Source organism: Carassius auratus, unplaced genomic scaffold (assembly GCF_003368295.1).
Source record: "Carassius auratus strain Wakin unplaced genomic scaffold, ASM336829v1 scaf_tig00214480, whole genome shotgun sequence".
In the NCBI taxonomy this organism is placed as follows: Eukaryota; Metazoa; Chordata; class Actinopteri; order Cypriniformes; family Cyprinidae; genus Carassius; species Carassius auratus.
Genome location: NW_020527673.1, coordinates 912354 through 983850, shown reverse-complemented (window position 1 = coordinate 983850; position 71497 = coordinate 912354). Strand labels below are relative to the sequence as shown.

The window sequence follows — 71497 nt, the reverse complement described above, 5'->3', positions numbered from 1 at the left end:
TCTATACATGTATTCCTTATGCACACACTTCATACTTCCAAAACTTTCTGTTTCAGGGTTTCCAAATGTAATTGGGTGCATTGATGGCACTCACATTCCTATTAAAGCTCCATCAATAAATGAGGGAGACTATGTTAATAGGAAATCTATTCATAGTATCAATGTGCAGGTAACAACTTAATTTTTTCCCCTTCTTAAAATCATCAAAGTCATTACTTTTTCCACTAACTATAGGTAATATGTGAGGCAACCCAAATCATCACCAATGTCGAGGCAAAATGGCCAGGATCTGTGCATGATGCCAGAATTTTCCGCGAGTCATCATTATGCCAGACATTTCAGCAGGGTATGATTTGCTTTATACAATTTTTGTTTTTTCGTTTTTACTATATTTGTGTTGTACACTTCAATCATTACAGGACAGTACAATGGTTACTTGCTGGGGGACAGAGGATACCCTTGTCTGCCCTATTTAATGACACCCTACCCTGAACCTGAGCCTGGACCACAGACACGGTTTAACCTGGCTCACAGCCGAACACGGGCCAAGGTGGAGATGACTATAGGGATCCTCAAATCTCGGTTTCAGTGTCTGCGTGGGCTCCGGGTTAGTCCAGAGAGGGCATGCGACATTATTGTGGCTTGTGTTGTGCTTCACAATATTGCCACTATAAGAGGAGAGAGCCACCCTCCTTGTATTGAGGAAGATGGCCCAGAGGAACACCGACAGATTTTAGAGGCCAACAGAGACGGAAGACTTTTGAGAGACAGGATTTGTCAAAATTACTTTTATTAGTTTTTTTTGCACTGGTCTGCCAGGCAGTTTATTTCTTCATTTCCTGAAAAACAATAAAAGTAAAATTCATTAAAATGTTTTTTTTTTATATTGCTTTACACATACATACATACATACATACATACAGATAGATAGATAGATAGATAGATAGATAGATAGATCATCTTTTTGAAGATGGACCTTATACAGCTCCTTTGCTGGCAACTAAGGTGGAAAAATGTAATAAATGAGATTGTTTGGTCAGACAATAAAATTAAAATATGGACACATGGACACAAATTCTTACCCTGCTTAGATTGTGTGCTGAGGCTGAAGGACCCTCATCTGTGGGCAAATCCCTAGGTATGTACTATGAAAGGACAATGACAGTTTGTTACTCTAATGCAAAAAGGGGCCATACATCATAATGGTATGCATCATACCTCAGTGGATCTACCAGCATTGTCCACTTCTGTCACAGCAGATGTGGTCTCTTCATCGGCATCATCATCTTCATCCTACAAGACAAATATTCAAGTATACATTATTTGGCAAAAAAACAAAAAAACAAACCTAAAAGTACCTGACAACAAATCACTTACAACTGTGACAGACTGTGTTCTTTCTGGAGAGTCCAATAATACAATCCGTCCATCAGTATCTATAAGAACACACAACCCGTTAAATTCTCAATATTATCAAAGAAAATAATACATCATATGCAGTTAAATAAAATAAGCCTACATAAATTAATCTTGTTCAAAAAGCCTTTAAGTGACAGAGATAGTAATTTATCAGGATAAAAAATGAAAACAAATCATAGAGGTAAACTTACATTTCACCCTTTTTTCACCATCACTTGTAGTGCATAGTATGTGTGATGAACTGCCCCCTGGAATGCCAGCAACCACTGGTCGCCCTTTATTAAGGGACAGAGCCAGCTCCTCAGATGGGGTGAGGGGAGGTGGTGGTGGCCCCCCGCCAGTTAGACGGGCTTCAGTCTTTTTTCTGTTAGCTGCATGACAGAATGAATATACTAAATCCTGTTATAATAATAGTTCAGTAATTGTGTAATCAAATATTACCTTTTTGCAGAATGTTTTTGTGTTTCATTTTGACTTGGCTTAAAGTTCTTGTGGCTCCAGAAGGATTACACCTTATTAAATAAGAAATATACATTATTATTTCAAGCTAAAGAAATAAAATGGCAGGAAAAGTAAATGCTTTCATAGTGATTTAACATATTCAAAAGTATGTATAAGTCATACTTCATTATTTTGCATTTCAATAAAACGGGAGCCAATACCAAATTTGTAATTTAATACACTCACGCATTTACTCTGTCCGTTATTTTTTGCCAAGCCAACTCTCTTGCTTTAGCCGATGCAGCTGTATTGCTTCTTTTTAATATTATTGGCTTAAACTCCTCATAAGCATGCATTAAAACTTCCAACTCCGCCTCTGTGAAATACGCGGCTCTCTTTTTTTCGCTTTGAGTTTCCATGGTGACTCGTGAAATCGGCGATCCATTGAAAATGTCTTTATACATGCACCGTGCACGCGCATTAACTCTGGGTAACCAGTCAGAGGTTGATTAAGCTAACTCTTCTCAGGTGTTTTGGAACCGACATACTCATGGTATGCCTGTTTGGGGTAAATCAACCCAGAGGTTATAGTTTATCAAATGGTAAGTTAACCAAGCTTTCTGGAATACCCCCCTGGGGCCTGTTCTTCGTACGTCGCTTATTACATCCGAGATCAAATGACACATCCAAGATGATATCATCGTGCTAATCATGATCCAGCTAATTGGGTTCTTCGAACACACCTGTTGTGTATGATTAGTATCGCTGGATTGAGTTATTGGAGATAATTGCGCGTTCATGTGTTGTCTTAAAAGGGGATATGTATCGATACTCGAAACCATGATCAGCAGTGCAGAGATTGGCTGGTGGCAAGACGGCAACGTAATGACGTCATATAGTTTAAAACGACACCTGACGAAAAACTTGACAAATTTCTGGACTTTTATAAGGAAACAGTCAAGCAAACAAAACTACATAAATGTTATAATAGATACATTTTCCCCCCCATTTTTTCATGATTCCCAATTATTTATATTCGCAATTTATAATCGTTGTGCAGTGTTTACATTTTTATTTCAATGTAGAAATTATCTATTCATTTTATTTTATATTTGGACAGCTTTGATACGTGACAGCATTAATGAAAGTTTCTTAAGGGTCAATATCATGTTATCTGCATCTCCTGCGCTCCATCAAGCCACTCTTATAATAGCAGTCATCACTCAAAATAATGCACGACTCTATTATCTGTATAGCATGTGTGTAAGACTTTAATACAATTATGAAGTAATACTTTTAGGACAAATAAATATTTCAGTGAGTAAAGCTGGCTGTGTCTATAGTAGGCTGGACTACACAACATTTTAATATTATTTTTAAATAATTTTTTAATGATTATTAATTTAAATTGTTGTCCCTGGATCAGTACGTTACTCTTGTAATAAGCGGTGGTAGCAGACATATTTTGAGCATCAGTTCTGGTTGAAAAGAAGCGATCTAATCCTGTTTACATGAAATAAGGTTTAAGCTAACGGACCTGTTGATATGACAGCAGCTCCGGGATGAGCTTCGAAGAACCAAACGATCCAAGATCACGCCAAATCGTCAACAATCAAATCCAGCTAACTGAGTTAGCGACATACGAAGAACAGGCCCCTGGTGGACTATACATGTTATGTGTGCCTCTCAGATGTTAATCTGTGCCAATAACATTTCTTCAAGCAGCTAACAAGAGAGATTAGGCTTAAATGTAAAATGTCCTGTTATATGCCAGTTAGTAAATGCCCTCCTAATATGCAATTAATCAATTGCACACATCCACAATCTTTCTTTACAATTTTTTTTTTGCACTGATTTTTGAATACATAAACACTGCTGCCAAATAAGAACAAATTATAATATCATCCTATTTAACATGCAATATCTAAAAATAATCCAAAACTCAGTTCTCAGCCCCACATTAACAGCTATAGGACTTATTAAGAAATGTTGCACTGCTTTGTCTCTGAGGTCTAATTTTACATAACAGTCCCTTACATTGTTGTGCTCATTTTAAATCAATTTTGTTTGCTAGCAATGGTAATTAAATCAACAGTAGAAATGTGTGAGCACACTTGTGTGGCCAAGTATTTTCATCTATAGCAATATATATATATATATATATATCTCAAAAGTGAATTCTGATTTTCTTTTAATTGCTGTGGAGATTTAGGCTGATGTGTAACAATAATTATTAATCTTGTGAATGTGATATAAAAACTTAATGAAATGCATGAAATACATAACAAGAAGGCAATCTAAGGAAATTGCATGAATTTTTGATGCTTGGGCATTTATCTCAAGGTGAACACATTACTAATCTCAAAAATATAGTTTTTAATTATCTTTGTTTGCAGTTCATTTTGAAGGGATATAGATGGCAGATTACAGTAGAATTTGGCCTGAGTTTATGACAGACCACAGCATATTCAGACATGACCAAAATGACTTTTGCAGGAGCCTAAAGGACTGTAGAGGAATGTACTATGAACTTCTACAAGGGAACAGCACAATATAAATAATACAAATTAAAAAAAAATATATCAAAAGTTCATAGTGGGAAAAGGGAAGTGACCAGGGTTGGCGTTGGTGACGCTGTTAATTTTTATTCATAAACTTCACAAAAAACCATTAAAGGCCCAATTTTAATTCTGAGAAGAGCAGTGTCAGAGTCTCCGTCCGTCTCTCTCTCTCACCATATTTTCCACCCTCTCTTTTAACAGGTCTCTCCAGGTCCAGGCAAATTACTGCAATAAGACACAGGTGTTCATCATTTTACACTTACCCCACTTACTCACCTCTCGTCTCCGGACCTTCTCTCCCACTGCAGACTTTGCTGAACCACGCCCCCCTCGTCACATGCGTCTTCTAACTAAACTCCTTATACATTTCCTTATAAAGATCTTATAAATTTTATTACAGGTTTTCTTTTTCATTTTTTAAATATATATGATGGTCAGTCCGCCAGACGCAAAGCTGCCTGAGAACAACAGGGTGGCCATCACAGGAGTTGTTTTCTGAGGTTCTTTGTGTTTTACTTCGTGTACTGAAAAAAAAGATAAATCGGCATTATTTGTCTAAATACTTTACATTTAGAGAAAATTGATCTTAAGTTCATGGCGACAGATGATCAAACTAAACCAACAAAAAGCTTAACTAGTCTTATTCGCCGTACCTTAAACCAGTCGTGGAGATGCATCTCGTCCAGACTGAGTCTCTTCTGTGGATCCTGATGCAGACAATCACAAATCATCTGGCAGCATTCTGTGAAGAGAAAAAAAGAGAGAGATGTTTGATTATAAACGTTTAATTTACACCTGCTCTCTGTCAAGCCATGGGTCTTTTTTGTATGATTTAGAATTCAAATGGTCCTTCTATGTTGTTTGATGAAGATCTCACCATGTGTCAGGATGAGCCTGATCCAGCTTTTCTGACTGATCAAGCTCACATCGAGGTATGTGGGAAAATGGCCGCACACCATTACGAACAGAAGAATCCCAAGAGTCCACACTGTGGTCGGCTTTGCATGGCACATGCCTTTGGCTTCGAACTCAGGTGGACAGTACATTCTCGTGCCTGCAGGAAAGATGTCTGATGTTTAATCAATGACGGCAGCATGTTGAGTGCATATAAGATGTGTTTCTGTGAGATAATTAATAAAGCACTTCATAACACATACCACTAAAGGATTTGAAGGCAGATTTCTTCATGACTGCACCACACCCGAAGTCAATTAATTTGACCTCCATGGTGTCCTGGTTCACCAGAAGGTTTTGTAGTTTTATGTCATGATGGAAGACGCCACGATCACAGCAAGTTTTAGCGGCTTCAATGACTTGCAACATAATACATCGTGCCTTGCCCTCATCAAGGCTTCCTCCACAAAGTTTCAAAAAACTAAACAAATCCACACAAGGCACTGGTCGCTCCATGACTATCACGTAGTGATCTTTGTCATCCTCCCAGTCAAACAGCTTAATGATCTGGGAAACGCTGGGTCCATTGTTGGCCATGAGCATCAGGCCAATCTCCATTGGCAGACGTTTGAGATGACCAGGCTAACAGACAGAAAATTGTTCACAAATCAAAATGGTTTGCCTACTGAAAGCTCATTTTTAGTCTGTGATTAACATTAATATAAGATGTTATAGATTGAAAACAATTACTAAAAGGCAATAACACAGAGAGTGCAGTATACTCACCACTCTGATAGATGTCGTGGTTGGCATCTTATTTGAAAACTTTATAGCCACCTGATCAACAAAACAAAGAGTTAACAATTAGCATGTGCTGCATACAGTCATAAACAATGAATGCAAAGTTTTGACAGTAAAACAACAAAAAAATGTAAACCTGAAGTCCATCCTTGCGGCGGGTCCCTTCATACACAAAGCCAAACCCTCCTTCACCCAGCTTGCAGCCGATTTTATATTGCCTGCAAATATGGCCTGTTAACAGACAAACAATAGTATGAAATACAATTATATACATTTTTAAAAATAAGTTATGATAACATTTTCAGCCATTTATTAATCTTACTCTTGTCCAGGACGCTGTGTTCCTGCTGTTCCTTAGCAGCAAGGAGGTCTTCAGGAGTTGGATCTATAATAGGAATCAAATCAAATAAACAATATGAGTTAAATATTACACACACAAACTAATGTGGTTCTTCCTTTAGGAACGTTTATGAATTGACATCCCAAAAAACATAACATATCTAAACTGTTTCAGCCCGTTCACACCAAGAATGATAACTATAAAGATAACGTTATTTGCGTCCACACCAGCGGACATTATTGTTAAACTCTCAAGTTCGTCACAGCAGGATTGATTCTGATTGGCTGTCAGTGATTTTATAATTCATCAGCTGGAAAAAAAGAAAATTTGTTCTGAAAGTGATTCCAACGATATTGTTTCTCTTTTTCATTATAGCTGCGGTGTGAACTCTGCTGAACTTTTTTAATTTTTAGAACTGTATCTGTATCATTATCTTTGTAGTTATCGGCCTTGTTGTGAACAGGCATTTACTCTAAAATGTTTGGTGTGATAATGTTAGCAGTGTTTTCCTTTTTCTTAATTATGTTTCTGTAATTGAAGAATCAGTCATTTATCAATATTTGCATCATCATGACATGTTTTTGTGACTGTACCATCGCTATCTCTCCACTGTGTTGCCGCCTCTTTCCAGCATTTCTCCTCGGCTTCGGACAGATTATATCTTCCAGCTCCACTGCAAGGAAAGTGATGAGCGGCCCACTTCCAGAAGCTCTTCTTCTTCTTCTTCTCCTCCTCCTCTCTCCCTTCATCAATCTCAGCAGCACTAACAGACAGATGAGGATGATGGCTCTCTGACGTGATGGGGCCATCTTTAGGATGTACACAGAGTTCACTCTGGTCTATTAACAGACAAACAATTGTGGTAAATATGAAATACAAGTTTACATGTTAATTTGATCAAGTACAAAATAAATCATAATAACATTTCCTAATTCTCATATATGTATTAATCTTACTCTTGTCCAGGACGCTGCGTTTCTGCTGTTCTTTAGCATCAAGGAGGTCTCCAGGAGCTGGACCTATAATATCAATTAAATAAAAAATAAAAAAATAGTAAAATATGACATACTCAAATTATGTCTGTTCTTGATTTAGGAGTAGGTCTGAATTGAATTTATATCCTACAATTTAAACTCAAACTTAAATAAAAAAATATATGTTTTCTGTTACTCTAAAATGTGTTTTGGGATAGTGATCATTTTTTATAATTATTTTATGTTATAATAATGATAATAGGGAATAACAGAAACTCTTGTTACTGAATATTCAGTGATTTATCAGTTTTTGATGTGAGTGTACCATCGTTATCTCTCCACTGTGTTTCTGCCTCTGTCCCGTATTTCTCCTCAGCTTTGGCCAGGTCATATGTTCCCTTTCTGCGGGAAACAAAGTGAAGAGCGGCCCACTTCCAGAAGCTCTTCATCTTTCTCCCTACATCGGTCTCAAGAGCACCAACCGGCGCCGGTTGACGGTTCTCCGTCATGATGGGGGAGTCTTTGGGGTGTACACAGGGTTCTCGTACACTCTCCAAACCAGTCGCTTTTTTTAGTCTAGAAAGCAGTCCCATGATAACACCGTTTGTCAGTCGCTAACAGTCGCTACCAAGTACGTTACTCTCCAGACTCCAAAGTACAAAATCAGCAGAGTTTCGTGGCTTTAAATACCTTCAACGGCGAAGTGTGACGTCATAAAGGCTCGCGCGGAATGGAATAAAAAAAAAAAACCTCAACTGGTCCTTTCAAACGATAACATTCATATCCAGTGAAGTTTACTAACGATATAATTTGCTGTTTTATCAATCTTATGTCACATTAAAGTGACATAAGATAAAACCTTGTATATTTGTGTAAACACAGCGGTTAACGTTAAGTTGGAAATCACAACAATCTTAAAGTGGGGGAACCGGGCCAAGATGGCGTCTCAGTAGTCGAACTGTTGTTTGTCTCTTACAAACTTTCGTGCAAAACTTGATCTCATTTGACCTTCCTTAATGTTTGACGTTACTAATACTAATGCATATGTATTCATAAGAATTCTGTGAAGTTTTCAAGCCGGAGCGAAAATTTTTTACTTCTGTTTTGCCTGTTAGAACGTGTGTTGCAGCCATTTGAGCACGCTGATCGAAACTCACATTTAAGTATAGCGTTACCTAAGAAAATCTGATAGAATGGCGGACAGTGTGAAACGTGTGCATGATTATTCTAAACCCACTCCCGAGGGAGACCTAGGCATGGATTGTACGCCATCACTTCCTGACACCCCGATCAACAGCCCTCTTTCGAAAGTACGGCGGCAGACTTCCGAGCCCTCAAACACAGCTATTCTGGAGGCGATTGAGAGGCTGGGGAAAAAGCAAGATATCTTCATGGAGAAGTTACTGGAAATTGAAAGGTCGGTTGCATCCAATTCGACCCTCATATCTGAAATTACTCTCAAAGTTGATTCAGTTACCGACAAAACGGAGAGGGCTGTAGTTAAAACTGGTGAGTTGGGCGTTCAAGTAGCGGCTGTTATCGCTGAAAACAAACAACTGTGGGAAAAAGTTGACGACCTGGATGCATATAAAAGACGGTGGAACTTGAAAATATCTGGTGTTCCGGAGGAAGCAGGAGAAAATGTGAAGATGATCGCAATGGATATCTTCTCTCAAGTTTCGCCGGGATTGAGGGATGGTCTTCAGATGTCCATTGATGTTGCACACAGAATCGGTCCGAGAGAAGCAGGCGCGTTTCCACGGCGGATTATTGTGCAGTTTTTGTCACGTACTCATCGAGATCGCATTTGGTTGGACTCAAAAAACTCAGAAGTCATCAAGCAGAAAGGCATCAAAATAACGGAAGACCTCACACAACGAGCGAGAGAGGCACGTAATAAACTATGGCCGCTGGTAAATCAAGCCAGGAGAGAAGGAAAACGAGCTGGGTTCAAGGGCTCGTTTGCCATTATTGACGGAAAGAAGATTACAGCGGATAATCTGTGAATTATGTTAACGTTTGCCCTTAAGTCTGTTTGAGGACTTGAAATTGACACTGAATATATTCTGCAGGCACGTATGTTAATTTCTGGCAAAGATGTTTATTTTGTCTTTTGCATGGATGTAACATTTTCTAAAGCATTTGATGCTTAAGTTTGGTAGGTTAAAGGGATAAGTTTTGCACTTTGCTCCTTTCTTGCTTAGTTAATTCTCTTGCTTTAGAGCAGATTGTTCTTTTTTTTTTTTCTTATTCAATGTACTTGAAATTTTCTTGTTTTTCTCTTAATGTTCGGGGGATTCGTGACCTTACTAAACGAAAAGCCTTATTTTTATTTTGTAGTTCTAAAAGAAGGGATGTTTATTTTTTACAGGAAACTCACTCTAGTGCTAACGATGAGTCTTTTTGGTCAGCACAGTGGGGAGGTAAAGCTTTATTTTCACATGGGTCTACTCATTCTGGGGGAGTTATAATTTTATTTAACTATAATTTTAATGGTAAAATTCTTGAGTCACACTTTTCTCTAGAGGGCAGATGGATAATCGCTATAGTTCAATCTGGAGAGGCTGTCTTTATTTTATGTAATATATATGGCTTCAACAATTCAAATTTAAACCAATTTCTTTTTCAAACTTTATCTACTAAATTGGTTGCTTTAAAACTAAAATTTCCTTCAGCAGCAGTTATTATGGGGGGAGATTTCAATGAGGCCCCTGATCTCCATTTAGATAGATTCCCCCCAAGACTCAATGTTAATAGCCTTAATTTAGTTATACATGATCTTTGTAGCAGTCTTGATTTGCTAGATGTCCACAGACACGTCCATGGAAACAATGTCTCATTTACATGGTTTAAAGCAGATTTGTCACAAAAATCTAGAATAGACCTCTGGCTTATATCTGACTGGCTAATTTCCTTTATTAGTTCTTGTACCATTTCTCCTGCCCCTTTAACAGATCATGCTTGCATCGATCTTGAAATATCCAAGTCTCATAATAATTTTCAGAGACGTTCAGGATACTGGAAACTGAATACGTCCTTTTTACAAAATTCTTTATATTGTTCAGGTATCAGAAATATTATTGAAAATTTTAAAGTTAACTCAGGCTCTGCTATTGCAAAATGGGAACTTTTTAAGTATGAGTGTCGGAGATACTCTATACAGTTTGGAAAACGGCTTTCTAAGGCAAAGGAGTCGAGAAGCTCTGCAATTATAAAGGAAATAAATAATATCTTATGTCTTTCCTCTCCTAGTGAGCAGGACAAGGAGAAGTTATTTTTATTGAAGGAAGATCTTGATGTTCTTTATGCAGAGAAGGCCAAAGGTGCATTTGTTAGATCAAGGGCAAAATGGTTAGAATTTGGAGAAAGAAATTCAACATATTTTTTTAATTTAGAAAAAAGAAGAGGTGAATTAAAAAGAATTTCAACCCTTGACATTAATGGTAATCTAATTTCCGATGAAACCAAAATTTCTAAATTTGTTGCTGACTTTTATCAGCGACTTTATACTTCTTCTTTTCAATCGGAATCATCTATTAATTTTTTCTTTGAGGTGAAACGGTTTATTCCAAATATTAGTGAAGATAATTATGCTGTTTGTGAGGGTGAGATTACTATGGAAGAGATCGATAGTTTAATTACGAAAACTCCACTTAATAAAAGTCCGGGCCCCGATGGTCTACCATTTGAATTTTATCGATCATTTTGGAATGATATAAAATATTTTATTTTAGATCTTTTCAAAGAGTGTTTAGACCGTGGTGAATTGTCTGAATCGATGAAGCAAGGCCTAATAACTTTAATACCTAAACCCAATAAAGATAAAAAGTTTTTAGATAATTGGCGCCCTATAACTTTGCTTAATTCTGATTATAAATTATTAGCTGCTTTATATGCAAGGAGACTAAAACCCTGCTTAGAAGAAGTTATCTCACTCACACAATCTGGCTTCATGAAGGGTCGACACATATCAAATAATATTCGTCTTGTTTTAGATCTTTTAGATTATTCCGAATTGATTAATGATGATGCGCTTATTTTGTTTTTAGATTTCTATAAGGCGTTTGATACAGTTGAGCATGCCTTTATGTATGAAGCCTTAAGACATTTCGGTTTTGGTCCTAAATTTTTGAAAACTGTACAGACCCTATATAAAGACATCACAAGTAATGTGTCTTTGTCTTCTGGAACTTCCCCACGTTTTGTCATTGGGAGAGGAATTAGGCAAGGATGTCCTATTTCTCCCCTTTTGTTTCTGTTAGTTGCAGAGCTTCTTAATCTTTATACAGTGAATTGTTCAAATATTGAGGGCATTCAAATTGCAGACCGCACTATCTTGATTAGTCAACTTGCAGATGACACATGTATTTTCTTAAAAGACAAAAGGCAGGTCCCTATTGTTTTACAAGCTTTAAAACTGTTTTCGCAGGCCTCTGGCCTTTCTGTTAACCAGTCTAAATCTGAGATTATGACCATTCATCACTCTGATATATCAGATGTATGTGGAATTAAGGTAAAACTTTCCGTCAGATATCTTGGTATTATAATTAGTAAATGTTCATCTGAAAGAATGGAATCTAATTTCTCTAAATGTTTACTTAAAGCAAAAACAGTTTTTAATTGCTGGTCTCAGAGGAATCTGACTATCCATGGGCGTGTTCTGCTTTCCAAGGCTGAGGGAATTTCGAGGCTGGTATATCCTGCTCTGTCATTGTATGTCAGTCCTAAAATATGTTCTGATATTGACAGGGCTTTATTTAAGTTTATCTGGAAAAATAGAACTGAATATGTAAAGAGAAAAACTATTATTAGATCTTTTTCAGAGGGTGGGCTTAATGTCCTTGATTTTAGCACTCTTAATATTATTTTTAAAATCAATTGGATTAAACATTGTTTGGCCCAGAGTAAATCCATATGGTTTTATATCCCCAATTTGTTTTTTGAAAAGTGTGGTGGATTACCCTTTTTGCTATCGTGTGACTTCAAATATAGTAAACTTCCCATAAAATTATCTAACTTTCATAAGCAATCCTTAGAAGCATGGAAAATAGCCTTTAAGCATAATTTTTCTCCACATACATGCATCCTATGGAATAACCAATTTGTATTGGCTAAAAACAAGAGTATATTTAAAAAAGATTGGTTTGATAAGGGAATTATATTTATTTCAGACTTATTAAATATTAACGGTGAGATTTATACTTATCAGCAGTTTGTTTCTTTTTCAGGGATTGATTCTTCCTGTAGAGATTATAATTTGGTTGTGAAAAGCATTTCCCCTAAATTGCTGTACCTTGTGAAAGTACATCTCAGGTATAATTCAGCTGTCCGACAAATTCCAAATCTTGTTATTGGAGGTATTAATATTATGGATATTAAGTGTAATAACTCACATATTAGGAAATGTATTAACTGTGATGTCAGCTGTTACCCAAAAGCACTCATAAAGTGGAAACAATCTTTTTTTATACCCTCCACTGAGAAAATATGGTTGGCTACTAATAAATTTTTACTGCCAAATAAGGCAAAGGAAGTACATTTTAAGATACTACATAGGTACTATCCTTGTAACACATTCATTAATAAGTTTAGAAAAGATGTCTCTCCAAAATGTTCTTTTTGTGATTTAGAAAATGAAACACTTACACATTTATTTTGTAACTGTAAATATTCTGAAGACTTTTGGAAATCGGTAACTAGGCTGTTTTTTGATATATTTTATAAAATAATTAAAATAGACGAATCTATGATCCTTTTTTTGAATTGTAATACTGGATCAGATGTAGTTGATAACACTTTGAAGGTGATAATTCTTCTTGGGAAGTTTCATGTTCATAAAGCAAGAATAATGTCCATTACTCCCTCCTTTAATTTTTTTTGTAAAGAACTTAAAATATTTTATGACTCATTGATTTCAACTTCCAGGAACAAGAAATGTATAAAAACATCCCTCATATTAAAAAATGTCATTTGTAAATTGTAATTCTTTATTTTATTTTTTATTTACTGTCAATGATGTATATCTGTTATATGTATCCCCCTTGGTTTGTTTATGTTCTAATTGGTGTTAAGTATTTGTTTGCTTGTTTCTGAAAGAGAAAAAATAAAATAAATTAAAGCTGAAAAAAAAAAAAAAAAAAAAAAAAAAAAAAACAATCTTAAAGTGACAGCGACCTTAAATACCCTCTCCTGTCTGTCAAGAAAAGTGACAGTGATTTTGTCTGAGTAACTTTAATAGCTTTAATAATTCACACAGTGAAGATGTGTGTGTGTGTGTGTATATATATATATATATATATATATATATATATATATATATATATATATGACGGCTACTTTAATTCTACTGTTAAAAAGACTTTCTTTTTAACAGTAGATTTTTTCTACTACTTTACAATTTTTTCTTTTTTAAGTTTGTATCTTTCTGCAGATTTTGTGGAAATTTACAATTTTGCTAATAGCCTAACTTTGCATTAGTGCTTTTTAGCGCCCCCCCAAATCAAAAACTTCAAAATGTATATCTTTGTTTTAATATTTTGTAAACAAAATAAACCTGCCTCAATATGACTGACAGACATTTTTGGAATTATTTTAGCTATTTCATCTAGCCCTAACTTTGCTGTAAAAATACACAGCATTTGGAAAGATACATGGCACGAGTCCAAATCGTCATGATGATTGCCACTTGCAGCCATGTTTATTCATTTAAAATGATAATGTTTACTATGACCTTTCGCTGACCCTCTTTGACCTGTATAATTTCTCCACAAATGAAAGAGCCCACACCCTTGACCTGGATGCTAATAAATGCTGCAAAATGGAGAGCCAATGAAACTCTGCATCATCTGTCCAGATTATCATCCTTTTCAAATTCACAATGCTGAAATTAGTGGTGCTTCGATTGATCAGCTACCGACCACAATCGGCCGATAATCACTTTCGGATGATTGATCGGCGGTCTCTAAAAAGGCTGATCTCATAAAACTGATCTCAAGATGACGTGGTGCTTGCCGTGAGAGGTTTGGCTCGACACGAAGTGACTCAAGTGAGACGGTGCGGCGTGGGTGAAATAATTATAATGCTTTAGGTGAGATACAATTCATATTTCTCAATTAAATAACTGATAAAGTAATTTGAATAAGTTTCTGTGAGACATATTTTTTGAGAGACATTTTGAATTAGCATTTTTTCTTTTTAATTCTTTCCAGTGTTTAAGTCATTCAGTGCTCAAACGTTTTCGTGAAGGCTGTGCGCTCATGCACACTTGCAGCACACACACATAATATTGCCATGTTCACATTACTCTGTTTGCAGTGTGGGGTGCGTATTTTTTCCGTGCTCATGTTAACGGGTTAAAGCGTTCACATGGTTGCGGTCTGGCAGTGAGTTAATTAGCCGTGCGTCAGCAGCAGTGCAGATATAGCCTATATATTTTTTCTTTTTGCTGCGCTGCACGCGCTGAATTAAAGTAACAGCGGATTGTTTGCGGTAAATATAAACATGCTTTGTTTCACAGCCAACACATAGGCTACGTTTTTTTTTTGGCTAGGTTTAAAGGAAAAGAGCAATTTAAGATAAACAAGGTAATAATTTTAAAGTTCATAATTACAGTTCTTTATGAACCGCAGGATTGCTGCAATAAAGATTTAAATGCAAAATAAAACGCAGTAGAGCTGTTTCTGTCAATGTTAAGTTTTAATTGAGAATGTTTGTGATGACGTATAGAAAAGTAGCTTAAATGTTTTGCTTTAGCAACTTATATAAATCTAAAAGTAAATGCAAAAGTATAAAGCATTGAATAATTGATGATTGTATTAATGTACTGTGTAAAAAAATAATCACAATGTTGAAAAAGCATTTTGAGTAACAATATAATGTCCAAAATAATGGATAAATGTTGTGTTTGTGGTAAACAGCCAAGGATCAGGAGCAGACTTGTGTGTAAAAGCACAGTCCGTGCTGCTTCTGTACCACACATGGACTACATAGACACTGCAAAAAGAGTATGTGTGAACCTCATATACAGCTCATTAAATCAGGCTTGCACTATATAAGCTATTGTGCAACAATTACAAGATTGTACAAACAAAAATACAGTGCATGATCAAACATTTAAAATGGTAAATGGTAAATGTATATATTAAAAAAGAATGGCCCCCTCCAATCCTCAAAAGAAAAAAAAAATCCTCTCACAAGAGACACCTAAGAGAGGAATAAATTTTCATAAATAAATGTCTAAAAATCTTGATTGGATCATATATATCAAATATGGATCATCACTAAAAGTAGTAAAATCGTTGATCGTATCGGCAGATACTGCTTTCTGTTGATCGTTGATCTGCCTCAAAAATCTTGATCGGAGCACCCCTAGTTGAAATGCTGAAGACATGTTGATATTCCCTTTGTTTGTTGTCTAACAGTTTTTTTTTACTGACTCCCAATTTAAAAACATTCAGAAAAGTTTTTTTTTTGTCTTACTGCAAGCCTTGTTTGAGCTTGAATGTATTCTGTTTGCTCCTCTCTTCCCTTCTGCGAATGCCAGAAATTTTATTTTCTGTCTGAATTATTCAGTAATCCCTGCTCAGTAATTCATTTGGGAAATTATGTGTTAATTATGCAGCCGTGGAGCACCACACCAAGTACTGTACCTTATTATATTCATAACCATGTGCTAATAACTGAATCGCTAATTGATTAACAAGACAAAAGTACTGAACTGTAATAATGGAGTTCTTCTGTTTGGTTCATGCTTTAATTCTCATGTATCAGCTCTCTGTTGTGCATACAACAAGCCTAAAATCAATCGCATCTTCCCTGTTCCACAAAGGATCAACAGAGGTCTTGTGAATGGAGTAGTCCTCTGAGCATTAGGAAAAATATGTCCATTTTAGTACTTTTAGCACATCGATGCTGCTCTTGTCTCATTGCAGGGAGTCAGGGGACGTTTCTAATTCACACAAGGTCATTCAGTCTAGAAGGGATCGATGATATGAGAATAAGCACATGGACATCTCATGCTTTCAGCTGCTAGGAGACCACAGGATACGGAGAAAGACAAGCAGAACAAGTATGTTTTAAATCCTGACACATCAGATTGCCCTTTATGCTTGTACTAATTGTGGTGTGATGTCATGTTTGCGCGCAGAGAACTAAAGGGAATTAATTATGGAAAGTACAAGTGCTTGGATCAATGATTTATGTCTATCATGGGGGCTATTAGAGCTACTCAATCTTTTGTGAAGACTAATTAAAATGAAAATGTAGTAAAATAAATGTAGATCGAACAATGCATTCTTTAATGAGTCCCTGCAACTTGTGTAGTAAATGTAGTAACATTTTTTTTGAGGGTCCTTTAGAGGAAATAAACAAACCAGAGTGATGACGCCTTTTCTTTAAAGTGATATAAAAACATAAAACGTATTGGGCTGTCTACATTATTTTTTAAATCAACTATATCATGTATGACATGAGTTTCAAATGGTTTTTTATTTTCTGTAAAAATTATACAAAACAATAAATATTTGTTGGGAAAATGGTATAGATAGGTTTGAATTATCAATATTAATGTTTTCAATTCATATTTTCCAGAATGTTTTTATTCTTTTGTTTGGATTTATAGCATGAAAACCAATGAATCAACATATGCACAGTACATAGTTTAAAATATATAACGACAGTTGTATTTTAAGAGGGGGGTCCTCTATGAGGGCACATTAAAAAGTTAAAATATCTTATTTTAGATACACTGTGAGTTCACAAAAGATAAAATATAAGTGTGAGAAATATGCTTTCAAATAAACTGAACCCAAATTTCAATGGTGTGTGCTGAGGGCTGGTCAATAATTCACTTAAATACAGGCACAATGTCTCACGGGAATTTTGCGACATTGTGAGAGCAGAAAGCTAAATCAAATGAGCTAATAGAAAAAAAAAAACTAGCTGTTCCTGTGGATCCACTGTTTGGCTTCCAAACTACTCTACATGTCCAGCTTTGCCATTCCCATATGAGCATGTTATAAAAATAGACATTTGTTGGGATCTGTAGGGGTGCTATACAGAGGGACAATGTGAAGTTGCCAATGCAGTTTTGCACCCAAATGAAATAGCCACTCTGGAAGCCATTTATGTTAAGTGGGAAGGGGTGCCAACATTTCTACTGTGTTGCTTTTGATTCTGTTTCCCTGCTTCGACAACAATGCACATTGTAACATTGTAAGGCTTTCACATGGCAGTGGACTGACACACAAGATGGAAGAGTCAGAACGCCGTGCACAGAAAGTATGTAATGAAATCTCTGATGCACTGCTATTTCTCCTGGCCTTCACCCAAACCTTGACCATGTGGTGGCAGTCAGAGTTGCTCCTCCTCCATCTCCTTAAGATACAGCCATTATGCAGTCCCTCTTGGGATTGACCACTTGCTATTCAAAGGTTATCAATTATGCTGCTCTGGTAGAGCTGCTGTATGATCTGCTGAGGAAAGAGGATTGCCTTTACTTGTGTAAAAAAAGAAAAGATGTCTGATTGCTGGTGTCCTCCCATGCTTACAAATGACTGTCAGTGCTGCAGTACTTACACAACTGCAGGAAGAGAACTCCCTTCCCTTATGTCAGCTTGTGAAAAGAAATAAATAACTAACTATAAAAGTGCAATGAAAAAACAATCTAGCATTGTTTCTAGATATGCAGCTATAACCCGTGTATTTCACTCTCTCGTACTGACTGTGGCAGAGTGAATGAAGACACTGGGTTTGACATTTTAATGTGATTTAATAAAACTTCTGCTTACCAGTAGGCACAAGGCAATATAGTTTGCAACATTAATAATGTGTATACCGAATTTAGCCGTAGGCCTACTTTTACATAGTCTTCTTCAGTTAAGCCTATGGAGGATAACAGTTTAGAAAATAGCCTACCTATACTTAATACATTGTATTAAAAAAATATACAGAGTTGGGCTATTTAATTTATACCACTGTCTCGTCTTCATTCGTTGAGCCCCGTATTTTCTTTAGGTTTTCAGTAGGGCACCAATCACTTAATGTGCAGTTTCGCCAATTTGCTTCCATGTTCTGGGCTATTCTGCTTGTCTGTAAATAGTAGCCTATATGTTTATTATTAATAAGGTCTGTCCTCCGGTGTCACTGTTTTACTAGGATACATTAAGTCACGTTAAGCATTTGAGAAACAGTCTGCGGCACACCCCCTCGCTAATGGTACAACCCACAGCGCAAATTGTAAGATACATTTTTTTTTTTTTTGATTTTATTTATTCAAATGATTTTATTATATATTATTATGTATAGCTAGAAGCCTTGGAGTTATGATTGATGATCAGCTGACTTTCTCAGACCAAATTGATAAAACTGTCCGATCCTGCAGATTTGCTTTATTCAACATCAAGAAGATCAAGCCCTTTCTTTCGGAACATGCTGCACAACTCCTTGTTGAAGCTCTTGTTCTGTCCAGGCTGGACTATTGCAATGCCCTCTTGGCAGGTCTTCCAGCCAATTCTATCAAACCTTTACAATTAATTCAGAACGCGGCAGCAAGATTAATTTTTAATGAGCCAAAAAGAATACACGTCACACCTCTGTTTATTAATTTGCACTGGCTTCCAATAGCTGCTCGCATAAAATTCAAGGCATTGATGTTTGCCTACAAAACTACCACTGGCTCTGCACCCATTTACCTAAATTTATTACTTCAGACTTATGTGCCCTCTAGAAGCTTGCGTTCTGCAAGTGTGTGTGTGTATGTGTAAAGACCTCTAACTAGCTTGCTCTATTCTTTTATTTTTTTTATTCTATCTGTTTTCCTTTTATTTATTATATTAGTTAAAAACCCATCCTATGTGTACTGTGTTAACCTAACTGTGACTTTTTATAGCACTTATTTATCATTGCTCTTTTTGTTGTTTTTGATTGCTTCCACTGTCTTCATCTGTAAGTCGCTTTGGATAAAAGCGTCTGCTAAATGAATGTAAATGTAAATGTAATGTGTTTATTTTATATATATTAAAAGGAGGCTCAGACTGAATTTTATGACAGTAGTGTCTTTTTAGGTGAGTGTCATCACAGCAGGACATATTAAGGCACCTCAAAAGCATTTAAAGCACCGCTGTGGGAGAAAATGGTCATTCTAATTCAGCCTTGCGTGAGACGGTAGAATAGTGTCAGCTGAGGTCTTCTGTTCTTCTGAGATCACAGGCAAAGCGTCATATAAAGAAAATCTTTAAATGCATTCTATCAAGTTCTTAGGCCTTTTCATGTTGGTTTGAAAAACCTGTATACCTTCTGTAGTCTTATGTAAAAAAGTGGCAATGGTGAATTATTATTATTATTATTATTATTATTAATAATAATGGGGCGGCAGTGGCTCAGTGGTTCATGTAGCTTGTCTACAAACCGGAAGGTGGGTGGTTCAATCGGCGGCTCCACCTGACCAAGTGTCGAGGTGACTTTGAGCAAGACACCTAACCCCAGCTGCTCCCGACGAGCTGGATGGCTCCTTGAATGGTAGACACCGCAGTCGGTGTGTGAATGAGTGAGTGAATGGGTGAATGTGAGGCAAAATTGTAAAGCGCTTTGGATGGGCATGTGGTCTGTTGAAAGAGCTATATAAATGCACTGCAAAGTGATGTTTAGTTGAGCTTACGCTGAAATAGACGTGACATGGCAACAATATATTACGTTGTTCTTGCACGCATCACGCCAGTTTGGAAATAAATGTGCGGTGACGTTGCTAATAATCCTAAACACATAATATCTGTATGATGTCTTTTATATGAGGAATGTTACTTTGGAAATGTAATAGGTTACAGATTACAAGTTACCCTATATGCATAATGTTATTAGTAGTGTAACGATTTAAATTACGTTTTTTAAAAGTAATGCGACTGATTGCATTTGATTTTTGATTATCTTTCAAAATTTCTACTAAATGTTTTCAATGGTTAATAATCATAAAAAAAAAAAACATGAATGAACCTTAAAGTAGGCCTAGGATACTCAACACAAATTCCTGTCAGCCTTTCAAAATCCTTCATCATTTCAATTAAGATTAGGCTATATTAATTTAATTTTAAAGCACAGCCGCCACAAAATCAGACTTTAGCATCTTTTTTAACTTTTTCTGATTTTTAAAAATACAACAATGGAGTTAATTTGAACACTTGCCATGGTGGCAACTCTCAGACAGGTTGTAGCCTATATTTCAGTGTCCATGTGGGTTGATGTTTAGCAGATGTGGTGTGCTGCAAATTCAAACTATTAAATGACAGGAGGCATCCTACACATCCAAAACAGGCGAAGCAACCAATATTATTCAACATACTCTAGCTTACTGCAGGAAATATTCAGATGTAACCCCCTTATAAGTGTTAACATTTTCACAAGTAACTGTAATTTAATTATACTTTTTTTTCTCTGCAACTAATGAATTATGACTACATTTATTTTGTAATAAATAAAATACATAATGCAGTTTGGTTGCATGTGACTTTTATTCATTGTTTTTCATAGGAAATAATGGCAAACTATTTAAGAAGGATCTGAATTGACCACCTCTATTTCATTCTTTGACCGTATCAGGTGGTTGTACCTGGGATTAATTCAGAAATGTAATAGATGTTCACCACATAAGAGAGACTATGCAGGCAGGTTGGCCTAAAAACACTAATATGCTGCCATTGTGCATCCTCGCTGGTAGTGCTTTTTGTTGTTGTTCCAAGATATGTACAACCTGCATCTCAAAGCCGTACTTGTGGCAATAGGTACACAAACCATCATAAACACACAAACCCTTTGTTTGCAATGTGACAACTGCTGTCACTCCACCTGTCAACCTGTCAAAGCCAGCTATGGACTGGACCTCCTTGAATCAGAAAGCTCTACTGCAATGTTCTCTCTCTCTCTCTCTCTCTCTCTCTCTCTCTGTGTGTGTGTTTCTTTTTCTCTGATCTCATTTCCCCCACAGTATTGGCCAGAAGTATTCAGTTACCCAGTTTCAGATGCATGGTTTCTTCTATTAAGGTAACATCATAGATCAAGAAGTTGATAACGTTGGTTCTTTGAATCAGTCGAGTTCAAGGAGACACTTCTTTTTATTACCTCCATGATGGAGGAGTGAAGTGATAGAATCCACTCAGGCTGATAATAAACAGCTGCCATTGAAGTTCAGCTCTAGAAGTAATTTGTCATTGATTTCTGGCTTTCCATAAGGTGAAACTGCTTAATTTTTGTGCAAATTCTCCCTGAATATAAAGCGAAATATCTGAGGCCTCCAAATATGCACATTTCACATGCATTATGCAGACATCAGTCTTAAAAGTATTTCAAAAACAAATTATGTAAAGATTGTTGATGGATTCTCAGAGAATAGATATTTTCTTTCGTCTGCACACAGAAATGTCCCATGGCTTAGAAAAGAAAACATTCACTCCACAAAAGATTGTAGATATACAGTAAGATGAACAATTGAAAAGTTGAAGTGAGAGGACCTTGAATACAGAATACCAGATGCAGAGCTGGAAATTACATTTACGGTGGCTTTTCAAAACCGTAACCATTTAAAAAGGTCATATCATAGAAGTCAAGCTTTTGTGCACCAGTCATTCATTTTACATGACAGACTTCCATCTCCTCTCTGATCCCTACGGCTAAAAATCTAATGTTTGTTTGCTGCACATCACTGTAAACTGATTGGCTGCTGTTTTCACAAGTGAATAACAGTAGGCTATACTGCAAGTTCACTGTCAGGTTCAATAGTTCACAGAACAATCATTTCGAATATACGTCACATAAACCTTAGCGTTGGGACACTGAGATCTTTCAGAAGGACTGCAAGTCTTTTCTAAGCCATTTGTGAAGCTTAGCTTGAACAGAAGGTCTTTTTAGGGAGAGGAGCGAGAACTTACATCATGTTACATAATACATGAAACGCCTTCATTTCAAAAGATCAAGGAGAGATTTTATACAGGCTTTGATGACACTTTATTTTGAAACTATGACTTGATGCTCTCTATATGCAGACATAGTGTCAGGTGAAGCTTGGGAAACTAGTTTGAAGGCAGTAAATAATTATGGAGCTGTTAATTATTTATTTTAAAAGAGAAGATTGTAGGGTGTAATGTTATGGTCCTGGCTTTCAGTTGAAAATGAAAGGAATGTGAGATAAATGGCTTTCAATTAAGGGTTGAATTAAAAGAACATGTTGTACATATCTTCTGCTGCAACAGTTGGCTAGTAGCCTTCAGAATTACTTCTGAATAGCGTCTCGTGGGAGGTTAATGCAAAACCAGATTATTTAGTAAGAAGTTGAAGAGGTGTAAGAACAACAAATAAGAACCATGCAATATGTTTCGATATTTGTCTGCAAGGGTGACTGATTTTCACTCCAGTTTAGCATGTCTTCGCTGACAGACAGTGTGTGAATATCTAGTCAAAGTGTCAAATACAATAGTATCAGGAAATTCTATTATATTCAAAATACATTTGTTGAAAGTCTTTCTACCATGTGCCTTTGTGTCAAAGGCCTAATTAAATGTAATATTTGCAACGTATAGTTTTTTATATAAATAGACAGTACCCCACAGTTTGATAAGTTAAAAATCTTTATAAAAATACACATTTGAAAAAAAAAAATAACATAATAAAGAAAGTAGCTTGGTATTTTCGTAACGTCATTTTACAAAATCACAAAATCAATTCTACTCTTAAGATGTTAGAGTAGTTTCTAACTATTATTGGAAATGCCTGTGAAGGCAGAATACAAATTCATTCAGAAGCCTGAGCATGAATACAAACAAAATATATAAGAAAACTCTAAAGTGTGCTGTCATTTTCACTAATAACCATGATTGCTACATCTATTCATGTTTAAGTGAACATGCTGCACAAGGTTTTCTAATGTTATTTCTGAATTCATTTTCATACTTACCACCACCTCGTGTTTTAACTGTCATGAAGGTGCAAGTTTTGAGCAGACTGATACAACAGTTCCACTAAATGACATTTGGGTGTCTCTATGAAGTGTGTTAATATATTTCTGTTATGTTGAAGAGCTGATGCATTTAAAGATGGCAGCTAGAGCACAGGTGACAGTCCTGTCCTTGAGAAAGCAAGAGCTCTCATGGATGGCTCAAGCCTACTCAAATCAAACTCTCACGTCAATGGGCAAAGCTGAGTGGAAACCGGCTCGGAGACCCATGTCATTTTGAAGAAACTTTTGCAAGTCTTTAGATGTGTATTTAATTAAGTACTGTAGGTGTTAATCTGTTACACTCTTAGTAATCTGCTTTCCATCTTCAGCAGTGTGTGAAGGGTTCATCACAAAGTGCTTATTTTATAAAATGAATATTGCAAAAACATATTCTCTTGGCACCTTCTCATGTATTTAATTAATATTAATAAATCCATGCAATAGAAATACACATGCATATGTACACTCTGTGTCTCATGGTCCAAAATTAATTATCTTCTTAATTGAAATGCTGCCTCAATCTGACTAAAAAGAGAGCTCGATCCAAATAACATTTTGAGACGAGTGATTGAAAGGGGTGGTGTATAGATCTTAATCCATTCAACAGAAACATTTTAGACGACTACATTGATAGCATACATACTTTCATAGGTATGTCTATTTGCACCTGAAAGATGTATTACTTAATACATCTGTTTGTATTGCAGTTGTTTGCCCATCTGCAATACATCTATAGGACATTAACTCTCAGATGTCAAATAGATGTCTATTAGATGTCTTTAAGATGTTTATGATTCAGAAGGCATGTAAAACTGACATATAACAGACGTCTTTCAGATGTTTGTACACAGCAGATGCTTACCAGATCAAGAGATCTTTAACAGACATACATGTGCTATCTGGGTAAGGCCCCGGTAGACTTCAAACGAACTCCGTTTTCATTCTTTGTTTGGTGGCAAAAAGATGTTTGAAAGGCTGAGAGTGACGGTATACTATTTCCGAACATTCCAACACTCTCGTGCTGATGGAGGCGGGGTGTAGACATGACTCACGACGCTCGCACATATCCCCTGAACACAACAACTACGAAATGATAAAGTGTAGACACCAATGGTCAGCATATTATAGACAAAAGAATAATGATCAGCTGTAGTTCTGTCAAGTATCATGTTTGCAATACAAAAGAACCATAATCAGTCCTTTATGGGAAGTGTGAATGTCACATAGTCTGTAAAACTTTAGCATGATGCGGAAAAAAATGTAGGAGTTTGTTTCTTTATTTTATTGGTGTTCATTTATTATTTTCAACTGGATAAATTGTTACACCTTTTTATATTGTATGTATTATATTCTATTATGTGGTGTCATGATTTAGGCTACTTTTGATAAAAACAAAAGTTTATTATTGTATGTTCGTTTGGCATTTCAATTATTGTATACCTTTAAATTCGCTTTCAGCAGCAGCAGTATGGCATAACATTTATTTGAAACACATGTATTTGGTACTTGCTACCTCATAACTTTACTCTTTGCTTTAATTATTTTCATGGCTTTGGAAAACTTGCCTCCCATGTTTCTCTGCGTCGCTTTTGAATAACTCCAGGTCACCGACACCAAGCTTTGTTTCTATTTCTATTAGAGAAGGCCCTTGAAAAGTCAGGAATATATATTTTCAAGGGGAGGGGGGCCCATTAGGACTGTCTATGCCTCAAAGAAGGTGGAGTTTTTTAAGAACACACCCACCGATTGCATAACCACCACGGTCCAATGGAAAGTCAAAGGTGTTAAGGAGCCAAAACTAACTCCCCCAGAAAGTTTGCTTTGGTCAGCTGTTTTGAACTGCCAAAACAAACTCAAAATGAACTTCCTTTCGGCTTGATTTTGCAATAAATTACGTCATATCAGTTCGTTCTTCGATTTCGTTACTCTCTCTCAATCAAATTCAAACAGACGTTCTGCTCATACGCAGTGCAGTGGTGAGCATGCGTATGCTTGTTTATGTGTAATGAAAAAGTCTGGAGACTGAATTAGACTACTACATATTTGCTAATTATACAGATTTAAAGCATTAAAAAAAAAATCGTATTAGACATGTCTTTTCTCCAGTTCTGAAAATGGTGACTATTCTGTGCATCCGCTTAAGTTCTAAAACAGAATATGGGAACAGGATTGCGAAATTCTGTTTCGGATTTACGGAATTATCTGCTGGTTACATGAGCAACAGCGACGACTGCTACAGGATACGACTTATAACTACATTGTATAGAAACAAATCTTTTAGCAAACTTTAAGCAAATAAGCAACCTAATGCTGAGAGATGAGGAAGATTGTGCGGCACACGTGTCCATCTGGCCAAACTACTGGAGTGACAAATTAAATTACCAAGGTCTTGCCCAGCTGACCACCTTAAATGCCAATTATACATGTTTTTCACTGGTATCTGCCTGAACAACTATTATTCCCATGAACCATAACCTTTGGTTCCCATTTATCCACAGACTTCCTCTGGTGAGTTCAAGTCCTTGTCACTTCGTTAAAGTTGATTATCATCAGCTGTTTAAAACAGTCTCTGGTGGGCAATATAGGATGAAAATTGAAGCCTTTTTATCGTTTTATGTTTACTGCCAGAATCACATGGAATGTGTGAGAAAATGGGACTTGCTGCTATATGTTCAGATATGGCTGGCACTGCAGTTATTCATAATATTTAAAAACCACCTCTGGCTGCCATCCAGAATTTATGATTTGCGTTCATAAATGCATTTATTGTTTTTATTAAAGCTATGGGAATTCAATGCTGTTTCTTGTTTGTTTTTGGAGGGTTTTGGGTTGGACAAATTTGTTGCATATTGCTCATGGCTGTTTTTATAAAGGACTGGTTTACAACAGTTTGAAAACTGCTTTCTATGGGTTATTATGGATATGTAACAACTGTTTTTGTAGTTCATTCTGGGTGGTCAGTTTTAATAGACTGCCATTAATATTCCTGTGGCTCAGTGGTAGAGCATTGCGTTAACAGCACAAAAGGTTGTGGGTTTGATACCCAGGGAACTCAGAGTGAGAGATTCCACTCTCTTTTATTACTCCCAGTTATTGGACTATTTGCACATATTCGCTGTTAATTACATCATCACACCTCTGTACAAAGTGAAGAATATCATCTGGAGTTAACAGATTAAAGAAAATATTATGTAAAAAAGCATGGACACATTAGATTTTTTGACCAAAGAGACCGCATTAAAGTTTCATTGCTGCATTATTGGTGTGGATTATTTATTTAGCAGGTCTCCTATATTCTCAGCAGCTCAGTGTACTGAGATAATCAATCTAGAGCTCTCCGCATCGAACCGCTCATTCTGCTTCTGTGTCAGCCTGTGTGTCCCCTTAATTAAACTAAAGTACACCATTTATTTTGACTTGCTGTTCCTAAGGTACACAGGTACACACCGAGTGTAAGAAGTGTGGTCAATTTGCCAAAATTGGCCCAAACAAAATAAAGAACTATTTTACTTGCAGTGCTGCAATTATCATTACAGATGTAAACAACAGATGTAAATGTAGAGAAAAACAAATGTGAGGTATAGAAACATGCTACAATGTCTTCATACCCTGCCTCTCAATCTACACAAGTCTGTTTTACATTGCATTTGCATTTAGTCGGATTTAAAATATATCTATAATTTTTAACCGAGGCACAGCACAAAAACAATTTGCCTCCATTCAGTTGGAGTGTTGTCCATTATTTAAAATGCACAGATGTGTCAAGTGGCAGGTGTCCAAAGCATGAGAAAAATACAGCCTCTATTATTTCCACAGATAATTAGAGAAATATATTTCCCACGAGAATCTTCGCTAGAGTCTTACTGCTTATCATCTAATCTGTTCAAAGAGATCTCTGGGAAATAGGCTTTCCTTTACACCTACACAGAAAGATTGCATTGCTTTTCGTAACGAGTATGCAATGCACCTCGCTTAGATGTGCTTTTCCCTTTGGATGCAGAGCCAAGAGTAATTGTTCTTTGTCCTTGGAAATTAATCATACATATCCCTTTGCTTGGTGGGGATGGAATGAATCACAACAAGCTCTTCATCTAATGTTGCAGACAAAAGAGTTGAAGTGAACAAACCCTGTCTAATAGGTGTAGCATTATGGCTTGTTCTTCAAAACAAATATCCAAGTTTTGGAATTTATTTTTGTTGTCTAAAGCATCCTGTTAAGGTTATGCTACATTTCTACATGGGTAAATGAATGGTTATGCAATTCATTTTGGTGGTGTTTGCATAGCGTGAAATATTCAAGGATAGTTATGCCCTTTCAGACACTTTCCTGTGAAAGTTACAGAGTTGAACAAGTTGATCTGGTATGACGTGAGTTCGGTTATAGATTTTCACAGACAAGATTGACAGATGATTTCACAGCCTCATGCTATGGGCACCTGCACAGTAGAGAAAGAAACCATTTTTACAGAAATGGCATATGGTCCATTTTGAAGGTGTGGAAAGAGCAGGGTCAGTATTAAATCAAGGGGGAATATAGTGAATTGGATTTCCGAGAGCACAGCTGAACCCTCTTATCTGACATTTATAATGGTTAATGGATACCTACGTCAGAATGTTCTCCGCTTCGATGGACCCAAGAGATTTTTCTCTATTGAAATCATATAATATTTTTTTACATTTATTTTTAATGTTCTTTCCAGTACAGTACAATGTGCCGCAGGTGCTATTGCTAGAGCTTGTTTTGCATAACCTTGAATTAAATGGTGTTTGGCAATAACTTGCATCCAGAATGAAATTATTGCATGAGTTGAAATAAAGGCAAAACAATTTGATAAAAAAAGATGTGCTTTTGCAATAAGCTGCTGTAAGAATATTTGTGGGAGAAAAAATATTTGTGGAAAAAGAATGTATTTTTTTTTTTTTTTTGAAATATTAGTGAAAGAAAGAAAAGTCTTGAATATTCGAATTATTTTTTAACTCCTTATGTAACTTTCTGCAGCCTTGATGCAGAGAAAAAAAAAAATTATGTGAAAAAATATCAGAAAGAACAAAAAATACTATTGAAGCTTTTCACGAAGTCTCGATCACGGTTGTTCTTGTTTGAGAAACAGGTTTGAAAACAATTATTAAATTTTAATTTCCAGTTAGTGTTGCAAGTGCTGTAGAAAGTGCACGCTCCACTTTTTGTTCTTTGGGCTGGAGTGGGGGGACGGGACGGGACTGGATGGGACGGGATGGGAAGGGTTGGGGTTTCAACGGGGTATGGTGTGCAAACATAACATATCTTTAATTTGGCCAGAATTGCAGGTGCTTGTCCAGTCTAGAGTCCCCCCCCCCAGTGAATTTTGGCCATTTCCACCACCATTGCCCATAAGTGATTGCTCATCAGCAATGCAGAATTATCACGCTTTAGAAGTGGATTTTGATTACATCACAGAACATGTTATTATGGGAACAGCATTGGATAAATGTGTATGAGCAACTGAAGAGTTAAACCATCTGCTTTCCTTTCTCCTAAGACCAGTTCAGGAGGATTGTGAAAATTGTTGATCCAAACAAGCTATCTTCAATAAATGTGGTAGATCAGAATCAGAAACGGTGGACTGAACTGACTTTTGCTCTCAAAGGGCTGAGGAAAGTGGTACAGGGCAAGATCAAGCTGGAGAACCAGATTTGTCCTGAATTATTAAAATAAATAATGAAGATAGGACTTTCTTCACAGAACTGATTATGAGGTAGGAAATTTATAGAGCAAAGTCAGGCTTTAAAATGTTTTGCCTGTTTAGACCGATGTGCATAGATGTGATTTTAACTCATGTTGAAATTTTAGATTAATAAAACGTGAAGAAATGGAAAGGATACATACACCCCACGAAAATTTGTATAGTGTCTGGTGGATCAATAGTAGATTCTCAGCCGCATTTGGCTAATTGCTTTGATGCAAGGATGAGGCTTTGATCATGTTGAGCTTGTCTCAAAAGTGGGAACATTACTGTGGAAGACATTAAAGATGACCTGTTTTCGAGGCTTGATGAGAAAAAAAAGGCAGTTCTACAGCTTTTTATGACAAAGTCTTTGTTGTGTATTAGATGAATTGAAAGCCTGTCTTAGATCGCATCTGTATGTTGTCATATTTTGCAAAATGTGTTTTCAGATTGATTAAATTCAGGTATAAACCTGAGAGCCTGAAATCATTCTGACGTCTATTATTTCAGTTCTTGTTCAAGTAGGTTGTTGGACTGCCACTGCTGATATGCAAGAGTCTTTGACTTGCTTTTAATGGCAGATATTTTACTGTGTGATCGCACAGTGTGTGCTTTTGAGAATGTCTCAGTTTTCTCTGTATTCAGCATAACAGTGTTATTCATAATGAATGAATCATCTCTTTTTATGATCATTTAATCTGAAATAAAGTGCTGTAAAAAAATTCCGAGCTTGTGCACATTGTTAACTTTGTGGTCTAATTTTACTGGGGTTTCAAGGTTTCAGTTATGCAGACTTTATGCAGGTATGAAAAAGCCCAGGAATGGTGCGAATGAATTATAGTTCATATTGATGTGTGTGTGTGTGTGTGTGTGTGTGTGTGTGTGTGTGTGTGTGTGTGTTTAAGCAGCTCTTATTTGAGCTGACATTTGCCCTGACAATCACGCTGCTTTCGTGCCATGTTGTAATTACTGTAATTACTACATGACAACCTGGGATGTTCTGGAGCTGTGCACTTCCTCAAACTCAGAATTATGCGTTTCTATGGCAACGCTATTAACGCCAAAATGAATCTGTGCAATTTGAGTAATCAGTAGAAAACCACAATATAGCAATCATTATCCAAATGCCTTATTATAAATTATGGTTAATTTAGTGGGATTTTAAAGAGATAGTTCACCTGAAAATGAAAATTATGTCATCATTTAGGGGTGAGGGCCACATTGTAACTCTTTTTGACTTTGTCAGTTTTTGTATTTCCACATGGGGTTCAGAATTTAACTTTTGTTTGTGTAGTATAAATATGCCGCTTTGTTTCATAATTACAGTGTATATGTTTTTTTCAATTTACCCTCAAAAAATGAAAGTGAAATGTGACAACATGCCCCATACATTGTAACATATGAGGGGTATGTTGTCACTGTATGACAGCTTAAAACATTATCTGATCTCATGGAAAAACATATACAAGATTTAAAAAATAAAATAATGGTGTTTTTTTTTTCTTTTAGATTTTAATAAATAAATAAAAAATCCGATTTTGGAGTTTGCCAATGAAAAAATTGCAACCAGGCATGGGACGGCCCTTAAAATTATAATTTCTGAACATTAATCATTGACTGTCAGTCTTAATTCACCTGCTCCATTTCTCATTAAAATGTATTAAAGTAAATTGTGTAAATTACATCTCTAATGTAATAGAATTTTAGTAATAATAGTGGGGCAGATTTTAACACAGTGTTACCCCATCGTGCACAGCTGGAATTTAAAACTGGTTAGTGTTTCTGCTAGATACTGAAGCATAAAAAACTGGTAAATAGCAGATTGGATATTAAAATAATAGCAGATTCATCTAATTTGAAATGAATAATAAAAACGGAGATAGTCTACATATTTTTTTTTTTCTTTAAGCCAGAAATGTAATTTTACTCTGGTAAAATAAATGTTCCTTTATCTTCAAAAGATTTTTAAATTTTTCTACACTTTTTTTTCTCTATGTAATGTTGATATGGTTGATATGGTGATATGATATGGTAAAATGCTATAAATTTTGTTATGTTGGCTTGTGTGGAAATATTTAAACCATTTGTGTAACAACTAACCCGTGTTAATTAGAGCCTTGCACTGCCCTACTCCGTTTGATGTCCACTTCTGTGGAACTTAATAGAAGATATTTCGAAGAATGTTGGTAACCAAACAGTTTTGGTTCCCATTGACTTCCATTGTATGATAAAAAATACATAATGGAAGTAAATGGGAACCGAAACTATTTGATCATCAACATTATTCTAATATTGCTCCACACACACACACACACACACACACACACACACGCACATGCACAAACACAAACGCAAACACAAAAAGGGTTATAATTTACAAGGGTGAAAAAAATTAGTATTTGTAGCATCAATGAAGTTGAACTGTATTGTATGCTTTTCCATTACCAAATTATCCATGGATTATTAAGATATAAACAGTAGTCAATTATAGTAATTATTAAATAGATGTTTTACAAGATAATGGTTTAACTTCATTTAGAGCTACTGGTATTTTGAGTGATTCCTCTTGATGGTAGTACAAATCAAATCTCTGAGAAAATTCAGAATTTACTAATTGTAATGAGTTCTACAAAGGTGTTTATGCTTTTTTAATCTTGCAATCTCATGCCAATTCTGCATGAATGCACCTTCAGAGTGAACTTAATAGCACTCTGATTGTAAATATTGCAGAAACTTAATTTTCTGTAAAGTTGCTTTGCAATGATTTGTATCGTAAAAAGCTCTATACAAATTGAATTGAATTGAATGTAGCACCATTCCATAAAGGAAGGACATTTCTGAAGACCTTCACAAAAAGTTGTTGATACTATGGAAAAGATTTCAAAGCAGTCCAACAAACCACAGTCTGAGCCAGCTTAGTCAAATGGAGAAGTGGGTTGCAAATTGGGTTGGTATAGACCATAGTCCACGGATAATCTTATATTTGGTGATTTTATGGAAATAAACCAAACAGCAAACCTATATCTTTGAACTGAAGTTAATGAAGTTCCATACAGCATCAGTAAGAACTTGGTATTTTGTTCACTTGGATTAATTTAAGTGAAAAAAAAAGAAAGTGACGTGACATACATACATACATACAAGTATGGTGACCCATACTCAGAATTCATGCTCTGCTTTTAACCCATCCAAAGTGCACACACACAGCAGTGAACACACACCCAGAGCAGTGGGCAGCCATTTATGCTGCGGCGCCCGGGGAGTTGTTGGGGATTCAGTGCTTTGCTCAAGGACACCTCAGTCGTGGTATTGCCGGCCGGAGATTCGAACCCACAACCCTAGGGTTAGGAGTCAAACACTCTAACCACTAGGCCATGATTTCCCCATGATTTACAAATGGAAATGGAAAGACCATGCTGTTTCAACTATATTTTACAGACAGTAATGCCCCACACAAGTGTGAGTAACTGTTTTCATTTTGTAGTCTCTATTGCTTTGTCTGTTATTACAGATCTTTTTATATGTACTGAGTATTTATGTGTTTTTATCTAAATCACTGCAGTCTCCATGATGTTTTTTGATGTAGAAAACATTATAAGTGGACAACAGAGAACAGTACAAAATAACAAAAGGGCAGTTCATGACCCCTTTAGTTTATAGTTGCAAATAGTAACAAATAATGACTTCAATTACTTCATCAGCAAAATCACATCTTCTGCACAGCTGAACTCGGACAAGACATTACTTAAAGTGGGTTATATTTCGATAGACTCTTAATCACTTATGCACACCCACAGTTCTGAATCGATTGTCTGATTATTGAAGCACATTCTGCTGCCTTGAAACTGTGACAAAAGCCCTGCCATGCTCCCACAGGCTGTGCTTCATTAGAGAGAGGAATGGGTAGCATAGGCATGCCTGACATCCGCTGATAGAGCAACAGATGATGCTAGAAGCAGCGCTACTCTGTCACGGCACACTTTAGCAGACTCTAGTCTGGATCTGGATCAGAAGAACGCATTCTGACATTTTGGGGGTGCTTTTGATAAGACTTCGTCATTTTACACCGGCATACAATTGATGGCACCCGGAGGCTGAGAATGGCTTGTGGGACTTAGATTGAAGCTTATTAACAACAAACCATTCATAAACTGTAATTTCACAGGAGTCTTCCCCCATTCTCCAGAAATAAAAGCTGAGATATACATAGCAGAGACTGGATATGGCATGTTTAAAGCTATGACCTGGTTTTAAAGGGGTCATATAATGTTACTAATAAGAATTATTTTGTGTATTTGGTCTAATGCAATGTGTTTATGTTAAGGTTAAAAAAACACATTATTTTCCACATACTGTACATTATTGTTTCTCCTCTATGCCCCTCCTTTCTGAAACATGTCAATTTTTACAAAGCTCATCATTCTGAAAAGCGAGGTGTGCTGTAATTGGCCAGTTATCCAGTGCATTGTGATTGGCTGAATACCTCAAGCATGTGACCAAAATGTTACACCCCTTAACATACTGTGATATTTGTCCCGGTCAGAACACTGGTGCGACAAGACAATATCAATAAAACTCATTAGGCATTTGTTGCATTTGTCCACTGGGGACATATTTACGGATTATAATGACTTCTATTGTCTTTTTACGCGTTGTGTTGAGTATCGTGACACGTAAACATTAAACCATTTGTCTGCATTTTGTGATTGGAGAAACGACGAACCACAAGCATTTCTGTACTCTGCCTTCTTTCTATTTGTGAACATTTGGGTGTCTTTATGCAAATCTTCCCACATCGTGATGTAGACATGTGGGGGCGTGTTAGAATGAACCGTTTTTGGAGTGTGTTGGAGAGTCTTAACTTTTATAAAGAATATCTCTTTGGGTTTGAGACTTTAGTCTTTGTAACTTTAGGGATCTTATCTATTCATGAACAGCTTGTAACACTCCAAAGAGACAGGAAAACTTTAAATCACATTTTATGACCTCTTTAATTAGAAAAAATACATAAATTGACCCACCGGCACTGAAGCACATGTGAGACCACAAGTGCTAGTCAGTTAAATATCTGTCACGTTAAATTACCAAACAATAGGGAGAAATGTTGAAACACTTGAATAAAAGCACTGTAGATAATCCTGTGACCTGTTGTGAACTAACGCCATCCCCCAGCTCTCCTTTCAGCTACATTATAATGAACAGAGTGAAAGAAAAGCCATGATTTCAGATGCTGTATAGAGCAGGTTTTATTTAATCATGTATCAAGAGGTGCAAATTAGTGGAACAATATTAAAATGATTGACTATTGAAAGTGGTATCATTATGAGGGTTGGATCTGTACGATGGAGACTGAAAATTCTGATCATTTTCTGGATTTAAGAGTTCTCTAAATGAGATCCTAGCTCTGTCACTCTGTCCCTACATACAAATAGCAATCTTCCACAGTAGTTATTATCCATCCAGTTCAGGAAATGTTATTAAGCACCTGAAGATGGGCAAAAGAGCCAGATATTCAACTCATTTCCATAGTAATCTGATCACAGAAGTGGCACTAATAGAAAGAGCCACCTAAATCACATCTTGGGTGTGCCTGGAAACGTGTTTATTGCATATGCTATGGTGTGATAGATGATATGGGCACCAGAAAGACTCAACTGAGCTGTTGTTATTGATTTCAGAGTGGCAAGAACAGCACAAGGTAATTTACTCTCTTGACTTAACACCCACAAGTCCACATGCACCCACAACCTTGCTATTTTTAATTTTTTTTGTCTGTGTGTGTTGTTTCATATAGGTTTTAGTTAAAATTTGTGATACTTCAGCTGCTGTTTATGTCCCTGAAATCTTGTTATTGAGATGCCATCAGCAAATAATTACACATGAGTGAAGAAGCTATCTCAGGCTTGGCTGTCTAATTAAGAATCTCGTCTAAGTGCTCCTTGAGTCAAATATGTAAATTACTTTAGTGGTGTCTTCAGGGGATGGTGGAGGACGATGGACCATAGTGAAATTTAACGTCAGGTTTAATTTGATGTTAGTAAAAGGAGGCTGTGAGAGACAGACAGAGCTGCACGATTCTGAGTGTTGTTTTACACAACAATTCAGTAAACAAGAATTGCATAGAGCAATATACACTGAAGATGCAATACTGGCATAATACTTTGTCTGTGTATTCTGTGGTAACGGAAAGAATTCCAAACAATGTCAAAGTGGAATAAAACCCAAACATAAAACAGTAGTGGTGTTCCCAGTTCCCAAATTAATCTGTGTTTTTAAATGAATTGGTTGGGTGAATGATTCCATGACTGACAGTTATTTAGTTCCTAAAATAATCTTTGTTTTTAAATAAATCGATTATTAATGATTTAATGATTTATTTTGTTTCTAAATAAATCAGTTTTTTTTCAAACCCATCTGTTCAGTGAAGGGTTCCATGGCTGATTCATAGTTAATTTGTTTCTGAATGAATCTGTTTTTTAAATGAATCGGTTAAGTTAACAATTCAACAACTGACTCATAGTTAATTTGTTTCTGAATGAATCTATTTTTAAACAAATCAGTTAATAATTCAATGATTGACTCATTATTGATTTGTTTCTGACTGAATCTGTTTTTAAATGAATCAGCTGAGTGAAGGATTCAATGACTCATTATTAATTTGTTTCTAAATGAATCTGTGTTTTAAATGAATCTGTTGAATAAATGATTCCATGATTCCATAGATTTCTCTCCATGTACTGGAATAGCCATGTGTAGAAAGATTCACTGAAGAATCACTACCAATAATGCATATACTGATAGTGAAAATTACTAGTATTATAGGACTGTATTCAGCCAATCAAATTCAAGGATCAGAACTAATGGTTTACAAGATATTAGCACTGTACAAGCAAATGAACGGACCATCCCTCAGAGCCTTGTTTTCACTCACATCAAATGTAATTAAATCTTGGATCTACTCAATCTAAAGTTCATGAACCATCTCAGTTATCCAAGTCTACAGCATAATTCCATAATTCACTGATGCACAATACACAAACAACTGTATGAGCTTTTCTCTTTGTAATATAAATCTGCCTCAATTTCCTGCAGGATATCCTATTCATCTGCTGTTAATAAAGGCCAAAAAAATTGTATTATGTAGTTTGTATGTTTATATGCACCCTGTATGTGATGTCCCTGTTATGTAAGCCACAGGCAATATAACTGAAATTTACAACAGATTTAATTAAGTCATGGGGAACATTTAAGTGTTTTTATATTTTTTAGACTATTCAGTATCTAGGGAGAAATATTGCAATGGTTACTCAAGGGTAAGTGTTTCTTTCATTTTGCATTTCAGAAAAATAAATAAATCTGTGTTTGATTTAGAACCAGCGCTAATCATGACACGACATGAAGTAGATTGATTAAGTACGCTAACATTAGAGACTGTATAATTATTGGTGTTTTCTCAGGAAACAGTGGAGTGCTAATAGGAATATACTAAAGCTAAGAGGCTGCTATGCTGAGCTCCTAATGATCTCGAAACTGGCAAAAATCCATCTTCGTGTGAAGTAGTTAACTTATTTATTTATTTTCTGTGTGATCAAAGACATATGTATGACATTGACATTCATATGGTCAGATTACGTCAAGCATTAGGAAATGTTTTCTTAATTCTGCAGCTTGACAGAAATGTTAAGTGATCTTTAATGACACTAAGAGCTTCAATAAATATCCTTGGATGAACTAACTGCTGTAAATTGTAGCGGATACTTAATTGTGCACGGAAGCTTTCGAATTCGCCATCAACGACTAATATGCAGAACAAGCCAATTGAGGCTTCATTTTCTGAATGGTGCATTACTGATGAGTGCTGCTTGTAATGTTGAAGCTTTTAAAATTTTCATGACTGGTTTGTTTAATATTTGTGTGCAGTGTTTTGCTGTTACATTTTCAAAAAGCAAAGAGTGTAATTCGAATAAATAGCCCATGTCCATGATTAATAAACATAAACTCAGTGCATCAGGAATTTGTGGTTGATTTGTAATGTTTACCAAAGTACTTAGCATCTCCAAGTGATGAAAGATTATAATTTATAAAGTTTTGAAAGTCTGCCTTGAATACGATTGAAGATGATTTTAAAGAAGCCTCTAAAAGCTAAGAAAAAAAATTAAATTATTTGTTTTCACATTGTTGTAATAACTTCAGAAGTGTCTTTTATGATGCATGCGTCAGTGCTTCCCTCACTCCTTCTGCTTCAAGTTGTTTTTTCAATGGAAGACATTAAATTTTTATTTTCACTTAATGCTGCAGCTCTCTTATTGGGCCTCCGGGGAAAAAAGTAAAGATTTGATCTTGTTTGAAACATCCCCCAAAGGGTGGTTCAAGGTTACTCGGGCTACTGCTAAATGCACTGAGGTTATTTATTTGCATATATTAAAATATTATGCTGGTCCAACAGGAATATCAATGCACTTTTTATTGAAATTCATTGTCAACATCAAATTCAAAACTTCGAACGTAGCACTTGCTGTATAGCTACAGTATATTATACATAATAAATGAACTGAAGACAGATAAAAAAATATTCCAGGTTCTGTACAAGCTAAGATGAATCTGCAGCATTTGTTTTGATTATCAAAATATAATCTTGCCATCTCTCTCTCTCTCTCTCTCTCTCTCTCTCTCTCTCTCTCTCTCTCTCAAAAACAAGATTGTGGTAAGACATTTCCAAACGTCCAAACTGAATTGCCAGTTTTTCAGACTTTAATAGTTTAGATGTTAAATTTATAACTTCATATAAGCACAAATTTGTTGACATCTGTGTTATTTGAACTGTGAATTTGTTCTCATGACATTATACCCATATTTGCTTTCATTTTATGGTTGTTTTAGAGTTTGTCATGTTGAAACAAACCGATATAACTTTACACAGAAATGGTTAAAAAATAATTTCCTCCACACTAAAAAAATATGAAATAATTGAAAATCTCTTGTGTCTTTACTGTTGACACAGTGATTATTTTAACATTTACGTCCCCATTATTGACACCATTTACTTCAATTTTGGGCCCCTCACCCAACCCATGAGGTATTGTTCAAAATATATATCTATTTTTGACATTGTATCCCCGTTGCTGTTGATTGAGCTTTACTTGTACCGAACCCAGAATATTCCTTTAGGGCAGCACAAGAACAATACTCACTAAACTGTTGGTTGTCTGTAATCTGAGATTTTCTGTATAACTCTGTTTTTGCAATGTAGTAATTGATATAAAACTTGCCAATTAAATAATCTCAAGACTTTCTGAAACGGCAGAGAATATCAGAGTTTAAAAACAGAGGTAAAAGCAAGAACATTCAGTACTTAACGTAAGCATATTTTTTAAAGAGCTTGTTAAGCGAAGCTGAGGAGCATAATCAAAGAGTACTCTTCAAAGCTTCAAGCACAGTAGGAAATCACAGCTTTGCTCACATAAAGACACAGCGCTCTTCATATATTAAAGTGTGTTATACACAATAATTGGTAACAAATTTTCACAGGAGAATAGTCATCACAGCGTTAAATTGAAACATGCTCAGAGGGTAACACATCGATAGAAAACAAACAGACAGTGCTGCTGAAAAAAAAGAGAGGAGTTTGTAAACTAGACATAATTTAGCATTAGAACCAAAACAACTAAGCAGAACACAAATACGCATTTGTACGAGAACCAAATTGAATGTACGTTTTCAACTTGCTCAGCGATTTGAATCTTAAATAACTACAGACTCCGCCGTGCTCCTTCAGTCAATGCAAAACCATGGTGATGTCGATCAAAGCAGCTGAAATCCTCCGGCTCGCTTGGAGTGTTTTAATAAGGCTTCTGTAAGGCATGATTATTTTTATTTTCAAGGCTGATTCTGGAAGGGTAATGTTATAGTCATAGTGGCGTCCTGCGGCTCTGCGAGTGGGCGGTTGACCATTTCGTTCTGGTTCTGTCTGGCGTTCTCTTCGTTCATATGAGACACTTCAGTGGATCCCGCTTCGAAGCCGGGGACGGTGTTGGCCACATGGACCACGTGCACCTTATTTCGTCCCTTTTTGCTGAGGATGCAGCTGAACACCTTCTTGAAGCCCTTGCGAAAGTGTTTGGAGACCAGGGCGTAAACGATAGGGTTGAGGCAAGAGTTGGCGTAGGCCATGCAGTGGGACAGCAGCCTGAAGGCGTAGGTGGTCTGATTGAAGGGAAAGTCTCCGTAGAGGTAGCACAAAATGACCACATGGTACGGTAGCCAGCAGATGCAAAATAGCACCGTGACTATGATGATCATCTTGGTGACCTTGCGCTTGGCTCGTTTCGACTCCGACATCCCATCGAGAGGATCCACTGCGGTCCACAGGTACTTGATAGTGCGGGTGTAGGACAGGCTCACGATGAGCACAGGAATGACATAGCCAAAAACAAAGGTGCAGGTGTCCAGAATCTTACGGTTCTGCTCCTCCCATCCAGGCACGCAAACGTTGCTGTTTTCGAAATCAATCAGGTCGTAGTAACTCAAATATGGCCCGGCAAAAACAAGCGACAGGCCCCAGATGACCACCATCGCGACTACGGCGTTACACGGCGTTCTCAATTCTCTGGAGCGCAGGGGGTAACGGATGGCAAGATACCTGCAAAAGAAGAAACCCACCGTTCAAATGGAGCTGTGAAAAACTGCCTCTGTAGTCATGTATAAAAGAAACACAGGTTACGTGCATCCTGAAATTGAGTTTGCCCTGAAACGCCGTGTGATCAATATAGACAGAGGTTTCAGTGCACAAGATGAATGTGTCTTGTTGTTTCCTACCTAAAGGTGAGGTAATTGCCAGTGGGGATTCTCAGCTTCCACTGAGCCCTGGACCATTTTTCACAGAGCAGGAAACCGTCAAATTAACATGCGGTAAACACTTTGAGTGGGGATGGAGGGCAGTGGGTCTGTTGCTCAGGCTGAGAGTAGCATTTTACATTGGGTCATATAGGTGGCCTTGTTACATTTATGCCATTATTTCAGCAAAAAGGCTGGCTGGCTCTTCCATTCAGCTATCTCTAGGTCAGCTCACAAGTCCCACTCATCACTGGTGCTTTAGTTCGACCTTAATGTTACATCATTTTAGCTAACATGCCAGTAAGTGGATACGGGTGGGTGCTGCCGTATCGTTTCGTTGTGAAGACAGGAATAATGAGCTGCAGGTTTTTGAGGGTGTTTTATTAATGAAGTGCGTCGTTGGCGATAACTCCACTGACATTTATGCAGTTAAACTCCAACCTTTGCTGATGCAATTGGCAAGACTTTCTTGTGTTCAGGCGATCCATTAAATTAAATAACAAATCTGGCCCTGACCAATTACAACCCTGTTAAGTTCTCCTTTAGGATGTCGTTTTAGACCCCATGGAGCTACAGTGGAAATGTTACGTGAAGGTTAGCCATGATGCTATTAGGCCTATGTGAACTTCACCTGACAGGATTAATGTTATGTATAATCAGCATGCCTTGGTTGTCTTTAAAGCTAATTTACTTTAATGTCCCTAGGGTGTACAACTTTTGTTAAAACGAATAGAATTTAATTTACTTCTGATTGTTATATGGATATCACATTAATAATTTTTACCATGTCATCTTTAATTACTTGTGCTACTGCTCTTGTCTGCGATCATGACTTGCCATTACTGTGAAAATCCTACATAAAAAAAAATGATTGAGTATGTGTTTGAACTCATAAGGTTAAACTATTTCTATATCTATTGTGTGAAAATAATCCATATACATCTTCATTATTTTTACATAGTTGAGATCTTTTGTACCCAAATAAAGTTTTATTCCCTCTAGAAGTTAATATACTTGTTTACCAAGTCTGAAGATGAAATATGAGATGAGACAAAAACAAAGTAAATTATAAATGTGGATATCACCTGGGAACAGAGTATTGTCATTTCCACATTTTTCAAATTATGCACAAATTGTGATATAATATAAATATAATTTAATTGTGTGTATTAGGATTCATTAAATGTTAGCTATGAGGAGTTGGCAGATTTATTTCCAAACACAATGCCCATTAACAAAAAACACTACTGATTTTTCTTTTTATAAATAAATAAAACAATGACAATTCTTCTGTGATGTATGCATATATTAACATTAACATATTAACTCATTTACATAATATTAGTTAAATAAAATAAAACATTGAGAGTGTGAAAATGTTTTAAGAGAGTTTATTTTCTTATTAATTGTAGCTGAAGAAACCCACCTGTCCACAGACACCGCGGCCAGAGTGAAACTGCTAGCGTACATGGTGAGGTTGATGAAGAAGTGGACCACCTTGCACATGAAGGACCCAAAGACCCAACCCTCCAGAGAGTAGATGGTTGCTTGGAAAGGCACACAGAAGATGATGAAGAAGAAATCAGCTACGCTGAGGTTGAGGATGAACAGATTGGTGGTGTTATACCCAACCTGCCCACTTCTGAGGAGCACAGCCAGCACCAAACTATTCCCAATGGTCCCCAGGAGGAAGATGAGCGAGAAGACTACAGACACAATGACACTGGCTGGGTTGAGCTGGTAGCTTTCAGAGGCGTTCCAGTGTCCCATGGCTTTATTCAGGTCTTCGTGGTCTGACATTTTAAGACGTGAAGAGCCCTGCAAAAGGCCATAAATTATTAGACACTGCTGCATCACTGAGTCACTGGGGACTTTCCTCTCATGAAGAATGTGTGGATTTGAAATAAAGTGCATTAATGAACATCTCGCATATCTTTCCAGAATCTGAATCGCAGCATAAGATATAAAAGCTCTTCTGAAAAGCCATATTGCTAGACCCGCATTGAGAGCAAATATCAGGAGGATCATTCTGACCTCAACATGAACATGAAAAAAAAAAGTACATTGTGATTACAAAAGATCCTGAGAGCTGCTGCAAGTACAAAGAGGATTGAAGAATGAAATGGAGCCAGGACTAAAATCAATTTCAGGAAGCTATCATGACCTCTCTAAGGGCAATGAACCAGTCTTATCAAGATATGAAGAGCATGTCTCCATCTGGTTGAGAACTAATCGAAATGAAAATGGACAAATTCATTTTGTATTCATCAGAGATCTTAGTGGAGAGTTGTTTGGGGATATAAATACAGAGTCAGTGTGGCATGATATGGGCGACTGAATAGAGTGCAATACATTGGGCTATGGCAGGATTATATTAGACGTTTTGTTGTTGGTTTAACCTGACAAGTGAAAAGGAATGCAATTGCCTACCAGCGGTTAATCTCACAGTATGTCCCAATAGGTGTTGCTCAGAAACAGTCAGCATTGATTTCTCCTCTTCAATTATTGATCAGCCTATAGAAAGAAGAAGAAAAAACACACTTTTTATCTTTTACGTTAACAAGCACACAGATTTAATGAGATACGTAGTTGTCTGGGGAATAGAAACATCTTCCCATTAAAGAAATATTTTATAGCACTGTAAATATGTTTTTGATTGATTTTAATATGAATCTAATTAATTAACTAGTTCATTTCTGGTTACATGGGATTTATGCTGAGTAAGATTATACTGCAAAAAACAGGATCAATTTATTTGAAAGCAAAATTATGTGAGATAATACTTGTTTTCAGAGAATATATGTCGAATTTACTTTATTTACAACATTTTGGTAGACTTTATTCAGAAAAAAAATGCATTAGAAAAAAATAATGCTATGGAAATTGTAAAAAATTAGGGTGAAGAAAAAACTAATTCAAGATATTGTCTGAAAAATCGTAATATATTAAATTTAGCTTCTCAAGTATGGTTGTTCTTGTTTTAAGGATGTGTAGATCTTCCACTAGAGAGCACCACTAATATTACAAACCAATAATACTGATGAAGAAAGATTTATAAGTAATCTAAATAAATCCTTAATACATATGATATTTATTTTTATAACAAAATGCAATAGGTAACTTCTAGAAAAACAATGCATAGCTGAAATCACAAAAGCTTTACACAGAGCATTTGTTAAATGAGGAAAAGTAAAAGCAAAAGCTTTTAGGGACCTGGGCTAGTGAATGTAATGCTGTGCTCCCTAATAGACTGACAATGTGCATGCTAAATGTATGACACAACCAGCTGACAGAAAAAAAAAAAAAAGATTGCAGAATATTAGGTGACTAATCCTCTTCCTACAGAAATGTAGAAGTCCTATTAGGCTATAATTGGCTCTCAGAATTCATCATGATATAATTAAAATACTAATCTTCGGTCCCTCTTCTCAAACAGTTACATTTACTGTTTGTTTTGTTTGATGAAACAACATAAATTAGATGATTGGATCATACTACTGCGATTTTTTTTTTATTTATTTATTTTTTGTCTAGCAGGAACAGAGTGTGACTCATTATTTAGTAAGACCTTTATAGTGGTAAAGGAACAGGAAACCATTTACTCTTGAGAGGTATAGCTCTCCGGGACACATTCATCGCAGTTATTTTCTCGCTTCTGCAGCGACTTTATAGATGATTGAGAGCAAAGAGGAAGTCAAAAAGGGATGGAAAGAGAGGAGAGAATGAGGAAGAAAAAAAGAAAAGAATGAAAAGAACAGTTAAACAGATTGGCTTCTTTTAAAAAGTGAATGTGGTTTGTTGATGTGTATTAACTATAGGTGAAGAGTTCTCAAAAGTATTTATTTCTCAACAGTAGCTTTATTAAAAGCCTCTCTATTTACTCTCTTAACATGTTTTTAGAAATTACATCTTTGAAGCAGATCATCACTGTAGGAATCCCCCTTTAGTGAATTATGCTTCAGCCTTATTGATCAGTCAGTACAGACTCTTGACTAGAAATAATTTCAGAGGTTAGGTTATTTATAGATTCATACCACACAAGTATTTGTGTTCCAGCTGACAGAGACACCACTTAAGTCGGTGCTGGCAGGACAAATATACATTTTTTTTTTTTTTTTTTTTTTTTTTTTTACATTTCTTTTGGAATCTCTTCTTTGTTTTGCTTCCTTTTGTAAACACACCTGACTGACTTTAATGTGAAGCCAGCTGACTAGCTGCCAGTGAATATAACATGAAGTGTCCTTCAAGAAGCAGGGCTGTTAAACTGATCCCTTTGGTCACAGTCACGGAGTGCATCCGTTTTGTCACTTGACATATGATGCACCAAACCTCCTCACACTGTCTCTTTCTAACCCCCTTTTAAATTTCATTAACCATTTAAAAGTAATTACATCAAACCTTCCTGAACTCAGAGCCAAATAAAAGCATCTCAGTACATGATCTGCATCCCTCTAGACTAAGATTTCAAAAGAGACTCGTTCTAACGAAGACATAAAAATAACATCAAAATATATTGGAAAATGCTGTAATGAAGCATGCAAAATGCAGCATATATTAACCTACTAAATAAAACATTAAATAGAGTATACAGACATATTAAACAAAGAATCAATGAAGCCGACGCATTGCATGTAATATAATATAAATGCATCTTGCTGTCTAAAGATATAGTCAGATAAATAAAGACAAGTCATCCATGGATCATACATAGATTAATCATCATTCTTGAGATGTTATGGAAATGTTATGTGTACTAACTGTGAATGCCGGAGAGCCAACTTAACATCCTAGAATCTGAAGCCGGAGTGAGAATTTCAATCAGTTGTTTTTACTTACCAGCTTATGGGATGAACAATGACTGTATATCCATAATTTAGATTCATTGTTATACTGAGAAACTTCTGGTGTCCAGACAAGCTCGAGGTGCCTGCAGAATGTAACCGTACTTGAACACCCTTCATCTCCTCTCATTCCGTTTCTCCGTTTCTCTATGCGTTCCCTCCCTCACTCCCCCTCACATATGAAGGCTCCTCCTCCACATTGTGGTAAAGGCTCACACTTCACTGCAAGAGAGAGAGAACGTGCAGTGATTCTTTCTCTAAGCACATTCCTACAAGATCTTTTCATCTGGCTTACTAATGCTGCACCTGAACTGTTGTGGTTTCATCAATGTGGCTCAGACGCAAATCTAGAATATAAACCTGGTAAATTATTCAGAATGAGGCCTTGGTGTTCAGATGGTATTTACTTTTTGCATCATACTTTGCAGATGGGCAAAAGTTTTCCTTTTTATATGCATGATTTAGAAATGTATCAGAATATATTTCCCAAGAGATGAGAATTCAGTTGCAATCCATTTAAATTGGATACACACTATGACCAGAACAATACACCTTCAAGGCATCATTGCTAATGCTAATATGACAGAAGAATGGAAAATGTCTTCAAAACTGCTTCTGTTACTTCCACACAAATTTCACAGTTATTGTTTTAGGAAAGTGTGAATGCAATTGTCTCAAAACTGGAACATGTTTGCATGTTTTCGTCAAAGTCAAAAGTATAGGCAAACAAACTAATTGAACAGGACGATTAGGGAATATTTTACATATTTTGTATCTTCCACAGTTTCTGAAAGGCAAAACAAAATAAGAAAAAAATACACATGATCATTCTGTTAAAAAGTTTACACCCCCAGGCTATAATAATGCATGTTTTTTTGTTATTGAGCATGAGTGAATGTATTCACCCTTTGTAATATTTCTATACGAGTCCATCAGTTTGAAAATTACAGTATATGTGCTGTGTGCTTGCTCCTGGTTTGCAAAGGGGTCGTTCAGGTCTTCAGGTCACAAGTGCATGATATAAAACAGCACTGCCTTTGAAATATATCTATGAATAATGCACAGCTCAGACTACACAACCAGTGCTGCAACATATATGAGACAATTTACAATATAGTGTACACTGAATGGCTTCTGTTCTCTTGCATGGTATTACTTTCACCACATCCCCTATTTCTATACCCAAATTAGGATTTATTTTCCAACTTGGTGATGGAAAATATATTAAACCCATTTCAGCAGTTACTCAGTCCACACAGACTATAATGATATCCTCTCAGAAATCATGTAGCTACATCCAAATGGGATGACACTAGTTCTTATATTGTGCACAATCTTTGATCATGAAAAATCTAAGGAATAAATTAAACCAATTTTAAAATATATTCAAATAGAGTTGGCACGATAGGGCACTGTGCCTACGAAGTTGCGCTATGGGCGTCCCGTGCGTCTCAAGTTCAAATCCTAACTTGAAGACCTTTTCCGATCCTGCCTCCCTATCTCTCTTCCATTTATCTTCCTGACAGTCCTGGTCTGTCCTGTCGTAATAGAGGCAGTGTGGAATGCAATCATCCCTCAGCTCGTTTGTTTGCTAGAGAAATTAAGTCTAGAGAAGAACATTTCGTGAAATATTAGAATATATATTTATTATATTTTACTTTACCTGTTAGCGATGTCTTCATTATTTAATGTATGTTTAAATAAATCTGTAAGTTATGACAGCCTTAAAGACCTTAAAGATTTTTCTGAAGAACGCTGCTCAGTTTAACTGTTCAGAACAAACAAGGGACTCATGCACAACCATCACAAAACAGAAAGACAGTCGAGGATCATCAGGTAACAAAACACAGTATTAACAACCAAGGGTTCCCAAACTTTTGAGGGGGTTATTTTAATAATTTCAGAATTTTTTTTTTGTCTTGTGGACTAAATGTTAATATCTTTTATGTACAATATCTTACTCAGAACAGTACTAAATAAAATATAACATGCATTTAGTATGATCTCTCTTATATATATATATATATATATATATATATATATATATATATATATATATATATATATATATATGTATATATGTATATACAGTATATAAAGGGTCCAGATGCACATTTGAGTGCTTTATATATATATATATATATATATATATATATATATATATATATATATATATATATATATATATATATATATATATATATATATATATATATATATATACACACACACACACAGCCTACAGGTATTTTTTTCTTTACAGGTATTTTTTTCTTACTGCCAGATGCTTACTTTAAATTCTGCACATCTTCTTCAGCACATTCTGTTCATATTAATCATTCACTTCACATATCAGGGAATATCCTCAAGCAATATCAATAATGTGTGAGACAGCACATGTGAATTTCTGCTGTAGCTATTCAGCTGTTATGCTGGGTGAAAGTGGAACACAACAGATACGGAGTTCACATTACCAACAGAGAGGCTTAAATAAAACAGTCAATCATTGCTAACCAGAAATTTAGAGTTTGATGTCAGTGTTTTTTATTCATGTATTACTTTAGGGTAAAGGTGTCATTATTGTTATTTTCATTTCTTCTCTTGTGGGTTTTGAATTGCTGCGGTGAGAAGTCTAGCAGCTTGGGGAGAGTTGGTCACTGGGGAACACTGCCACTTTGATGAAGACTATGGGAATGGATCCCTCTAGCGATCCGTAACAGCAGACGGGGTTTGAATACAAAGAGCATCATTACACTTAGGACCACTGACTGATTGCGCTGTTGTTGTGCAGTGTAAGATCCAGCAGAATGCCTGATAATTTCATGCCAATTTCATGCCGTCTGTCATTTTCTTGTTTTCCTCATGTTATTGATTTCAGAATGCTTATTCTTCTAGTAAAGGGCAGGATGCATGACATTTTTTTAATGTTGTCTCTTGTCTCTTGTCTGTGCTCTGTATATATGTATGTGTTATATACAGTATGTTGCCACTGAGGGAGGCTATGTGGTCCATTTGTGGAAATGAACTGAAACATTAAAAATCCTCTGTTCGTGTGTGACCAGTGTGTGATAATAATAAGTTATCACTGCGTGTAATTGTATGGTCCATTTGTGGAGCTAAATTAGGACCAGCTAAGGATGTCACTTCAGACATTTATGCTCTTTCATCAGGATTGGAAAGGCATTTGCCACCAAAAAAATAAAATATTTCCACAATTTAAGGTAATGGTGTTGTTTTCACAAGTACACACCCCATAATAAATGGGATATTGATTTTATTCTACAGCTCAATAATAATAATAATAAAAAGTTGATTTACCCTCAGGCCATCCTAGATGTATGAATTGGTTCTTCATGGGAACAGAATTGGAGAAATTTAGCATCACTTGCTCACCAATCGGTCCTCTGCAGTGAATGGGTGCCGTAAGAATGAGAGTCCAAACATCTGATAAAAACAACAACACAATAATCCACAAATAATCCACACAACTTTCTCCAGAAAGAGCAATATTAGGAACTGAAGACTGATATTTTAGAACATGCTTTTAATAAAGCAAAGTTTGATTTGGGAGACTTGCTGCCACCTACAGGCGGGTTTAGTTTAATATGTTCAAAGTATTATTATAGTTATTATTTTTTAGATAATTTCATATTTCTCTATTCAGGGTGTTATATTTTAAACATGAATCTCATTATGTTATTTATGCAGTCGTAACTGCAGTGTAAATGCATTCATACCTACTCTGAGCTGCATTAAACAGTCTCTGAAATCGCATCGAAATGCTACTTCTGTAGCGCAAAATAGATGGCTTTAAAAAAAAGCAAAAGAAAGAGCAGCGTTTGGATTTTTAACACGGTCCACCGCTGATATCTGTTGGCCTCGGTGTGAATGTCTACCCATCTCAGACAACAGCCTAAGAGTTTTGAAAAGCTCTGAGGTGTAAGTCAAGTGTAGGTCAACGCTAGTCATTCTGCACAGCTGAAACCTATTGACATTATACATGGCACGTTTTAGTCTTTCTTCCGTGTTATCCATACATCTTGTCCATCCACATTTCCAAAGTTAAAATATTAAAACACAACACAGTCAAATGAAATTCAAAGTACAATCTGAGAATTCTCCCTGGTCGTCATGGCAACCCAAGCAGCAGAATCTGGGCCAACTAGTGTGAGTCTCTGTGTAATTATCCTAAAATGATCTCAAATGGTTTCGAAAAAGCAGTGTCACTTAGTGTGATTGTCACCCATTTCGTTGCCTATATTTATAAGCATAATGTGCGGTTTTCCCTGCATGGTATACATGAACGTGACCATCTTCATGTTCACTTTTTCTTTCAAGAGAGCTTTTCTTGGATCTGAGTAATCTGTCTGTCACATCTGTTAAAACTGGTTTGCAACTATGTGAAGTACAGGCTTTCTGTTTTTCCAAAAGAACATTTATCAGTGCAACACAGAAGGTCAAGACCCCTATTCCTAGTTCATGGATCTATTTGCTATTGAATATTAATAGTAATGTTTCATGAATCATCACAGATTTCTGATTTTTTGCATTATTCATGCTCTTTATTCTGTCTGAAACCATTACCATAATGACAGCCAGTTATAGTAGAATAAATGCATTGGGTGGACAAAGAAACCACACTTCACAAGAACTGAATTAGTTTTAAACTTAAAATAGATCAACTTTCAGATCTCATCTGACCCTGACAGACCTGCTCTTTGAAGGACTGCCTGGATTTTAGCATAGTTCGTTTGCTTAATCGTGTCATCTGCTTATTCTTAAAAGGGTGGACAGTGTGGGAGGAGAGGAGATGTGACAAAACGTCCATCAGCCAGACGGTTGAAATATTCATCACTAAACACTACAAGAGAACAGCAAGCATGCAAAAAAAGTCATCTATGAAGATTGCCATTTCCAGTTTGGCTGTCGTGCAGTTACAGTCCAATACAGTTTCTAAAAAACACAATGCTGATTAAAGATGACCGGAGAATGACAGACAGAAAAAATCATATAAATTATTCCTGTTCCCTTGACTAGCATGAATCGAATACAAGCCTAAAGCATTTGTATTAAGAGGACCAAAAGCTGATGTTGGACCTTGATCCTCACTAGATGCACAGTATTGAACTCGGTTTAAAAGTTTGCCTTTATTTTCAACAGTGTCAGATTCGATAGCTTGCACTGTGATATCACAGAGGTCTGAGCAAGGCCATTGGGAAGATAAAATTATTATATTAAACTGACTGGTTAACGGTTTAATGAAACCAAACATAAAGAATTACAGAGGTTTTGTTTGATTGTGTTTTACTGCAGGATATTCTCACTCTCACTCGCACAGTGTTTACAAGTTCATTGGTTTACAATTTCCCACATTTTCCATCCTCAGACCTCGATAGGCATAATCAATCAAATCTTTTTAGGGTGAACTTTTTGTTTCTTTTAAATCATTTTTCTCCTTAGTATTATATTAGCTGCCTATTTATCGATTTTTTTATTGTACCTCTTCCTCAGTGGATCATCCTGGATCAGTGAGTGAGTCAAATGTTGATTCGTTAGCTGTTCTGTCAGATTCAGTTCATTCAGTGAATGATTTGACAGATGGATTCAAACCGGTAACTTGTAAGTCACTGTGAACGATTCATTATGAAAACACACTTCTAAGTCATAAAAGTCATTTGTTCATTAATTAAACTATAGGTGGTGTTCTCTGTTATTTTTTCTGAATGCTTTGTGAAGGAAACACTGCTGTGATCTGTGAAACACTTGTGTGAAATATGTAAGTACAAGATTAGCCACCAACAGACTTGTTAATTAAGAATAAAAACATATATTTTTTATAGTTCTAACATGCCGTTATATATTTGATCCCAGATTTGTAAATAGACAGTTGGGCTTTGTTTCCGAATGCCCAAGTAAAGATAAAATGTTTATCAAAGTATCATGCTAATAAACATTTGAACCCAGCCAGGATATTCAAATGAAATATTAATCCAAACGGCAATATTTAACATAACAACTGCGAAGCGCTCAGTGGTTAAACATGATTTAATATGTCAAGCACTAAATCCATCAGAAACTCCAGCGCAATCTGCCTATTTTAGGGAGAATGTCTTTATTGTGATCACATCTTTTTGACCGATTCACAAAATGCATTGTTCTTTTGTTCTGCTGCACTGCCTCTTCATTGTTTTTCTTCGTAAACATAAATTTGATGGATGTTTTTGACTGCTGCGTTACATCTCACTGCTTTTCTGATACTTCAAGATTTTAAAATGCGCTTCAAGGCCCTTTGTCCTTTTTCATTTCTCAGCGTTGCATCACACATTTCTAAACGTCAAAACCATATTGTGTCTGATTGGCTTGTTATTCACACTCTTCAACCCACAATTTGGTAACTGATGGTTTGCAGTAAATAGACTTTCTGCTCAGGTGTCAGACAGCAATGTAGAGCTTGACAATCTATTATTATATATCTATAGTCTATATTTTTGCACCGTTTCAGTCAGTGACAGGAAATCAAAGCTCCAGTCTACACACACACACATTTTTTTTTTTTTTTTTTTTTTTTTACAAATGCACTACCTTTATCTGCTTCTTGTACTGCTTTGTGGCTTATAACAGCAGAGATAATGATGATGACATTTCGAACTTGCAGAGAATAGACCCCATCCGTTGGCTAATTGCACGCCTCTACCTTGAGTCAGTAAATGACTGGCTTAATTAGGCAGCATGTCCTTGTGTCTGCTCTTCTCTGGACCGCTGTCATGGGTTCAAAGGTGAAAAAATCCACAGACAGCTCCCTTCCTCCAGCTCTTTAGATCTAGTGAGACAATATTCTGCTAATGTTGTGCAATAAGCTCCTTTACATCCAGTAAAGCAACTCTAAACCGCTATTTACCTGCACCGCAAGACCTGTCAGTGTGTAGCAATCACATTGATTGCAGAATAAGATCATGTCTGTGGCATACTGGCTAACAAGCTTAATCATTCTCACTAAACCACCATTTATATGTCATGTCCCTTTTTATCAATACCATCATTTCTTCAATGCAAAAGAGCAAACGATCACGCCTCACACACTAATGATACACAAGCACAATTCTGATCTACAATAACACCAAATCATTTGATTCTAAGCTTTTAATCATTATTTTTTGTGTGTGTGGGTGCAGTGTCTGTTTTTGTCATTTGAATGTCTTTTATCTTTTGTCATCTTCATCAGAGACTAAGAGAGATCATCGTGAAACAGCTTCATTATAATTGTTCATTATTGTTGTCCCTAGCCTTTATTTTAGTTATTGTGGAATCAGTCTGACATGTACACAATAGCAACGTGTCACTTGATGCTTCAAAATACAGGGATCACCTATTCAAAATGTGTGTCAGTGTGCATGGGCTGGGTGAATACGCTCATACAGCGCAACGTGACAAGCCTCCGCATAGTGATTCAATGTATGTGCGTCACTGTGTTAAAATCACACGGCTCAAGAGGGCTTGAAGCTTGCACAAAAACACTAAGCTGTGCCATCAGGTCAGATTTGTTTCCCAGGATGTTCATTGACTGAAAGTGTGAGATTGGAATTGAAGATTATTTATTTGCCATGTGTGGCTGCGTGTGAATTGGGATGCGCTTGTGTTATTATAGACTTGCTCAACTGCAAACAACAACAACAGGCTGTTTGTACAAATAGCAGTAAATGTGTGGGGGAAAATGCAGGCAGTAATGTAGCGAGCAGAAAATTATGTAAACAAAGCATTGACAGATGCATGAAACTGATATTGCACAAGCTGTGCTAGAGGCAAGGCAAAGCCTTCAGGGTTTCATAATGAAAAATATAACTTATAATGTGAAATAAAAAAATCAGTGTATAATAATCATAAGAAAGATCATGGTGAAAACAGCAGGAGAGTGGAATGCATAAATGCATGGGGAAAAAAATTGAATGTATGAGTTACTTATTCTCTTTCTGTTTATAATGCATATTGCTTGGGGGAAGAACTGTTCTGAATCCTGTTTTTTTAATCCTGTGATTCAGATTCTAGTGTTGTAGCTTCTCCTTTACACTTAATAGAGATTCACAGTCATGGGCTGGGTGGATAGGTATCAGGTTTATTATTATTAACTAAACTAAAACTAAAGACATAAAAAAATCATTACAAAAAAAATAATAATAAATAAACCTATGCTAATAAACTAAACTTATTTTATTGCAGCTTGTTGCCATGAAAACATTTCTTATTTTTGGTTAAAGCAATAATAATAAAAAAAAAATTTAAGTAATAATTGATAAATTATTCAGATAAATCTATACAGACATACAGATTTAAAATAAATAGATAAAATAGACTCAAATAGAGCAAAATTACTAAGACTTTAAAATTGAAAATTAATCTATAATTCTTACTATATATAAAAACTATATAAATTACAATAAAATCACACTTTTGTATGGCGCACATGGCTTTACAGAAGTTCAATCTTTTTGTTGTTGAAATAATGTTATTCAATTATGAATTTAGTATCATTAGATAAAAAAAAATGCAACAAAATATTAGTAATGATATGAATATAAAATGATAAAATAACCTTCAGACTTTTGGTATTTCAGTTTGGTTTTGAGCCATAAATTGAATATGCGTAGGGCTTCAGAAACTGTGTGCATCCGGAGAATTGTAAATCTAGTTCTTGTTAAACACGTCACCAAACAATCAGCAATTAGGCTAATTACTGTTGTGCTTTGTGTGCTGTGGTTAAAAGGTTTTTAGCCTCAGTAGGAGTGTGAAATAACAGCACATTATAGCCTGTTCCTTCATATTTTGCACTGTGGGATAGTTTAGCATTTTCAAAACTACATTAACAGATAATATGACTGAACTTAGATTAACTTGAAGAACTAACAATCATCATTTGTACAAATTATAATATGCATATCTAAACAAAAGGCTAAACAAATCGGCACTTCATGTCCAATGAAAAAAAAACATTTGAGGGAAGAAAAAAACACAGACTACACTTCACATAGGCCAATGCATCCCTGACATCCCTCAGGACATCATGACTCACTTAGTATTTTATCCAGTAGTTTTCACCTCCTTCTGAGAGATCACTTCAAAAAAGTACAATACTTTCTAGAAGCATCTGCTCTAAAGAGACAGCTGCCATCCTTTAAGGATTTCATCAATAACAATGGCATGAAACTCAAAGGGTACTCACTTTCCTACACACAATACATATGCAATCACAAATTCACCTCATTTCGCCCCAGATTTCACAACTATTTCCGCTTTAGGTTCTGTTGTGAACTCAGACAATGCTAAAATATTAATATCAGGGACATCAAACCTGACAATGCAGGCTGCCCACACAGCGTTTTCTTTTGGAGAGCTATGGGCTCATCACCAGAATAATAATGGAGGAGGGAGGCAGGGTGAAGCTCTGTACACTGGCCCTTGCCCTCCCACTCATTAAGCCAGGGGAAATGGAGGCTCTCTTTAAACTCCACAGCATTCAATGTAAACAGCCATCTGTCTCACCGAGTACTGTAATCAGTGGAGGAAGGCTGAATACAAACCAACAGTTTCTGTTCTTGTCAGAGATACTAAAGCATAGTCACTTCTAAAAAGTGAGTTATTTTTCTGTGACAAGAAAATTGTAGACTTGCTGAAAATTTCTCTTTTTTTTCCCCAGACATATTTTTTGCATGATTTTCTTTTTGCCTTGTAAGTTTCAGTACTCTTACACTGTTAATTGTTATAATCTCTGGTTAGCTGATCTGGTACAATGGTGGAGACTCATGGATCACCCCATTTGGGGTTTGAACCTACAACTGGATGAACAGATAAGCAAAAACTGCTTAACTGCACACTAAGTGAACAACAATGGCACCTGTAAAGGGGTGGGATCTATTAAGCAGCAAGTGAACAGTCAGTTTTTGAATTTCATGTGTTGGAAGCAGGAAAAATGGCAAGCAAAAACATCTGAGTGACTTTGACAAGTGCCAAATAGTGATGGCTGGATGACTGGATCAGAGCATTTCCAGAATGGCGAGTTTTGTAAGGTTAGGTTTTCAACCGGTGAACTGGTGTCCGGATTATGGGCGCACTGATGCACTCTGGTCCGATAACACAAAAGAGCTACTGTAGCTCGAACTGCTGAAGAACTGGCAATGATAGAAAAGTGTCAAAGCACACAGTTTCATAGTTTGCTGTATTTGGGGCTTTGTAACCGATGATGACTGCTGTCTACCCCTGAAAACATTCAAAAGCGGACCATGGAGCAATGGAAGAAGGTTGACTGATCTTATGAATCACGTTTGCTTTTAGATCTGGTGGATGTATGAGTGTGTTTTGTTTATTTCAGGGTAGAGATGGCAGCAGGATGCATGTAAGACCAGCAAAGAACCCTTTTTAAATCACATTTTCATTGTGCTTTTTTTTTCGTTTGTTTTCTTGAGTCTCGAGTAGTTCTTTGGAAAAGTCAAAGGTTCCTGATGTTTCATTTTAGGAACTTAATGTCAAATGTTGCAGTTGCAAGCACATTAGTTAGCACACTAGTTTTTTGTTCCCCGTCTCGGCTCTTGAAAATTATAAAATAAAAGAAATAAATAAATTACAGAGGTGGATAAAATTATTTACTTTATTTATTTTTTGTATTTTATTTTACATTTTAATTATTTATTATTAAATACTATTTTGGCCAGCACTGTATGCCAATAAAAGTGACCAGTTTTATACAGCAAAATTAGAGACAATTTCCATGAAATGTGAGTACTGTTTCACATGCAAAGCTCGCCTCCGCAATCCTAGGGGGTCTTTGCCAGAGCTTGCTGTTGATAATTAATTTATCCCAAGTTGATGTGTATTAAGCACGTTGGAGCATTTAAGAATATTTAAACAGACTGAACAGAGTTGTTATGTGAAATCCCTTGAAGGATAGTTCATTTGAAAGATAGACAGGAACTTTGAACCTTTCATAGTTTGTGAAAAGATGCCTTGCACAAAATGTTGCACAGCGTTATGTTTTCATGTTGTGTCTATCTATTATAATTCATGCTCAAGTTGTGGATGGAGATGATATTATGCCACTAATTTGGGTCCTTCACATCAGCATATTTAATTCTGAATTCCCTGCAGCAACACTAGACTAGTATGTAGTTTTTCGGGGAATTAGGGGACAAAAGGCTATTTCTGTGAAAGGTTACTTCTGTAAAATCCCCTTTGGCTCTGTTTGTAAGTAAATAATTAAGACAGTCAATAAAGCAATGCAAATAGATTTCTGTCTTAAGATTCTTTAGAGAATCACATAAAAAAAAAAAACACTTGTTTGTTGTGCACCAAGTTTGTACTTCAAAAATTTGGAAGAACCAAACAAGTGTTGGTCCCCATTGACTTTCTAAAGTAGGGAAAGAAACACCAGGGGCAATATAAGTCAATGGGTACAATCAATGATTCATTACCAGCATTCTTCAAAATATCTTCTATGTTCAACATAAGAAAGAAACTCATACAGGTTTAGAACGACATGAGGGTAAATCATTTTGGGGGAACTGTTCCTTTTAAATTAAAAAAAAAAAAACACTTCTGTTTTGTAGTGGATTCATCCCTTTGTGGTCATTTCCAAAATATGAAATTCCATTAGCGTTTCTTCAGTATTTTGCAATGTGAATACAGCAGACGAGATAAAACCATAATACAGGGATATTTTCCCTCTATGGCTGAACTGACACGATTTAGTTTTAAGAAGCTTGTAAATATTGACAGATGCTTCCAGTGTCACAGCTGTGCTCGACTGCTGACTGTGTCTGCTGCAGTTAGGGCACAATCGTGTTTTTGCCTCATGGACTCTGTGATGGGAATCTGTTCAGACAGACGTGAAAAGCACCAAGCGAACTTCTGTCACGATGAGGAATGACTGCGCACATTTGAACAAGCCTGAATTCCTGTTGCGCCCAGAGAAAAACAACACCTTTAACTCAAACCCACCTGCGCCTGTGATCTCCACAACATCACCTCTGTCTCAACGCAGTCCCCAAACTACCTGTTCCACTCCTGTAAACATGTGGTGGCATGCAGTTTCCTGTGTGTTCACCAGAAATATAGAGATGTCTTTAATGATGCTCAAAAACCAACTCATCAAAAAATTAATAAATAAATGAAAAAACCTGATTGGAATATGAATTAGTGTCATTATCTGTAATTGTCTCTGTGTAAGTGAGGTCTGGTGTAATTTTTTAAATGACCCTGAACGAAGAGGCACGGAGCTCTGACGTCTATAGCACTTAGCTTTTCAGTGTTAATGTATCTGTTACATCACTGTGTGAACGCTTTGGCTTCATAATGGACGCGATTTCCTAGATTCTAGATTTTAAGAAAAAAGCTTAGTCTATTATTTTACGTGTAATGTTTGGAGAGCACAATAACAATGAGGAAAACCATTGATGCAGTGTTGCCAATCCACCCTCTAAAAAACAAAAATGCATATTAATGCAGATTAATCTCTCAGTGTTTCTGTTGTGACTCATGGAACAGATGTCAGATTGACAGTATCTTTATTGGAAACATTAATCATTTACTAGGTCTGGTTCTAATGACTGATCTGCTGGGTAAAACAATTTTTTTTTTAAATAATTGGGGAATTTGTTTAAATTATTATTATTTTTTAATGATATTAATGTAAAAGAGAGTGCAAAAAAAAATCCCTTTACTGTTTATGTATAACATTCACTTCTGAAAAATCATCAATGATGAAGACTAAAGTGTGTGCTGTGGAGAGCTCTGGTTAGAGGTGTGTGTGATCAATGAGGCAGGAGTGAAGTAAACACTTTAAAATAATTTATTTCAAAAGTCATGTATATTGACTGCCAGCTGAACATGATAGCTATATAAAATATTTACATGAAGCACCACTTGTCAAAACGGCACAATTGCCCACCTAAGAAGAAGCACACTACAGAGTGAAGCAAAACAGAAAGACAACGACAACATGACAGCCATCAGATGTGTTGATTTGGGAAGTAGATGCTCCGTATGCTGGACTCAGAAATCCACTTGACGTGCAGCTCACTGGTACATTATTGGAAAGTGTGTGCAGATTGAGGCAGTTTGCAGTTGGTCAGTGTCACTTCACATTAAGACAGACAGCAGCTGGTTTCTTTGGAAACTCCTCCCTGTGGATCGAGAGGACAATTAGAGATCAAGTATTTCATCATGGTTCACAGACATACTGACAAAACCTGACTGATTGGGATATGACCATCATGAAGTCTACGACTAATAACAACTCAACAACTACATGAGGGACTGAAGTCTGCCTGGTTAGCTCTGGCAACATGGTAACTCATTTAAATGCAACTCAATGTTGGTTATTAAATAAATGTTTTTGTCCAAACTTAAACTTTAGTTTCATTGTTGTGGTATAAAATTAATCTTGTTGCATCACTATAAACAAGATTACAACTGTAAAAATATCATTCAAAGTGTTTCTTCAAATTCACATTTTAAATAGAACATCAGCAAAATAATAACAAACAAGTTTTTCTCTTAAGAGTTTGTTCTTTATTTAACAGTCTCTCTATAAATACTGCAATGTTATCGCATTCCCAGATGCACACCCAGATGTTACCAATCACCCAACAATGTGTCATATGTCCATATTTAATAATATTTACTTAAAATAAAATACAGACCACTGTATACTGTCCAGCACCCCCAAACGTTTAGACATAATCAGATGCCACTAGGGCTATGTACCTAGATGAGGTCCTGTTAGCATAGTATGCATCTGACTGCTAAAGTTTCTGGCTACCTGCTGTCTCTGCTGCTGTCGCCTGTATTCCTCTTCACTAGCAGCCAGAGCCTGAGCTAAGGCCAGATCCTCCTGCTCCTGAGGGCTGAAGTGCACACAGTTTATTGGATTTCAATATTGCAGTACAGAAATCTGTTAAAAAGTAATATTTTGTTGAACATTTACTCCAAAAATTTTCAAAAACTTTCAATACAAAATGTAAAAATAGCTTTAAAATCTGATGGTTTATTATTAGGGCAGAAGAGGTCAGGAATACCTGAGGGTAGGCTGGCTTGCCCGATCAGATTCAGCCAGTGACATTTCTAATGCTCTCTGGAGGGCCTGTTCCTCTGTCTGTGAAATAAAACACAAGTCATGGTTTAAATCTAGTCTTGAGTAGATTCAAAATACACGGTCTACATTTAAACTATCTCAAAATGAACAACGCACCAGTCCGGCTTGAAACGACGCTGATGGGGGAATTACATTCTGCGCTGTTGGAGACACCATCGGAGAAGTATTTATCCTTTGTGCACTGAGGAGCAACAGAGAGTAAAAAGTAAAAAGATAAAATAATCAAAAATTTTTACAAAATGTGCTGTAACATTAAGGCTACATGCCTATGAACAATGTAGGACAACTAATACTGGCTTATCGGTGATAGTTCACCCAGAAATAAAATATTATGTCATCATTAATTTATGTATTATTATTAATGTATAATTTTTTTTCCCTTCTGCTGGAAGAAAGAAAAAAAAAAAGAAAAAAAAAAAAGATTTTTTGAAGAATATGGGGAACCAAACTGTTTTGGTCTCAAAATGTTTTTTTTTTTTTTCAATAATATGGAAGTCAACTTTTGTGTTCAACAGAAGAAAGAAATTCATACATGATGAATACATTCAGATTTGTAGTATTACTACAGCATTTCGCCTCTGTATTACAAATCACGCAAATAACTTTATTCTTGTCCACAACACTATTGTCGTCGTCTTGCTTGCAAAATATAATCGTCTTGCTTGCAAAATGCGTTCAATGTTTGCGTATATAAATATGAAAAAAAAAAAAAAAAAAAAAATCGATTCGTGGCCATTGAGAGAATCGATTTTGAATCAACCACATTTTAAAAAACAATGATATATATAGTATACACACAGACACTAAAATTCACGATTTTCATGTCTTCATTAAGACATGATGGATTAAATGAATCAAAGATAACAGTAAAGACATTTGCAATGTTACAAAAGACTTCTGTTTAAAGCAGTTCGTTTGAACTTTCTATTCAAATAGTAGCTGCACAACCTCTCAATATTAGCAATAATATATGTTGGCGCAATGATTTCTGAAGCATCACGTGACACTGAAGAGCAGAGTAAAGATGCTGAAAATTAATCTTTGCCATCACAAGAATAAATTAATTTTTTTTTATTATTTTACTGTATTTTTGATGTAGTAAATACATCCTTGGTACGAGTACGAGAAATTAAAAATCATACTGACTTTTGACTGTTAGTGTACAATCACATAACACTTCTGAGGGAACTGCTTTTTCTCAATGCTCTTACCAACTGCTCTGAGGTCTGGTGCGTCCAGTCCCTCCATTAGACACAGTCCTACAGCTCCCCCTAGCGGAGGAGGCTGCCGTGTTACTGCAAGAGGAGGCTTGAGCTCTCATTAAAGCAGCATGTCTGCAAAACAAACCCCACCGTTACTAGTGTGTCCTCCAGAAAACTTCACTTAGCAGTATGAACACTAGACGACTGTACTGACCCTGGTTTGCCGACTGGCTTGCCGTCAGTCTTACAGTCATGGTCGAGTGGATGTCTATGTTTGAGACAGTAGTTCAAGTGGCACTGGTCACATGTCACCCGGATCATTTCCTTCTGCTTACAGCCACCCTTGGAGCATTTATTTGTAAAGATCTGTGGGGTGAGAAACAACTGAGTCGTTCGTTATTCATTTTACAGAGACATTGCTTTCTCTCTCCTTCCTTTTGGTGGCTAGCCTACCTTTCTTTTCCTCTGAGCAGGGTCAGATTTACAGTCTCTGTCTATATGTTCCCCAACCTTGATGTCTGGCATTTCCCCTCTTCTAATGGGAATGGGGGTGTTGCACAACGGACATACAGGAACCTGGATATCCTGCACAAGGAAACAAATGTGTGTCAGTCACAACCTGTGTGTGTGTGTGTGTGTGTGTGCATTGGTTAATATATACAACAGGACAAGATTATTATTCATTAGACACAATCATACCCACCTTCTTGTAAGATGAAGTGCACTTGTGATTTGCATAAGTTATGTGGTCTTTGCAGAAAATTTCTTCACAGGCATCACATTTCATTGGAAGGAAATCTGTAGTAAGACAGTGAAAAACCAATGCTGAATCACTAAGAGAAGAGCAGCTTTATAAAAAATAAAATAAAATAAATAAATAATAATTGCTGTTATATATATTCACTAAACTTTATACACTAAATGTTGAAATCGCACAACAGGAATCGGGTATAATTTACAGTCAGTTTTTAATCTCAGATTGAACAAAAAGGCCTATTGCTAAATGAATTGACCTGGGCTGCATTGGGCTCCAAAATGAATTGGGCTGAATTTCCCAAAAGCGTTAAAAGCTTAAGAAGATTGCAGACCCATTGAAACCAATGGAGCAACAATCAACTTAGGCTTACGATGCTTTTGGGAAACACAGCCCTGGTTGACACATTAGTCCCATGACTAGTTTGTATGGTTATATTTACAAAAAAAAAAAAAAAAAGGGTCAGGAAACAGGAAATGCCACACCCAATGAGTTTCAATGCATTTGTCATTCATCATGTGATCAGGCGGAGGTTATGTTCAAGCATTAATAATTCACAGGGTGTGCAGGGCTGAAAAATAAGGATGGCTAATGGTGGAAAAAGTGAGAGTGACTTCGTTCATAGGCTTAGAAGTATTATTTTAAACAGGTAGGTTGGAAATGGTAACCTAGGAACATTATACTTTCACTGGAGCAAGCAAACGATCTCGGCGTCAGCGCGGAAAGTGAGGAACTAACTGATCTCTGCTTCATTACAGTTTGCACATATGTTTTCGTCGCTAATGTTGATCTTCATTCAAAACAGCCGGTAAAAGAGTCGCGCCATAACGCGCGTCATCACTTCGATACGGAATTAGAGCTGGCTTTTGTTCACACAGCGCTCGTCCCAGGTCGAACCCCGCAATGTTACTAGGTCCCCGACCCGGGTTCAATTCAGTAATCAGTTCCGGGACGTGGTTGCTTTCACACAGAAGGCGATCCGGCAATGTTCGGGAAATATTGCGGGTCCGACGTGCAGTGTGAAAGGGGCTATAGAGCAGCTGTTACTACACAGAGCCGTTGTTAACTGAGAAGATGCGCCAATAAACGCTGAAAATGAAGTGCATTTGCGCATCTTCTCTATTAACAACGGCTCTGTGTAGTAACAGCTGCTCTATGTGAAATCATGCACCTGATGGAATTAACCGCTGATTAGAGAACCGGCTTTACTGACGAGATGCGCATAACGATCGGCCGATCGTGATCGGAGCACCTCTAATTGTAAGTTATCATCATCAGCACCTGTGAAGATGGCAGATGCCTAGATCTACACTGTATAACTAACCGCTCATCCAGTAAAACTTAATTTTCGTTTTTATTTAATTATTTATTTCATCTGCAGCTGTGTAATGAGCAGGATAGTGCTCTATTATCAGCCAGACTCCTTTACTTTGATAAAAGAACAAGCATTTCGCAATGCATTATTATTATAATTAACTAAAAAATTTTTACATGTCTGTCTTGGACTTACATTATAGCTATAATTTCAACTACTATCACACAAGTAAAAGCTAATTTATAATTGTTTTTGTAGAATAAGTTTTGGAAAAAGAATTATTAGATGACATATTTTGTCCTGGCATCTTCAAATGTACACTTACCAAAAGTTTGTTGGTAAGACTTTTTTTTTTAATGTTTTTGATAGAAAGATTTTTTGCTCACTATAGCTACATCAGTTTGATTAAAAAATACAGTAAAAACAGTTATGTGTTAACTATTATTAAAAAAGAAAAAAAAATTAAGTTATTTTATTTTGATCAAATTACACGTTACATGTACTAACTATCATAATAACAACAAATGACGCATAATTACATGCAAGTAACCCTAAGCCAAACCCTAACCATATAGTAAGTACATAAAGTTACTTAATATTGCTCAGTACTTAAATGTATGATTACACTCTAATAAGGACACCTTAAAATAAAGTGTAACCTAACTTTTAAATTTGAAAACACTTTCAATATAATGTATTCCTGTTATGCAAATCTTTCAGCATCATCCCTCCAGTCTTCAGTGTCACATGATCCTTCAGAAATCACGCGAATGTCTCGGTTTTTCTCTAGGATTCTCTTAATGTTAAATGTATAAAAAAAGAGAGAGAGAGAAAAAAAAAGAAATAGAAATCTCTTGTAAACATTATAAATGTCTTTACTGTAATTTATGATTAACTGTATTTGTCATGCCCAAATAAAAGTATTAATTTCTTTCGAAAAAAACTAATAGCTAAATAAATCTGAAAAACCCAAACTTTTACACAGTAGAAAAAAATGTTAAAACTCTTTTTAGAGGCCACTGAAAATACTGACAGGCAAAGTTAAAATCTGAACTAAGTCTGACCAAGCCAATAGAAAAACAACTTTGAGTCCTGCTATATGGGACAGTGTTGACTCAGACAGTACACACTGTACATACTGTACTTACCGAGACGTTTGCAGCTCTTCTCTGAGCAGTGCTCCCCGAGATCCGGGAACTCCATGGCACAGTGGTGAAAGAGCTCAGCTGCGGGACTGAACACAGAAATCACAGCATCACCTCTAAGCGACTGTTGTCATATCAATCAAACACCAACACCATGAATACAGCTGATGAGTAAAACACCCGTCAATAGCGGAAGGCCTGTCAAGAGTCGAGGGTGATCCTGTTTACCGTAAGATGACGGCGTTACGTAACTGTTGTGTATCTGGACGCGGCTTCACTACTGGTGATGGACCACACACAGAATAATACACGAACATCTCAATAACACAGACTACTTTAACACTAATGTTAGGGGGAGAAGACGATAAAAGATCTCTAGGTTGTCCTTTAAATGCGATACAAGAACCTGACAATGCGTTAACACTGTTTAATAAAAGACCCAACCGAGAGAGTCTAACGTTAAATAAAACGACCGTTAATGAATTAAGACCAAATAGAGCCATTTAAAAACAACAACAACGACGACAAATATAGGCAAACCAGGAATGACTGGTTCTCGTTTGTTTTGCGTTAAGAAACAACATTTTAACCGAGGTAGTTTAACTGACAAAATAGTAAAGTTATCTTACCGAACTTGTGCGCAAATCCTCTAATAATGTTGGTCCCACCTCGGACGATAGATTTCTAAATCTTTTTGTTCCGAACAGGCTCAGTCGATGTATGTTTGTGTTGGGGTTTTATATTGTTCTGCTGTTTTTTTTAGATGTCATCGCTGGAGGTGTGAATCTGGCGACAGGAGACCGTGTTTTCAAAATAGCAGTACTCGAGGACGAGGTTTATAAAAAGCGGAGCTTTCCGCTTTTTCATGTATGTTTTATGCATTCTCTTTCTACTACACTTCTTTCGCCCACAAACGTCATTACGCAACACAGTGACGTTCTTAAATTAAGAAATGGGCTAAATTAAGACCCTGTCAACAAGTCATTACAAACAAGTTGCCTCAGAAAGACCTTTATTGATATTGCCACTCGGGGAGAAAGTATGGATCAGAATGAATAAAAACACTGCAATGCTGTTGTTACGTGGCAATGTTAAATGCATTATATTCACCACATTGCTTTTCATTAGTTGTAGTCTATTCTGAATAGTACAGTATGTATACAAACGGTGTGCATTATGTCACTGACAGGAGCATGCAACGTAACCACCATGGCTATGTTAACCAGCCAAATATTTGAAATGTGCCATATGTGCTTCTGCAAAGAAAGTAGCATAGCTGTTCTGTGTCCCAACCAAAGGAAGATAATGCTTATCTTTAAAATTATATATATATATATATATATATATATATATATATATATATATATATATATATATATATATATATATATATATATATATAGGACTTGTACAAGTGAAAAGCATTTTGGCAAAATTGTGCTTCCGGTACCGCTGTTAAGAGTTTATTATCGTTTCTAGCTTCAGACAGCCTTTGTCACGCCACGCTCTGTCTGACGTAATCACGTTATTGCTGGAGATTTCCAGAAAATACCACCAGAGGCAGTGATTCATCAAATTGTTTTTTTTTTAAACACATTACTAACTAAAAATAAACAGGAATCGATCATATACAAACAATCATGTTTAAGTCTAAGTACAACTACAAAACGTATCACAAATATCAAATGAATCATGTAATGTTTCTAGAATTTAATTCAGATATCATATTTTAATCATAAATGTACAGTTAACATTAAGAAATAGCAAAGCATGGATCAAACAAAATTCTCATCTGTCCACAAAAATCGTGTGAAGTAATTACAATAAATGATAAATGATCAATAGGGGGCTAATCTTGCAAATTTAGATTACTGTCTCCAGTCCCCAGTCCTGGAAAGGTAAATGTCACAATGACAGTGTGGAAAATTAGTCTGGAACATTGTGGCTCATATGAGCAATAATGGCTGTGTTTTCGTTTTTTGACTCTTGCCAGATAATACATTGCACCAGAGGAGGACTGGGATCACCTGTCAGCATTTTGACAGCATGGAGAAGAGGTGTTAGAAGAAGTGACTCTGACTGCTGCTTATCTGTTTGTTCTAATGCCATTCTATAACAAAAGTGAAGGTAAAGGCAAATTACCATTAGGAAAGTCAATGAGGACAAGTGTAAAAGAGATTTTAGCTATGACATTTTTGGGTCTGGAGAACAGCTTTGGAAATCTTTAATGAAAACAATGAGTTCTGAGTTCTTTTAATGAACCATCACACATTGGAATTACACAATGTCTGCTCCCACTTTATATTGTTCCTAATATACCTGTGTATTTACATTGTATCTAGATGTGTATGTAGTATGCAACCACACTGTAAGTGCACATTGGTACATAGTATCTACAGCTGTAATATTTCTGTAACTACACACATGTAACAAATGTAACAACAGGACATTGGTAACAACACATTTTTTGACTTCACTAAGTACTCATGTAACAGGAATTATATATCTACCTTCGGTAACAATGATAAGTATAAGGTTAATTGGAACCATTTGATCCATTGGGTGGAGATGTGATCCAGGTAGTTGAGATGAGTAGGTTTAGGGGTGTAAATGGGATCCAGTGGGTGGAGATGGGTAGGTTTAGGGGTGTAAATGGGATCCAGGGGGTGGAGATGGGTGGAAATGGGATCCAAGGGGTGGAGATGGGTAGGTTTAAGGGTGGAAATGGGATCCAGGGGGTGGAGATGGGTAGGTTTAGGGTGGAGATGGGATCCTGGGGTGGAGATGGGTAGGATTAGGGATATGTAAAGTGGGAGGAGTTGGATCTTGAGTTGAGGTTGGTGCACCACTGTAATATCAGTGTTCTTACATGCAACTCCTCAGGAACTGTCTACTTCAAATAAAATATAAACTGGATACAGTTTATGTGTAAAGCCTAACTTACTGCCCGCTGCTCAGAGTAATGATAAATATGAAAAGAAGTGTAACACTTTCTGTACCAAAAAGTGCTGTAAGTCCTGTTACACATTTGTACTTTCATTACCAAAAAGTGTGGTTACCTATGTCCTGTTACACATTTGTACTTACACACACCATTCAGTGGGTTATTACATATGTGAAGTTACACAAATATTACAACTGTAGATACTATTAACAATTGTGTACTTACACTGTGGTTACATACTAGGTACACATCTAGTTACTATGTAAGGACGCATGCATTAGGGACACTTAATATAAAGTGGGACCCAATATCATGTGCAATTTATTGAACTTTGCCTCTATAGTTCCACCACAAGATGGCAGTAATGTTGTATCCTTTTCTATTTGAGTGAACTTAGAAATGTAATATATCTAATACTTACATTTTGCATTACAAATGTGCCAGTCTGTATATACATAATATGGTTTCAGTGTTAATATCAATTTATGCTATAGAAAAGCCAGCGGTAAAATTGTAAAAATCAGTATCATAGCGTTTGTGTTCTTTTAAATGCATTACATTTGTATCCATGAAAAGAGATCGTTCAATTAGATAAGGGCATGTTGTATGATCTCATATGCAAGATTTGGCATTTTGATCTATGTCTGCATCTATAACCCTGAGGCTGAGGATACACAGGGCAATTTTTTAAGTGTTGCTTGGACACTTTCCCATAGAGAACGAGTTTGGCCCAAGTTTTCATTGGCCCTATGTCTCACTGTGTCACCTGGTTGCCCGTTGACGACAGCATTGCAGCAACATTGCTCAAATATTTACCCTGTATGTTATCAGCTTGAGGGCATCAATACAAAGTATTACCACATTTGTTCGCTATCATGCACTTAAAGGCTTGTTTGCTTTTTTTTAACTTATCCCATAAATGCTATGAAAGATTATTTTGCTTGTAGTGTTAATATAATAGCCTAATTAATCTAATCTAATCCAATAGATTGATTATTCCAATCTAATAGTTAAGTGATTGATGTAATTATATTTTGTATTACACCATATAATTAGTGTAATATAATATAATAATTAGTGTAATAATGGAAAAATTAGATCATTTAAATGTTAACACTAAGAAAATAAAATGTTCTAAAGGTTTCTTGGTGAAAAAAAAAAAAAATCTTCAATGGCCAAACCAGGGCCAATGGGCAGGAGTTGGCTCATAATTACGTCATATTAATTTAAGTTTTTTTTTTTTATCAAAATAAGTACATTGTATTAAAAACTTAATTAAAATAAGATGTTATTTACTTTATAATTTTTTGTATTTTTGTGTTTTTTACAGTTTAATATACAGCAATATTGTTGGATATGATGCAACATTAACTTTGGCTTCCGCCTCTCAATCAAGTTTGATTTTTGGTCTTTCATATTACAAATTTCAGGCACCTCTGTTCTATTGCATCAGTAAAAATATCCTCTTATTTCCACAAGTGTTGTCTCTTATGGAAGATGGGCAATAACCTAGACTTACACATTGACACACCATGCTATTTTATCCACCTTCACCCAAAAACTGTAAATTCTCTCATAATTTACTCAGCATCATGATCCAAATCCATCTGACCTTTATTCTTCTGTTGAACACGACAGAAGATGATTTGAAGAATGTCTCACTGTTGTCTTGTTTTCATCTCATTAAAGTCAACGGGGTCCAATGTTCTTCAAAACTTGAGGGTGACTAAATAATAACAGAACTTTAAAAGCATCTATACATAAAATGAACGTGAATGATGAATGTAGTCAGGAAGATTAACAGGCTGTGAAAACACATGGATTCAGAAACCCTCTATAATCTCTAACAGGTTTATTAGTGTATTGATCACTCAAGCAGTGATCCAGTTTAAAGAGCTGAACTTCCTATATTTGCAGAGTAGGTTTACACAACACGCACAGACTAATTTAAATAATTCAAAACAAAGACGGAGCAGTCGTCGCCTCTTATTATGCAACAGTCATGCTCCTGGAGGCCCGTGTAAAAGATCACTTCTGAGCTCATCTCAGATTCTTCCCCGGTACAAGAGCACCTGGCTCATAAGCTGCTAATTTTGCTGCCAGATGGCACCTCTCAGAGAACACCTGCTTCATCATCGGGATTCCTTTACGTAGTCGAAACTCTGTCTGCTTGAATAGTAAAATGATTGTAATAATTTCATATCCGCTTATTATCCCGTCTTTGCGAGAGCAAACGTTTAGGCCTACAAATGTGCGATGGCTCTCTGCCAAAATGTCTCCCTGGGTCAGCCTCCGTTTCTCTGTGCGGTGACAGTGTCTGTCAAATAGCATCAAAACGCTTTTGTTTAGGGGCCGCTCATCACCGTTCCTCACTCACCCTGTCAGCGGTGTCACAGATTTCCCAGGTGTCCAGTACTTGCAAAGCATTTCACTTTTTTCATAGGTGTGTTTGACATACCGTGGCTCGTACGCACATTCACACCTTCTAAACTGCGGGGCTTTCCTGCTGAAATGTGACTACACTTTTTAAGCACTCAGCACTGAAAATCCTCATAGGCTCACAGGTGTGAAATTTCTTATTGGTGGTCCTTGTTATCCTGACTGTAAAGTTGTACTGACAGCAAGCAATTGCAATGTTTTTTTTTTATTCTTTAAGCCTACTTGCATTATAATGAATTCACACTGCCATGATAAAGTGACTTGGTTTTAAAATATTCAGGATAAAAGTTAAAGTTTATTTTTAAACTTCATTTGCACTGAAGTGCATTCAGTGACCCAGCGATGACCGTCTCCTTGAGTCCAGCTATAAACAAATAAGTCTTTCTTTGTTTTGTCCTTACATTCAGTTGAGCGCATCCAGAAATATAAGCTAGGCAGTGACTCTAAATTGGATAGTAATTACTGCCACGACAAATTGGAGGGAAGCAATCCAAGCTATTTTCTATTATGAGATAGTATTATTCTTGGTTAATAATCCCTTTATGCATGATTGAATTTTGATAGGCTGTCTGAATGATAATTGCGCGTAATAAACCATTGCATCTGAAGGCTTGTTAAGCTTTTGTGATTGGACATATCAGTAATTCGTATTAAGAATTGCAAAGCAGGTCTGGATGTGTAAATATTACCGTTTGTCTAAATGTCAGAAGAAGTACAACACATGTTCAGCACTTTCTTTAAAAAAAGAAAGGTCTGGATTCTCTTAAAAACAAAGGCCGCTTGTGAGAACCAAAAGGGTTTTACAGCCTGATGTCACAAGAGAATGGGTTCTTTAAAACGTACAGTTCTTTGTCGTGTTATTTTAAGAAATAAATACTTTTAAGAGAGTATTCATGAGTTCCCAAATTTATATTTCCAAAAAACTAAGGCAAAAAATTGTTTTTGGTAAGAAGAAGGCTTTTAGTGAACTGTGATATAAAATCTTTATTTTTAATAATGTTTATGTCTGAAAACATTATTATGATTATATTATCAGAAATATATTCTTCAGATTCCCATTTTTTTTTTTAAATAGATTATTTAGCCCTATATAGATGCCAGCTTTGTATGAGGTATATTGGAAAAAATGCGTTTTTTCTTATGCCAAATGGATGTAGTGTAGTTAATACAGTAGCCTAATAATGATATTAGTCATAATAACAATATATTTACAACAGATTAAAATACTGTATTTCTTATAAAATGATGTAATGATGTATTATTATTATTTAAGAAATGTACAATAAGTAAAATTTAGATCAATTAAAAGAAAACGTTTATTATTATAATTACAATATATTACTCATATTAATATATATCTATATATATATATATATATATATATATATATATATATATATATATATATATATAGAAGATTTGAAACATTTCAGCATAGTTTGTATTAAATTTTGTCATGCTCACATGGCTGCAAGTCGGCTGCTTTGACCAGAGTGACAGCGCGACTTGTTAACGCCTTTTGTTTGAGCAGACTTCCTCAATGAGTTAATGGACCGGAAGAGGAGGCGGCTCTGGGCTAGAGTAAAGTTGGAGGGAGGGTGAATGTAAAAGAGGCGTCAATAAACGTGTCAGGGACAATGAACTAAAATACAACTCGAATAAAGAGACGACAGAAGTGAACAGATGGGGTGAGGTTTGGAGGAAACGCAATGTCAGGACCATTTAGGATGTGCATAGAAGATCATCCTGGCATGAACAAAACGAAATCGGCCTAAACTTGAATGTAAAGGCCTACAGTTGTAATTTCTGAAATGTATATTGGTGCCAAAGCGTATCTATGACTAAAGTAAAATAAAATAGTTTCAGTATACAGTATTCAGTAACCCCGTTGTTTTGCTTAGTCAAGAGGACTCATACACAGCGGTGTGAATGCTACATTGGAAGCGGGCTGCCGCGTGATGGCGCTCATGTATTCGATTTCTTCCTAAATTGTCTTTGAAGAGTGTTAATTAAAAAGACAAGTTCATTAATGAGCAATAGAACTTTTATCAATTAAGCACGTCGACGCACGCTTAAAGTGACTCGCGAACGAGTCGCTGACGTTGATTAAACTTAGTAGGCTAGTGTAAAATTTAGGAGGCCTGATAAACGGGTGAGCATAATGCACCTTTCATGGATGGCGCAGTGGGGACTGGTTTTTGGAAATGAAATATGTCCTATTCGCTTCATAGAAAGAGAACAGCACGCACAATTCATTAAGAAGATAGCTTGTTAATTAGCGCTAAGTTAACCTGATTTCTCTTAATTAAAACATCTTTCCTCGTTTACGATGTGGATATATGCAGATCTCCTGGGCTTTGAATTCTCTACAGCAGCAGATGGCCAGGCTGTGGATAATAGTTTAACGCTCTCCGTGCCTCAGATCCCTACAACGTGAGCTACCGACCTGGCAGGAGATTAACGGACAGTCACTTCTTCACAAAAGAAACGTTTAACCATTTCTGGCCCTTATTGGAGAGGTGTATGATCACAGGGCAGGCCGGACTTATCATGGGGGTGTTTTGTTGTCAAATACAGGTCGAGTTAAAGGGTTGATGTCTGGATTGGGTCTTTATTTAGGCCTAGTTGTCAGCAGGCCAAGTTCGTGACAAGTATGTCCTCTTTAGATTTTAGGGGGGAAATATTCACGTGACAGTTCATTACACATCTCTGAGCACCTAATGCACACACGCACGCAGTAGCTAGTTTCCCCCTTTTGGGTCTTAAGGGAGAC

The 71497-nt window shown here is 36.2% G+C and overlaps 5 protein-coding genes and 1 long non-coding RNA gene across 9 annotated transcripts in view; 2 read left to right on the top strand and 4 right to left on the bottom strand.

Annotated features, from left to right (window-relative positions):
• The window catches only part of LOC113092124 (putative nuclease HARBI1), a 1529-nt gene extending 691 nt beyond the window's left edge, over positions 1-838 (top strand). Inside the window, exons 1-3 of the mRNA XM_026257725.1 lie at positions 1-169; positions 235-346; positions 420-838. The exon at positions 1-169 is cut by the window's left edge and continues 691 nt beyond it. Coding sequence (XP_026113510.1) covers positions 8-169; positions 235-346; positions 420-796 — 651 coding nt within the window. The 5' untranslated portion in view covers positions 1-7 and the 3' untranslated portion in view covers positions 797-838. The remainder of the gene's footprint in view (positions 170-234; positions 347-419) is intronic.
• On the bottom strand, positions 796-2489 carry LOC113092123 (uncharacterized). Of its 2 annotated transcripts, XM_026257723.1 has the most exons (7): positions 2107-2486; positions 1861-1931; positions 1611-1790; positions 1378-1436; positions 1219-1293; positions 1083-1145; positions 796-839 (listed from the first exon to the last, which is right to left on the bottom strand). In XM_026257723.1, the coding sequence occupies exons 1-7, from the start codon at positions 2322-2324 to the stop codon at positions 825-827; spliced, it is 681 nt and encodes a 226-aa protein (XP_026113508.1). In that variant the 5' UTR covers positions 2325-2486; the 3' UTR covers positions 796-824. The 2 variants fall into 2 exon arrangements, with proteins under 2 accessions (XP_026113508.1, XP_026113507.1); XM_026257722.1 differs by lacking the exon at positions 796-839 and having other exon boundaries at positions 1007-1145; positions 2107-2489.
• Positions 2490-4167: 1678 nt separating this feature from the next.
• LOC113092122 (serine/threonine-protein kinase pim-2-like) lies at positions 4168-8725 on the bottom strand. Of its 2 annotated transcripts, XM_026257721.1 has the most exons (11): positions 8121-8725; positions 7756-8006; positions 7413-7475; positions 7050-7295; positions 6439-6501; positions 6253-6347; positions 6102-6152; positions 5579-5957; positions 5299-5475; positions 5075-5163; positions 4168-4945 (listed from the first exon to the last, which is right to left on the bottom strand). In XM_026257721.1, exons 2-11 carry the CDS (start codon positions 7937-7939, stop codon positions 4934-4936), a joined length of 1359 nt encoding a protein of 452 aa, XP_026113506.1. In that variant the 5' UTR covers positions 7940-8006; positions 8121-8725; the 3' UTR covers positions 4168-4933. The 2 variants fall into 2 exon arrangements, with proteins under 2 accessions (XP_026113506.1, XP_026113505.1); XM_026257720.1 differs by lacking the exon at positions 8121-8725 and having other exon boundaries at positions 7756-8114.
• A 5585-nt stretch (positions 8726-14310) lies between these two features.
• Positions 14311-41517, top strand: LOC113092140 (uncharacterized). The gene is made up of 3 exons (XR_003287518.1): positions 14311-14517; positions 16361-16497; positions 41360-41517. It is a non-coding gene; the product is annotated as an uncharacterized LOC113092140 (long non-coding RNA).
• LOC113092133 (galanin receptor type 2-like) lies at positions 37629-44955 on the bottom strand. 2 transcript variants are annotated; one of them, XM_026257738.1, is made up of 4 exons: positions 44784-44955; positions 42378-42461; positions 41374-41765; positions 37629-39753 (listed from the first exon to the last, which is right to left on the bottom strand). In XM_026257738.1, the coding sequence occupies exons 3-4, from the start codon at positions 41745-41747 to the stop codon at positions 38991-38993; spliced, it is 1137 nt and encodes a 378-aa protein (XP_026113523.1). In that variant the 5' UTR covers positions 41748-41765; positions 42378-42461; positions 44784-44955; the 3' UTR covers positions 37629-38990. The 2 variants fall into 2 exon arrangements, with proteins under 2 accessions (XP_026113523.1, XP_026113522.1); XM_026257737.1 differs by having other exon boundaries at positions 41374-42461.
• A 12649-nt stretch (positions 44956-57604) lies between these two features.
• Positions 57605-64118, bottom strand: LOC113092135 (AN1-type zinc finger protein 2A-like). The gene is made up of 10 exons (XM_026257740.1): positions 63971-64118; positions 63345-63430; positions 60831-60925; positions 60581-60712; positions 60342-60493; positions 60137-60259; positions 59022-59106; positions 58849-58925; positions 58593-58677; positions 57605-57954 (listed from the first exon to the last, which is right to left on the bottom strand). Exons 2-10 carry the CDS (start codon positions 63397-63399, stop codon positions 57916-57918), a joined length of 843 nt encoding a protein of 280 aa, XP_026113525.1. The 5' UTR covers positions 63400-63430; positions 63971-64118; the 3' UTR covers positions 57605-57915.
• Positions 64119-71497: the final 7379 nt, after the last annotated feature.

What these genes read in the sequence shown, in the direction of transcription:
- LOC113092123 (XM_026257722.1), bottom strand. Translation starts at nt 2,324, where the DNA reads ATGTATAAAGACATTTTCAATGGATCGCCGATTTCACGAGTCACCATG. An exon ending in ATAACGGACAGAGTAAATGC is followed by an intron (nt 1,932 to 2,106) that starts GTGAGTGTATTA and finishes TTATTTAATAAG; the next exon opens with GTGTAATCCTTCTGGAGCCA. An exon ending in TGGTGAAAAAAGGGTGAAAT is followed by an intron (nt 1,437 to 1,610) that starts GTAAGTTTACCT and finishes GTGTTCTTATAG; the next exon opens with ATACTGATGGACGGATTGTA.
- LOC113092122 (XM_026257720.1), bottom strand. Translation starts at nt 8,023, where the DNA reads ATGGGACTGCTTTCTAGACTAAAAAAAGCGACTGGTTTGGAGAGTGTA. An exon ending in ACACAGCGTCCTGGACAAGA is followed by an intron (nt 6,348 to 6,438) that starts GTAAGATTAATA and finishes GTCTGTTAACAG; the next exon opens with GCCATATTTGCAGGCAATAT. An exon ending in GCCGCAAGGATGGACTTCAG is followed by an intron (nt 6,153 to 6,252) that starts GTTTACATTTTT and finishes TTTGTTGATCAG; the next exon opens with GTGGCTATAAAGTTTTCAAA.
- LOC113092133 (XM_026257737.1), bottom strand. Translation starts at nt 41,975, where the DNA reads ATGATCCTCCTGATATTTGCTCTCAATGCGGGTCTAGCAATATGGCTT. An exon ending in GCCGCGGTGTCTGTGGACAG is followed by an intron (nt 39,754 to 41,373) that starts GTGGGTTTCTTC and finishes CTTCTTTTGCAG; the next exon opens with GTATCTTGCCATCCGTTACC.
- LOC113092135 (XM_026257740.1), bottom strand. Translation starts at nt 63,399, where the DNA reads ATGGAGTTCCCGGATCTCGGGGAGCACTGCTCAGAGAAGAGCTGCAAA. An exon ending in GAAGAGCTGCAAACGTCTCG is followed by an intron (nt 60,926 to 63,344) that starts GTAAGTACAGTA and finishes GTCTTACTACAG; the next exon opens with ATTTCCTTCCAATGAAATGT. An exon ending in GACAGCAGCAGAGACAGCAG is followed by an intron (nt 57,955 to 58,592) that starts GTAGCCAGAAAC and finishes CTCGATCCACAG; the next exon opens with GGAGGAGTTTCCAAAGAAAC.